General features: G+C 45.0%; 1 protein-coding gene across 2 annotated transcripts; it reads left to right on the plus strand.

Annotated features, from left to right (window-relative positions):
• Nucleotides 1-19,346: 19,346 nt before the first annotated feature.
• On the plus strand, nt 19,347-36,653 carry LYRM9 (LYR motif containing 9). 2 transcript variants are annotated; one of them, XM_087440758.1, is made up of 4 exons: nt 19,347-19,416; nt 32,334-32,474; nt 34,080-34,172; nt 35,086-36,653. In XM_087440758.1, exons 2-4 carry the CDS (start codon nt 32,349-32,351, stop codon nt 35,101-35,103), a joined length of 237 nt encoding a protein of 78 aa, XP_087296884.1. In that variant the 5' UTR covers nt 19,347-19,416; nt 32,334-32,348; the 3' UTR covers nt 35,104-36,653. The 2 variants fall into 2 exon arrangements, with proteins under 2 accessions (XP_087296884.1, XP_087296883.1); XM_087440757.1 differs by lacking the exon at nt 35,086-36,653 and adding an exon at nt 34,869-35,079.
• The last annotated feature ends 35,436 nt before the right edge of the window (nt 36,654-72,089 follow it).

Here is a 72,089-nt window from a genome sequence, read left to right on the forward strand (position 1 = left end):
ATTCCAGTTAACTGCAAATTGGGAGGGAGGCTACTTGAATGCCTTGAATGGCCATAATGGAAGTAGAATTTGGGGGCCCCTAAGAGAACTTGTAGACACAAGGGGGCATCCCCAGAGTCCTAGACTTGACCCAAATTCACCAACTTGAGACTTGCTGGCTGCCCACTCTTATCAGTACTGACTGGCCTTGGGAGAAGCCCCCAGAGTCTCAGAGCCTCCTTTTGTTCTGTCTCTTTTCTAACAAGCCTTTATCTAAATGCAAATGTGATTCCAACTTTTTGATTAGGATATTATATAGTCATCCATTCCAGAAAAACCACAATTAACAAGCGATTTTATTTCTGACTCGACATTTCTTTGTTTGAAAGGTTCACTCGTTGTGTGATGCTCCTGATGGAAGTGGGCAGAAGAAGCCAGTCTTTCTGTGTGGGGGGCCCACTGCCAAGTTTTCTTAGATGGAAAGGTGTTGGCTTTTTATCATCGTGAGTAGGGGGTGATAGTGGAGGGGGGAGTGTGGTGGGGGTGTGATATTCTACCCTAAAATATTTTTCTAAAACATGTTGGCAGCTAAATCTGGCCGTTTTTGTGAGATTGGGTGGAGTTTTACTTAGAGTGACAAGGCAGGGCACGTTTTATTTCAGGATTTTAACTGTCGTTGAGTTACACATGCTGGGGAGACCACTTAGGGGCAGCCTGATTCTGAGGCGCAGATACATGCATCCTGGCTAACTGCATGCTAGCTATGTGACCTTGGGCAATGCACCTAACCTCTCTGGACCTCCTGTACCTCGTTTAAATAATACTACCTCACTCCTAGGGTTGACAGGGGATTAAATTAAATTAGTTAATATTTGTAAAGTAGAATAGAGCCTGGTGCACAGGACATTGTATGAATGATATTATCCTTTCCTGCCTCTAATAATAGAGTCTACCATCTATTAAGTAGGTACTAAATGTCAGGTACTGTGCTAAGTACTTATATGTATTTATCTTGTTTAATCCTCAAGGATACAAAGTAGTATTGTGATCGCTGTGATAGTATTGTGTCAACTTGGCTAGGCTATAGTACCTAGTTATTTCCTTAAACACTAATCTAGGTGTTGAAAGTTTGTTTTTTTTTTAAAGATTTTATTTATTTATTTTTTCCCCCCAAAGCCCCAGTAGATAGTTGTATGTCATAGCTGCACATCCTTCTAGTTGCTGTATGTGGGACGCGGCCTCAGCATGGCCGGAGAAGCGGTGCGTGGGTGCGCACCCGGGATCTGAACCCGTGCCGCCAGCAGCGGAGTGCGCGCACTTAACTGCTAAGCCGTGGGGCCGGCCCCCAAGGTGTTGAAAGTATTTTGTAGATGTAGTTAGCATCAACAATCAGTTGACTTTAAGTAAAGGAGATTACCCTTGCTAATGTGGGTGGGCCTCATCCAATCAGTTGAAGGCCTAGAAAGCAAAAGGAGAAGGTTTCCTGGAGAAGAAATTCTGCCTCAAGACTGTAGAATCAACTCCTGCCCTAGTGTCTAGCCTGCCCTACAGATTTTAGACTTACCAGCCCCACAGTCATGTGAGTCTGTGTGTGAGTGTGTGTGTGTGTGTATACACATATGAGAAAACTTATGATTTGAGAAATTAAGCAATTGCACAAGGTCACGTAGCCAGGAGGTGGTAGGATTTGAATCCGGGTCTCTTTTGCTGCAGAGCATACTTTCCATTACAGGATGCTGTCTCTCTGGTCGTAACATTTCATTTGCAGGTGAGAGGACTTGTGATTTTAGGCTGTTTAATGGAACACGGAATGCTCTCTTTCCCTCGAACTCTGAAGAAAAAACTTATAGAAGTGCTATTCCTCTGATCATCCGGTCTGCTCTCTATTCTGGTGGCATTTGGAGGACAGACTGGAGCAGGGACAGGGGAGAAAGGAAAGGGAGGAATAAGGATTTTGTCATTAGGGCTTTTGCTTGCAAGTAACAGAAACTGACTTTCACTGAGTTACACAAAAAAGAAAGGATTAGAAGAACGTTGTTGAGGTGGGCAGCTCACAGGAAAAAGTGCTCTGTGGGCTAGACCGCGAGAGCCCTAGCAATGGCCACAGCGCCTAACCTGGAACTGGCTCCTTCTTCCTTGGGTGATGTGCTCAAGAGGAAGTCTGTCCAGCTGAGCAGCTTACGTCACGTGCTTCTCCCAGTCTGCACCCAGACACAGAGAGAGGAGCTGGGCCCGTACAGGGAGGGGTGCTAGGAATCACCACCCACAGAAAATGAGAGAAGCTTTATTCCCCAAAATAAAATTGGGGTACTATTAAGAAGAGAAATGCATGCTTGACAGCCAAAATGATACCTGACCACCATAGCAGCAAAAGAATCTCAGATTGAACCCCTTTTTGCAAAATATTTCAGGACGGGCCCATCGCCAGTCTCTAGAAATGGCTCTTAGTTTTGTGGGGTGATAAAGAGCACATCTCTTTCGTTTAAGATTTTTGGCTTTAGAAAAAGGCTCTTTGAATAAAAGTTTTTGTATTAAATATAAATGGCAATAATAACAGCAACTAATCTCCATGGAACACTCACTGTGTGCAGGGCACTGTTCTTAGTGCATTGCTTGGTGCTCATCTCATCTTCACAACAACTCTATGAGGCAAGGACCATTATTATCACTGTGTTACATACGAGAAAACCGAGGGATGTGGCGGTTAACTAACTTGCCCACACGGCTAATGAATGGCAAGCAGTACACAATAATGTCTTTTTACAATTCTAATCTCAGAATATTAAATAGGGTAGGAGACTGTCATATAATCACAAGCTGTGAAGGTCCTCTAGGCAGACTTCCTCCTAGCTGGAGAGCTGACAGGGCCTGATGCTTGATAAAGGCTCTGCCTTGATGTCTGATCTGAGAGACGTTCTATTCCATTTTCTTAATGGCTGTCAATCAGTTCCCCGCTGTTTCCCCCGAGGCTGGACCCAGCAGGGGTGTCGTCGGCACTTAGGAGCAGCATTAAGAACAAAGCCCACTGGAGCTGTTTGTTTTTCCTCGGTGAGACAGCCCATCCCTCAGCACAGCCAGGAATGAGCTAAGACGTCGCTCAGCGCTGAATGAATTGCTTCCCAAAGCCCTCGGCTTCCCCAGGCACCCGGTAGAACCAGAGCAGAGCCCAGATCTGAGTTCAGATGACGGCTGCCATCGCTTCCGGTTCCAGGGCCCTCACTCTTAGACCAACGATGTCCAACAGAAACATAATGTGAGCCACATCCGTCATTTAAAATTCTCTCATAGCCATATTTTCAAGGTGGAATTAATTTTTAAAATATATTTTAACACAATAATCCAAAATAGTATCATTTCAACATATAATCAGTATAAAAATTTATTAATGAAGTACTTCATTCTTTTTTTCATAGTAAGTCCTTGAAATCCAGCATGTGTTTGGCACTGAGCACACTGCTCAGTTTGGACCAGCCACACTTCAAGGGCTCAGAAGCCCCATGTGGCTAGGGGTTGCCGTGTCGGACAGCACAGCTCTAGACCGTAACTCATCCAATAACTTCATTCCTCAAATATGAGCACCTGTGAGGTGCGTACATGGTCCGAGACCTCATGGAATTTACATTCTAGAGAGGATCATGTACAGTAAACAAGTAAATATGCAAATAGATAAGATAATTACAGGTTGTGATGCGGGGCTACCTCAGAGTGACCTGGGAGGGCACTTGAGTGTGGTGGACAGAGGGGGTCGGGAGCCTTCTCTCAAGAGTGGACATCTGAACTGAAGGACAGAAGGAACTGGCACTGTGAAGAGGGGGGCAGAGCCTTCCAGGCAGAGGCCAGAGGCAGTGCAAAGGCCCTCAAGGCTGGAAAGCCCTTGGCATGGGAGATGCAGGAAGGATGGCTGTGCATCTGGGCACAAGTGGCTGATGGCCGAGTAGGCAGGGACCCGATTGCCTACTCAGGGTTTTGGATTTTGTCCTAAACATGAAGAGAAACCACTGACTTATTTTAAACAGGGGAGTGGCAGGATCTGATCTCAGTTTTAAAAAGATGGCTCTGAGGGCCGGCCCCATGGCGTAGCGGTTAAGTGCCTGTGCTCCGCTGCTGGCGACCCGGGTCCGGATCCCAGGCGTGCACTGCCGCACCGCTTGTCAGGCCGTGCTGTGGCGGTGTCCCATATAAAGTGGAAGAAGATGGGCACGGATGTTAGCCCAGGGCCAGTCTTCCTCAGCAAAAAAAGAGGAGGATTGGCAGATGTTAGCTCAGGGCCGATCTTCCTCACACACACACACACACACACACACACACACACACAAATAAATAAATAAATAAAATAACAATAATAATAACTTCTAAAAATAAAAAATAAAAAATAAAAAGATGGCTCTGGCTGTAACAGGCCAATAGGGACCCCTTCTCCCCACTAACACAAAGAAATGCCTTCCATTTAAAAAACAAAATGAAACAAAACTAAACTGAACTATTTAACTGAGTTTAATAGAAAGAAAGTCAAATAATCTTGGGTCAGAGACTAAGAGGGAAGTTAAAGACAGAGCAGGAAGATCCCCAATGGACTCAGGCTGCTTGGGGGTGGGAGTGGGGCTGAGGGAAGGTTCTGGAATACAAACCCTAATGGATAGGGGCTGCAGTTTTCATGCCCGTGCTGGGACAGGGGACAAGGCGTGGGCCCACTTGTAAAGGGGACTTAGAACTGAAACCCCTTCGTAAATGCAGTACCCTGAAAGGGGTCCCCGTTCCCCAATGAAATGGCCTAAAATACCTTCCCTCACCAGCTCAGGCAGGAAACAAGAAATCTTGTCTTGGTCTTGTGGAAAAAGGAATCTGTAAGAAATTAGAACTTCAACCCTGTGCCATGTGTAGGGGTGGAGTAAAAAAATTACACTGAGGGCCAGCCCCGTGGCTTAGCGGTTAAGTGCACGTGCTCTGCTACTGGCGGCCCGGGTTCGGATCCCACGCGTGCACCGACGCACCGCTTCTCTGGCCATGCTGAGGGGGCGTCCCACATACAGCAACTAGAAGGATGTGGCAGCTATGACATACAACTATCTACTGGGGCTTTGGGGAAAAAAAGGAGGAGGATTGACAATAGATGTTAGCTCAGAGCTGGTCTTCCTCAGCAAAAGGAGGAGGATTAGCATGGATGTTAGCTCAGGGCTGATCTTCTTCACACACACACACAAAAATTACACTGAGTGTTATGGGAATCGGCAAATTGGTCCCAGACCAACAGGTTAGAGTTAGGCAGGAGAAGGAGCGGGAGACCAGTTAGGAGGCTCCTGTATTACTCTCGGTGCTTCTTGAACTTTAACGTGCAAATGAACCACCTGGGGATCTTATTAAAAGGCAGATTCTGAGTCTCTGGGTCTAGAGTGGGGCCTGAGACTCTGCATTTCTAACCAGCTCCCGAGCGATGCCAATGCTGCTGGTCCTCAGACCATTCTTTGAGAAGTAAGGCTCTAAGCAATAGACAACGGTGGCCTGGACGGGATTGTAGTGGGATGGAGAGAAGAAGATGGATTCAGAGATAGGCTGGGGAGAGAATCAACAGGACTTACTGAAGGACAGATGTGGCGTGAGGGGAAAGGAGAATCAAGGCTGACTTCCGGGTTTCTGGCTTTGGTAACTGAGTGATGGTTGGGCCATTTATTGACATCGAAAAGACAAGAACAGGAATGGGTTTTTGGGGAAGGAATGGGGACTGTATGTGGGAGGGATCAAAAACTCAAGGCCAGGCAATTGCAAATACTACGCCTTATCTCCTTTCTCTGCAAAATGTTACTAGGAGGCATCCAGGCCATGGATGATCTATTTTGCCAGCTTGGGTTGCTGACAACAATCTTTGCTTTGTAGGTCCAATCTGGCAAGTATTAAAGGCTTAATAAATAGCCAGCTTTGTAAATGAGGTCCAGAAATGACCAGCAAACTCCCTGTATCTGCCTCTCACACACTCAACACACACCTCCCCTGATTAGCACCAGTGATGATCACGATACTTAAATCAGTTGAATTTAGGCTCTATCTACTGGAATCTTCCAAACTCCTCAGCATGTAGTCAATTGGAACGAGCAGAGTGCTTGTGCATTGCAATTTTTAACAAGTGATATAACATGCAGAGTTAAGGATCTTTTTGAACAAATATTTATTTAAAAGAAAAAAGGAAATAATCTTCATGCCTTACTACTCTGCGAGGTACTTTTACAAACATTGTCTTATTCAGTAGTTACAACGATTCTTCCAGATAGGTTCTATTATTCCTGTTTCCACAGATAAGAAAGCGAGGCTCAGAGGGATAAGTAACTTGCTCAAAGTCCCACATAGCCGGTGAATGATAGGGCTGGGAGTTGAACCTCTGTCGGCCTTAGTCCAAAGTGCATTGCTCTGGGCTCCCAATTCCAGGCTCTGTGCCATGCGCTGAGCAGGTTGCACAGAACATCATAAAACATCATTCCAGCCTTTGAGCAGTTTAATCTAAATAGGGAGATGTACTTGACATGTGGTCTTGCATTGCTAGGTAAGTGCCAGTGTCACTGGAGATGTTCCTTCAGAGTCAGGGTGAGGGAGGCTCAGCAGAGTCTTCCACAAAAAGTGGGACTTTAAACCGTGCATGCAAGAATGGTTAGGACCTGGAGAGAAAGGACAACCTCCCAGGCAGCAATTCCAAGTAGTGGGACTAATGCAGGCCAGGCAAGGAGGTAGCCTCTACCAACAGGTTTTCCTCCACTGTTTTCCACCTCCCATTTGCCACTAAAATCCAACCTAATTTCTCCAGGCCCAGGTTAAATGCCTGGCCCCTTTGGGCTGAAATAGGTGTCCATTTCCCATTCACTCATGACACCCTGTGATTATTTCTATCACTGCTATTTCCATGTTGTTTTCTGTGTTTCCTTCTTGAGGTCAGGGATTTTGCTTCATTTGTCTTTGAATCTCCAGAAATGAACAGTTCTTGACACATAATAGGTGCTTGATAAAAAAATTTTTTTGAATAATTGAATATTTTTCATGGTGATTTTCCTCTCTTATGCACTTCTCCACATCCAAGGTTCCCGCATCCGCGGTTTCAACCAACTGCGGATCAGGTACTTGGTTGAATTCGCAGATGCGAAACCTGCAGATACCGAGGGCTGACTAAGGGACTTGAGCATCCTCGGATTTTGGTATTCTTGGAGGGGTCCTGGAACCAATCTCCTGAGGACACTGAGGGATGACTGTGTTGGTTGGGATATGCCTGAAACAGCAAAAGTCAATATACTAGTGATTTATTATTATTATTATTATTTTTTCCCCCAAAGCCCCAGCAGATAGTTGTAGGTCATAGCTGCACATCCTTCTAGTTGCTGTATGTGGGACGCGGCCTCAGCATGGCCGGAGAAGCGGTGCGTCGGTGCGTGCCCGGGATCCGAACCCAGGCCGCCAGCAGCGGAGCGTGCGCACCCAACCGCTAAGCCACGGGGCCGGCCCGATATACTAGTGATTTAAACAAGATAATGTATTGCTTACATATAAGGGTAAGAGTAGAAGTAGTTCAAACTGGTGTTGCCTTCGTGGTGTGGGGTACCCAGGATCCTGCTAGCTAGTTGCTCTGTCATTGCTGGTATGTTTCCTTCATTTGCATGGTTGAAGGTCATCACATCTGTGTTCTAGCCAGTAGGAAGGGGCAAAGAGGAAAGGGAAGACAGGCTGCTTTCTTTTTAAAGGTGCAACATGGAAGTAGCACACATCACATTCATTCATATCACGTTTTCGGGACCTAGTCGCGTGGCCAGATCTAGCTATCTGGAGACTGGGAAAGGTAGTTTTTATCTAGGAAACCACCCAAGGCTAAAATTTCTATTACCATAGAAGGAGAGAGCAGATATGGGGGTGTGAGGAGGGCTGGGATAAGTAGCAGTGTCTGCCACACTTTCTTTTCCTATACTGCCTTATTGTAGATGTCCAGATAGTTCCATATGATATGCTCGACCTGTTTTTTTTTCTTTCCAAGGTACATTTACTCTTGAATTACTTCCAATTGTCGAATCATGTGTGGTCATCTTATCTGTCCTCCGAGAGCAGGAATTCTTTCATCTGTATCTTGCACAGCCTTGATCTTACAGCATGCCTTGTACCTAGATACCCAATCAATAATTGCTGAATAAATACATGGGTGAAGAAGAGAAGAGCTTTTTCGTTGTGCCATTACCTTGTCTCCATGGAGTGGGATTTATCAATTACATTGAGCCAACAGCACAAATACATCAGCATTATCTGTGTTGAGTTCTCACAAAATGTTGGAGCAGTGAGGGATGCAAACATCCTCTTCCCTGCCCTCTGGTGACACACGTGAGCCAGTCAAGGAAGTCAGATCTGGGACCAGGTGACTTTACTCCCAGGACACATGTCACAATGTCAACTGCACCACCACCACCTTCTCCCCCTTTCCTCTGACCCTTCATAAGAAAGCCTACTCTCCCCTTCATAATTCTAGAAACACTTCTTTGAAGTTAGAATGCAAATATGGGGATGGGGGTAAATAGTCTTGAGGATCAACATTTTCTAAAGGTTTCCCTGTACATTTTGGTCATCTGGTTTGGGTGTAGAGGTGGAAATAGCTCATCCACGTTATGAAACTGGGTTACATTTTGATGATGCCAGGGCCAGCTGGCCCCTGAGAGGCCTGTTACCATGGCAAACAGTAAGGTCACCTTGTGATTACCCACTTGCCCTGAGCTTGTTATGTCTAGACACTCATGCTGAGGGCGACATCACCCAGGAAATCAGAGACTCATAGACCCACCCTTATTTTTGGTTTGTCACATTTTCTCCAGCCTCCTGGACCAAGACAGGGTTTCCAGCTCCATTCATAATCACGGCTGGCATTTCCTTGCTCTCTGCTCTCATGGGGCAGGGCTGCTTTCAGCGGACAGTAGCTGCCCCTCTCGCCCCCAATCCAGGAAGGGCCCTGGCCTCTATGACAGCAAATCCATTGCACCACTTAGGTTTAATTAGAGCACAATGACGGATGATTAGTTTACACATCAAAGCACTGAAACAACTCAACAAATTGGCTCCATCCCAAAGCCCAGCACAGGAGCTGGCTTTAAACTCAGAGGCTCTGCCCGTGGGGGCTGGGGAGCTAGCGAGGAAAGCTCAGGAGCCCCGTGCAGGGGCGCACAGAAGGAGCTCTGTTTCTCAAGTGAAGACACGGACCCCAGCCGATCCACCCCTAACCGTGCCGCTGTGTCTCTCTCACGTTGGCTTTCCACCGCCAAGCCCTCCCTTGGCTTAAAGTTCATGTGTCGTCGACTCCCAGCTATTTGGAGACTCATTCAATCCATGAGTTACCCAAGCCCTTGGCTAATTCTCTTTTTTACCTTGTTCCCCTCCAAATGGGATTTTGACTGTTCATTAGGACACCTACCAAGGAAGGAGAGAGAAACAAACAAGTTAATCTTCAAACCAGGCCACTTGGCTACTATCTGATGCTTTTTTGTTTGAACTCTGATAGGGAAGGAGATAGAAACTATAGATTGCAGTGAGGTAAATGAATTATTTCTGGATCTCCTTCATGCATACCCTCCCCATTCCTTGTGGTTGACTAAGAGCCAGGTGAACACATGAGAGGGCTCGACATTAGACTGTCTTCACCTTATATCACATATTTCAGATCCCTTACTGTCGTGCTGGGGCCCCAGAGAGGCTGATGATGTGTTGGGAGATATTCAGTTTGGTTCTTCTAGCTCAAAAGACCAGTCTGTTCATACTGACAATTACTTAATTCAATGAAAAACAAAATAAACAAAAAACCCTAAAAGTCCACCCAGTAATTGAACTGAATTGACCCTCTTTTTTTTTTTTTAAGATTTTATTTATTTATTTTTTTCCCCCCAAAGCCCCAGTAGATAGTTGTATGTCATAGCTGCACATCTTCTAGTTGCTGTATGTGGGATTCGGCCTCAGCATGGCCGGAGAAGCGGTGCCTCGGTGCACGCCCGGGATCCGAACCCGGGCCCCCAGCAGCGGAGTGCACGCACTTAACCGCTAAGCCACGGGGCCGGCCCTGAATTGACCCTCTTACTTGGTCTACACACATGCTCATCAAAGCAATTGGCGTGTCCAGCTTCAAGGTCATGCCACCAAGTCAACGGCAGAACAGACTTGAATCTAGGTCTTCCTTCTTAGCCCTCATCCCTCAGGACTATGTGATCTTTCTAACTGTTGGAAAAAAACAGGGCTGTGGCTACACAAAAATCTCTTGGAGCACAAAGCATCAGGCCTCTCTCCTGAACAATTGATGGAGATGCAATGCATGGTGGGATTCTTGTTTCCTCGCTGTGGGCCTTGGGGGTGAGCAGGGCATCAGCCTCAGCATTGTGATGTGGGCAGACAGATGAATGCTGGCTGCCTCCAGCACAGGGCAGTGGGCGGAAGCTGTACTGGGTTCAGACTGTTGTAAGCAAAGCACTTCAGGAGGAGGATGACACTGCGTTATTAGCATAAACCAGGAGCCTATTGATCTGGCTGATTAGAAAACCTTCCAAGGCATTGGGGTAATTAGCACAATTTACAGAGTAGCAGTTATCAGTTTCATCGCTTAATTAACAATGTAAATATCTTTCTAAATGACATTTTATAATCATGATCAGACTCTCTAGCATTCGCCCTGTTCACTGCTAATTCCTTCCCAGATGTACAGATAGTCACATTTTTCCATGCCTAACATCACATTTCTGCATCACATACAATAAAGCAACTGTACATGCCCCACATCTCCTCTTTTGTATCTTACTAGAAGTCTCTTCTGCCTTCCTCTCTCCAGCCCGAAATATACAGTCTGCCAATTGAATTGCCAATTAAAAGTACTTAATTAGACGTGAAAGGGGAGTTCTGTCATGTTCTGGATTCTGAACTATTTTTTATTTATGTGCTTAGCAGGATAAGTCATCTTAAATTAGCATCACATTTTTCCCTCTGAAGAGCATGTGAGAAATGAGGCTATTAGGAGGAGAGGTTTAACACAATATTTGTGTACACTCGTCATGGGTGCAGAGAATCATCCCAAACGCATATGTTGCTTTGGCAGGCAGGGTTACTCTTCATATTTATTTTATTTCCTTATCATTTCTTGTTGAATTAATGTTTGCAATAGAATATTTGGCCTGCCTAATCAAACATATGTGCAGGGAACTTGATTTATTTTTTTTGCTTTAAATTCACCTCTTCTTTTGAATATCAAAGCTGTACGAAAAGAATATCGTTCCATGTGTAAGTTCCAAGTGGCAGACACACAAATTCAAATCTTTCTGGAGCCCTGGGGGTGGAAAGTTCAGAGGCTCATAACCCTCATTGGAAAGAATGCCCCAAAAGATTTCCATTCCTGGAGGCCTAATGATTCCAGTTGGTGGATTACTCACTCCTGGTCTTTTTGATCCCCCTGATTGCATAGTGGCCAATGTAGTTACACATCTCAAAGTGTGCAGAAAGGGAATTTAATACAAGCCAGTGCATACTACATTGGTAAAATGGTAGGGAAGGCAAAAATGAATTTTGGAAGAATTTGCTGCGGGTTTTAATTAACTGTCCTGCCCTTGTTCCCCATTATCATTGATTTGTGTGATAAGTGCCAATTATATGTGTCATAAGTATACTCCTTTTTGCTGAAGACAAGAGATCTTATGTGTGATGCAAATCAGGGTTCTCAGAATGCTAATTTTGTAATGAGCCAATGCATTCTTCAAGGAGTTTATAGTCTAGAGAGGGAATAAAACATGTGCATAAATAATTATAATGCAAAGTAGGAAACTGGTGTGTCATGAGACAGTACAGAGAGAATTATGGCCAAAAAAGAGGGTGGAGAAATAAATTATAGTTGAGAGACTCAGGAAGGCCTGCTTGAAGGTTGGGGAAAATTGGCATAAAAGCAAATTGAGAGTATTGGGTGTGGTTTCCAGAGAAAGAAAACAGAGGTGGGACAGTATGAAATTTAAATGAGGAACAAGAAGATGTTTACCATGGCCATTATGGGAGGAATGTGCTGGAAATCACTACAGATAATGCTGTCAAGGTAGGACAGGGCTCCATCACACAGAACCTAGAATCAAGGGCTGAAACATCTGCTCCCCCTTCTGTAGACCAGGGACTGGCAAAGTTTTTATTGTAAAGGGCCAGAGAGTAAATATTTCAGGCTTTGGGGGACATGTGGTCTCTGTCACAACTACTCAACTCTGCCATTGTAGCACAAAAGCAGCCTCAGACAACATGTAAATGAATGGGCAGTTCCAACAGAACTTTACTTACAGACAATGAAATATGAATTTTATCTAATTTTCACGTGTCACAAAATGTTCTTCTTTTGATTCGACTGCTGTCCTCTGCTATTGGTGTAGGAAGGGCATGAAGCTATAACCATCTCCTAACCTCTGAGGTTTTCTTTACCTTTGGTTGTATCCCCATAACCACAGAGAGCTAAGTGCTGATGAGCTTGGATCCAGTGGGGAAGAGAGCTGCAAAGTCAGGGCATCAAGTGACTATGGTGGCACAAGTGTGCATTGGCGGTTGTGGTTCCATCATTGCTGTAGACCCAGGACCAACCTTCAGCATGCAGCACTAGGGCGACACGTGCTCCCGATGGGCTTAATAGCATTTGGGAATTAAAAAGAAATACCTAGGTCAAGTGTTTTGACAATCCATGTGTGGTAAATGTGGTTCACAGACTGTCTTCTACTTTTATGAACCCGCACTTTGGTATACTATACACTGACATCCCTAAACCACTTTCCCTATGCTGAATTAGGTTCTTCTGTACATCAGCAGGCTAATAATAACTTCCATCCATCTCCAGGGTGAGGTTCTGTAGTTTCCAGCAAATGATTTTCCTCCTTCTCACCCCCCACATCCCTCATCGCACCAACCCGCCCTCCAGGACTGAGACTGGAGTTTAGACGGGTGGCCCTGCGGGAAGTCTCAAAACCTGTGCCAGCTCTCCTTCCTGCCCAGATTCTCTGAGAACTAATGCAGGGCTCAGGGAGGCAGGTCTGGAAGGAATGTTGAACGAGAATTTTCCTTCGTGAGCTGGATCAAAGCCATTATCTATCTCACTTCCAGATACACCTTACGGAACAAGGTGTTTTTAAAAAACAAAATAAAATGCTTTGGAATTACATGTTTATGCTTGACTAAAATTGGTCTCATTTATCTCCTTCCTCTTCATCTTCTCTGCTCTCTCTTCTCTTACCCAGAAGAGTCTTTAATTTTTTTTCATAAAGAGCTAACATTGAACAATATATAGCAAGGGAAATTTTAATTCAGTGACTAACTTAACTTTGCAATGCTTTAAGAAGGAGGCTATGGTCAGCTGACCCAAAGCCTGTTGGAGAAGGAGCTGTTGCTTATGACAACGTGAAAGCCACTGAAGACCTTATTAAGAGGAGTTTCAGCGGTATGAAGATGGAAGCCAACTGTATCCCCTGAAGGAGGAATGGGCGAATGAGTGGGGAAGTGAGACAGCCTGTGGAGACAATTCTAATGGTGACTTCTTGTCATTTAAATCTCAGTTTAAGTGTCACCTCTTTGGAGTGATCTAAAGTAGCCATCTGGTGACTATCACATGACCATATTTTATTATTAGGGCAAAGCACCTGTTTATGACCTGATCATTTCTTCTTTCTTTCTTTGTTGTTCTCTGCCACTAAGATATGACACATGCGCAACGATTATAATTTTTTTTTCTGTATCCCCAGAACCAAAAAGACTGCTTGGTACCTTGTAGTTGTTCTATAAACATTTGTTGAATGAACGGATAAAAGTTTGGCTATGAGGGAGAGTGGAGAAATAGCCCAGTGCTTCTCAAACTTTGGAGTGCCTAGGAACAACCTGGGGATCCTATCAAAATGCAGATTCTCATTCTGCAAGTCGGGGTGAGAGATTCTGCATTTCTAACAAGCTCTCAAGTGAGGCCAATGCTGCTGGTCTATGAGTCACATTTTGAGTAGTGAGGACGCTAGACCACTTTGAGATGTTGCTCAGAAGGAGCGGGTGGAGAAGAGGAGATTAATGAAGTGGGAGAGAGGGGATAACTGTGGGAGCAAAGCTTTCAGGAAGGCCGAGGGTAGAATCCAGAGAACCAGCAGAGGGATTGGCTTTTCAAAGGCAGAAGGAAACTTTTCTCAGTGTAACAGGAAAGAAGGAGAAGGGGTGAGAGGCGGAGGAAGCTCTAACTGATGGTGTCTAACTTGTCAATGAGGTCATCAGAGGAGAGGGAGAGGGGAGGTGGGCTGTGGGAGGTATGAGAAACAGTCATTTTCTTTCCAGCCAGCATCCAGAAAGTCTTTGAGTTTAGATCATAAATTTAAAGTAAAACCCATCAGCTCTGTTGTGTCATTTTCTCTCAACACTAATCCGCTTGGGTGCAGGTTGGAGAAGGAGGCTGGGAGGTTCATCGAGACTAAGTGTGACAGAATGCAAGAGGAACCAGGGAGCTGAGGGTATTGGTAAGGGGGGGTGATTTTCATGGTGGCCACAGGAAGTGAGGCACAGGCAAGACACTGCTGCTCAGTCCCTGGTCTCATGGGGCTCTAGTGGGGAAGGCAATATACACATATGTGTATGTATTATATGTAAATGTACATGTATATGTAACTAGCAGAACTGTCACTGCCTCACCCATAGTTCCTTGAGCCTTACCTTGTGGATACCTGGCTGACTTCCCACTGCCAGCATCTGCATCTCTTTGCCTGAGAGCATGGCAGGCCAGAAATAGTACCAGGGGGTTGGTGTCCCTGAGAGCATCATTCAACCAGCAACTAAGAGGAATTGGTGTATAAATACGGCAGCTCCCACGCCCCTCGGCTGGGATAACTGAGGTGGCGTTCCACATCGGTTCCCCAGCAGGATGGAGCTCAGTTGCCCATGGTGGTAATTTGCTGGGCAAGATTCTTTTTATGGGTTGCCTTCCCTTTCCTGTCTCACTTCCCTTACTGGATGTTTTCTAGGATCACCCTCCAAATAAATTACTTGCTCTTAAATCCTTGCTTCAGAGTCATCTTCTGAGGCAATCCAAACTAAGGTATATATAATTATCAACTGTGATGTGTCATGGAGAAAGGTACAGGCTACCATTTGTGGGGAGAGGATTATCCGCCAGGGGTCGAGTGGCAGTCGGGGCGTCAGGGAAGGTAAGAAAGAGACCTGTGAGTTGGGATCTAAAGGAGGAGCAGGGTGGAAGGAACATGGTGCATTTAAGGGTCAGAAAGGCCACTGTGGCCGCAGTAGGGGACGGAGGACATGAAGTGAAGCCTAAGAGGCCAGGTTCTGCAGGGTCTTGTAGGACGTGATAAGGAATTTGGCATATCTATTCAGAGAATACTGAGAGGCCACTGAGGGGGCTAAAGCAGCAGAGTGATGACGAGATCAGATCTGCAGCTAACAAAACGTAGAGAAGGACAGGAGAGTGGGGGTGTGGGTGGGGAGGCATTGGGGGGTTGGGGGTGGGGTGGAGTTTTGAAGCCTCTGCTATAACCCGCGCTTTGCATGGAGTGTTGCACATGGAGAAGTCTCAACAAATGTTTGCTGAAGTGGAAGATAACTACTCACTACATATTTGATTGACCAGAACACCCTATTTCCTGGCCAAAAGGAATAATGGTTTCCCTTAATTAATGATGCCCTTTTTTTCTGGGCTGCTTCACTTTATCAGGCCTTTCTCTTTGGGAAAGCATCAAAAGGATAACTCCCTTCTTCCTTTTCTCATTCTCCACTCCTCTCCCTTTGTTCTCTCTTTTTTTCTGTCCCACCTTCCCTTCTACACCCCTCTGTCTCTCCTCTTCCTCCAAATAATCCTATTTAATAAAGTTGATTATTTCTTAGAGTCTCTATTTCTACTAACTGCGGCATTTAATTCTTATCTGTGGCCACCTTAAGACACCGCAGATATAGTCAGTGGAAACAGAATTACACTTTATGAACAAGGTAATTTTAAAGTGGATCTTAATCGAACACCAACAAAATGCAAAAAAAAAAAATGTTCCCAACCACGTTCACTCCTTTGTTAATACGGCCATATATGCATCTAGCATGCACTTATACTTTTTATAGGAAAAATCCCATTCCAAAGGTGATTTATACAAAAAATTGCATGTATGTGTGTGCATGTTACTTATAATCTGAAATTACGAGACACTGAGCATATTTTCAAGAGATGAAAAAGTGGAGACTCATATTCAGAGATGACAGACATCTGATCATCAGTGTGATGGCACATGTGGCCACTGTAAATATATTACTACAGAACACACCAAGAAATACAGAATGATACATACCAGTCAGCAAGTTTAGATTTATGGAGCTGCAGAAGGTAACACAAGACAGAGGTCCAGGAAGGCTAAAACCCAGGCCATAAATTACTCTCCAAGTGTATGTTGTAAATAGTCACAATTGTACCCTTTTCTCTCCTGTACTTCTTTTTATAAAAATCTTGAAATCCTTGCTCATCCCCTTCTTCAACCCAGCAATTAAAGAAAAAAAGACACTAGATGTCTGAGATTTCACATAACCTTTTATACCCAATATTTTTGTTGTCTTAAAAACAAATCTTCACCAGTCGGTGAGGATTATGTTTTGCAACACGCTGGGGTGGAGAAGATCTGTTCGTCGGGTTTTCCATTTTCACCCTGGTGTCCCCTTTTGGTGCATTCACCACTCACCCGATGCCCCTCATCCTATGTTCTGGCAGGATTTGAGACATGCAAATTGCAAACTGGTAAATAGTAACTTTGCATATTTTGAATAGAAGAGAACAACGTGGTACCACTCATTCTGCTCACAGAGAAATTTGAGATAATGGGGATTGAGAGCAAGGGCAGACCGAGGGTCCTAAGTGTTTTCTTTAAAGTGTTTATTATGCTTATTAAATCTATTGTACAGTGATGAATTAATTTGAATTATTTACATGGTCCACCTTTGAGACAATAACCTGATTTAATCAGAGGATGCAAATGTATCATTTCCCTTTGAAACCTAAAAACAGGTTTCAACTGGAAGAAGCATGAGGACTACTTGTATCTTTTCCTACAAATATCGGTTACCACCCTGCAGTTGTCAGCTTAAATGACACAATGTCAGAAATCAAGAGAATGTGGTGATGTATTTCTTAGGAAAGTCGATTAACTCCTCTATGGGGACACGTACCCCGGACAGCCAACTCTTGGGTGACAAACTTCTCAAGTAAAAAGTCTTTCAATTCTGTTTATCTGTAAATATCGTGCACTGTCTGACATGAGGGTGTTCATTTGCTAAAATTTCAGTGTAAAGGAAAATGACATGGTAAGAATGGTTGGCTTTTCATTCGATTATGGGCTTGGTGTCATTTTAATGAATGTTTGGACTTGTAAGAATTCTTTAGTTTGACTACTGAAGCTGTAAAAAACCTAAGGTTGCTGTCAAGTTCAAAGTATTATAATCCAATTGTTTAAAAAAATCTAGGTTTCCACGATGACTTGAAAAAAAATTGGAAATTGTGATCCAAGGCTGTTCTACTTTGGATTATTTTTTTTCTTGGTGTTGGGATGTTTATAAGGAATTTTTGTGAAAGGTAAAGTCTTGTGTGTTTGTAAAGACAGAAGAGGCACAAGTACTTCTGGAGGTGAGGCTCTCTGAGGTGAAGTGAACAGCCTGCATCTTAAATATCTTATGAGATCCAGGCATTAGAACAATGTTTCTGACGAGGAACACAGCAATCTAGGAACAAAAGCGAGATGGGGCCAGAGAAGAAACTGTGAAATTTCTTCAAAATATTAAGTGATCCTAAGGCCGAAAACAGGAATGGATGGTGATACTGCAGATTGTTCCTAATAAGGGCTTTAAAAGCTTAATGATTGATTGATCGAATCTGCATTAATGGTGTACCCCTGACTATGTGTGTGTAAATAAGAGGGCTGATTTATGAGGGTACAATCGTATCTTTCAGATATATTTGGTCCAAGTCTACATATCGAAAATAAAGTGAAGTGTTGAAGCAATTATTTGAACATTTCAGGGAAGACGCCCTCACTTGATTTGGAGGAAGGCTAGTAAGGTGAAGAGTTAAAAAAAAAAAGAAAACTGTAAAGGGAGTTAAGAAAAAACAAAAGAGAGAAAAGCCTAAAAAAACACTTCTGTTAAGAAATATCCCTGGGGCCGGCTGGTGACGTAGTGGTTAAGTGCGAGTGCTCTGCTGTTGATGGCCTGGGTTCAGATCCTGGGCGCGCACCCATGCACCGCTTGTCAAACCATGCTGTGGCAGCCTCCCATATAAAGTGGAGGAAGACAGGCACGGATGTTAGCCCAGGGCCAGTCTTCCTCAGCAAAAAGAGGAGGATTGGCATGGATGTTAGTGCAGGGCTTATCTTCCTCAAAAAAAAAAAAAAAAAAGAAATATCCCTGATTCTCTTATCATAAAAGAAGAAAAATAGATTCCCAGATGCCTCCAGGGAGCAATGTTTCCTTAAAAAAAAAAAGAAGAAGAAGAAAGGAAAAGAAAAAATAATAAAAAGTTGTACTGTTAAATCAGCTATACTTGGAGTCTGTCTGTGTAAGGAAATCAGCCTTTTCATTACAAATAGGTTTTAAATGCCCTAGAGAAGAGAGACGTGAACAGAAGCAATATTATCCACTAACAACCTAACTCCCTTTTAGACATCAGCTGAGAGAAGATCAGCCGCATCATTGAACACGGGGTTTGTCTTAAGATAAAGACTCATCTTTATTTCTTTCAGGATATAAAACTTGTATTTAAATCAATTCAGAGAAGCACTTTAGCTTTAAACATTAGAGAGCGGGGAGAGCCTATTTAATAAAACAGCATTATTTCATTTTCAAAGAATGATACTGGCAGTAGCTCTGAGTTTAAATTCTGTATTCTTTCCCTCAATTATAATTATAGATGGGTCTGAAAGGAAGCATGCCTATTACTGTCATATTTATTCTTTTGACAGGTGTTATGGGACTGTAATTTGACGAAATGACTCAAAACGCAGATTCCCATCCAAATATCAGTCCTGTCATCAACACAAGTGGTTTAGGAAAAATCCTCCAGCAAGCCTTTTCACAGATCTTGAACACCCCTGATATTTTAGCAACAATCCATATTCAGCAATACGGGGGAGAGCCTGCCTTCAGGGCTTATATTCGAGGCAGCAACAGCCAGAAGGAAGAGTGGGTGTTGAAGGTAAAGTGGGACAGCTTTCTTTTTCAACTGGGTGGGGTCGGATCAGGGAAGGGGCACCCGGTAGCTATTGCGTGTTGGGTTCCCGTGTAAACAGACTCCGAGTCCCGCGCGCGGCCGGCAGAGGGCGCTCGGCGCGCAGTCGCCAGGCGGGGTCGGCGCGGCGCCGGTCCGGGGGCGCAGGCGCATTCGTGGCCGCCGCGTCCGCCGCGTCCGGGATTGACGTTCCCCAGCGGAGGCGGGTGAGCCGTGTGGCGCGGGCGCGGGCGCGGGCGCAGGGCGCGGGCGCAGGGGGCGGGGGTGGGGGCGGCGGCCGAACCGGCTCGGGGCGGCGGGGCGGGCTGGGGACGTGGGGCTGGGCGTCCTCGGCCTGGCGTGGCGGGTGGAAGACCCAGCGGTGACTTGCGCCGCTCCGTCTCGCTCCCGGTCCGCTCTCGTGCGCCCGGAGCGCGGCCCCGAACGCCCAGGCCCGTCGCAGGCCTCCCCGGGGCGGCTCGGAGGCGCGGGGACGGCCCCAGGACGCGGGGAGGGGCGCGGGGGCCACAGGCACCCCAGGGGGCTCCAGGCGCCTCTGTGTACTCGCGCCGCCGCGCCCACTAGCGAAATGTTCACCATCTGGCGTGCACCTCCGCGGGCAGCCTCAGTTTCCCCTTTTTTAATAGCAGACGTGGCCCCTCCACGGTCCGTCCGCCCCCAGCACCCGTGAGCGCGCTTACTTGGAGTAACCTTCCGGCTTTGATTTATGCTTCTGCATAACAGATAAGTCCCTTAGTGGCTGAAACCCATTAGCCCTTAGGACTAATCTTTTGTTTATTTTACATAGCATACAATTCACCCATTTAAAGTGCACAATTGAGTGTGTTTTAGTATAGTCACAGAGTTGTGCATCCATCGCCATAATCAATTTTAGAACATTTTCATTATCCCTAAAAGAAACCCCTCGTTTAGCCGTCACCCCTCAGCCCATCTCCTACTCCCCCCAGGGCCCTAGGCAACCGCTAATCTACTTTCTTTCTCTATGGATTTACCTATTCTGCACATTTCTTACAAATGGAATCGGATAATATTTGGTCTCTTGTGACTGGCTTCTTTCATTTAGAGTAATGTTTTCAAGGCTCACCCGTGTTGGAGCATTATCAGTACCTAATTTCTTTTTATTGCAGAATAGTATTCCGTTGTATGACCGTACCACATTTTGTTTATCCGGTCGTCAGTAGATAGACTTTAGGACTCATCTTAAGTCCTCCCCGCCTACCAGACCGTCTGGATCTGACCCTGCCTTCCTGGACAGCATCCTCTTTCCTCTTGCCCTCCTTGCCTCCTGGGGCCCCTGTGGGTCTGACAGTCCCTCCCTCCCTTAGGCCGTCGTGCAGGCTGCAGGCTGCTCTCTCTGCTTTTACCACCTCACCACCTTCACCCTCACCTAGCCAAATCCTACTGCTGCTTCAGACCTCAGATTTAATGTCCCTTTTCCCAGAAAACTTCTCTGACCCTTGACTGGGTGAGGTACCCCATGAGCCAGTCTGTCGGGGCCAGAATTCCACTTTGTAGTATTTAGTTATAATTGAATAATTGGTTTTTATTATCTTCTTTGGTAACGTGTAAGTTCCATGGGGTCAGGGGCTGCCTTGTTAGTTTCTGTGACTCCAGCACACCTTTTTGGTCAATGGCTATTTCAACTCAGGCATGCTCACACACATGTGCCTACTGTGTGTCAGGCACTGTACTGTTCTAGGGATACAGCCAGGAGCAAAATAAACAAACTCCCTGCGCTTAGGGAGCTTCCATTCCAGTGGGGGAATACAAACAGAAACAAATACGAGTCAGGTGGTGAAGAGTGCCATGAAGAAAAAGAGAAGGGACTATAGAGTGGTCAGGGAGGGCCTCTGAAGTGCGACCTGGATACATGGGGAGGTGAGCCATGTGGGTGCCTGGAAGAGAGGTTGGGTATGTGAGGCCCAGCAAGGAGACCAGAGGGAGGGGGACATGAGAGGAAAAGGATAAACCAGGAGCTTTCAGGGGTTATCAGAGACAAGCCCTGGGTGTGTGTAGAAAGAGCTTGAGTTAGGAAGACAGACCTGGGTACAAGCCCAGCTTGGCGGGCACCTACTTATGTGTGACTTTGAGCTTCAGTTTTCTTCCTCTGTAGAGTGGGAGTGGTAGGGTTGGACCCACCCCAGTGTTTGATACTTGGTACATGTCCAATACATTAGTTCCTCTCTTTTGCCCTCAAAGCAGAGTGGTGTGGTGTGGCCTGTGTGTGGGAGGCCGTTGGCACAAAGTGGTCTTAACACCACAGTGGTTCACTTCCGGTTGCTGGTTGCTCCGCTCTGAGACCAGCACGTTTGCCTTCTGTGTGATTTTTCTGGTATGCTTTGGCTGGGCTAGCTCACCAGGTTCGCTTTAAACTAGTAAAGGCTCAGGATGGTTGGGCTGACAACTGTGATGTGGCTCCTTAGCCTTTGAGAAGGCAGGTGTGGTGGAAAGAGCTGAGGATTTAGAGCCAGAGGACCTGAGTTTGAGGCCTGGCTCTGCCACCTGCTGGCTTGGTGACCTCAGGACAGTCACTTTCCTCAGGGCTTTAGTTTCTTCTCTGATAAATGGGAATCAGTCAACACACATTTATTGAGCTTCTGTTATGTTCCAGACTGTTAACCCTGGAGAAGCAACTAATACAATATAGTCTTTGTCCTCCAGAAGCTTACAGTCAGCAAGGACACAGATAACAGGTAGAGTAGGAAAGAGGAAGATGTTCGAGGACCTCACGTGTGCCCCAGCCCCTGCTAGGCGCTGTGCTTACGTTAGCTTGCTTGATCTTTACAACCCCCTCATGGGGTACGCATTTTGTCCTCCAGTTTACAGAGGAGGCAGCAGAAGTGTAGAGAAGTCAGGCGAGTTGCCCAGGATCACACGGCCAGTAAATGGCAGAGATGGTAGAGTAGGCTTCTAGACCAGGGTTGTCTGTCATCAAAACCTGCTCTGGGCTCTTCCATCACATTGTCACATAAATGATGACAGTATGGTGTGATGACTCCATTACAGGAGCCTGGATGGCATGGAGTGTGGGCCTCAAGGAGGTGACATAGGAGCTGGATCTTTAAGGATAAAGAGAAATTCTTGAGGTGGCTGAAGAATTCAACGTGGCGGGGAAGAGAGGTGTTGAAGAGCACACATGTTTCAGAGATGCTCTTAACAATAGCACTTAATAGCTAGTAAGCACATAGTGTGTGCCAGTCTCTGTGCTAAGTGGTTTAGGAGCATTATTTAATCTTCACAATGATTCTATGTAGGAAATAATATTAGTTGCCCCACTGACAGATGTGCAACAGACTGAGGTGGAAGTTAAGAAACTTGCAGGCCAGCCCTGGTAGCCTAGTGGTTAAGTTTGGTGCGTTCCACTTTGGCAGCCCAGGTTTGGTTCCCAGGTGTAGGAACCACTTGGGAACCACTGGGCTGTCAGTGGCCATGCTGTGGCAGTGGCTCACATACAAAAAGAGTGAAAAGAGGAAGATTGGCAGCAGATGTTAGCCCAGGGCTAATCTTTCTCAGCAGAAAAAAAAAAGAAACTTGTCCAGGGTCCCACAACTGGCAGATGATAGAGCCAGGATTTGAACGCAGACTGATCCCAAAGGCTGTGAACTTAGCCTCCATGTGGCTAAAATGCAGGAAGTGTGGGAAAGATGGCAGGAGATGAGTTTGATGAGAGAAGTTGGAACCAGATTTCGGAAGGTCATGGGTAAAGAATACTCCACAGAGGTTTTGGAGAAGGAGAGTGATGGGGTGTATTTTTAGAAAGTGTCCCTGGGTGGCACTGTGGGGGGTGGACTGGAAGGAGAGTGACTGATTAGGAGGTATTTGGATAGTCCCAGGGAGGCATTGTTACAAACTGGGAACCAAGGTCGTGCCCAGGGGCATAAAGGTGGGGTCTTGAGAGCCTTGACCATGTAGGAGAGGGACTGGATGAGAAAGGATTGCTGCCCTGTTTCTAGCCTGAGAGGACGTGCACGTGCCAGCTGGAGCCCCAGAACTGGGGGAGCAGAGCCACTCTGTTCCTGTATTGCCACTTTCCCCATCCAGAAGAGTAATTGCATATTTAAACAATGGCCTGTGCAGGCTTAATTTAGCTTGTATCAGTGCTCAATAGGGCATAATTTCTGGCTATTTTCTGTAGATCCATTCTTTTCTTTCTTCTTTCTTTTTTAGATATATGACTTTTCCCACTTATTTTTAGGTGCCCTATATCAGGACACAGGACAGGGAAACAGGCAGTGGGGTTAGGTGGGGCTGTAGGCCTGTTTCTCAGCATCTGTGCTAGTGATACCACTTGGCTCCCAGGAGATTCCCTTTGTGGCTTTATTTTCACTCTTTTCCTTTATTCTGTCATATTCTCCTTTGGGTTTCCTAAGAGCTTTTTTAGCATTTTCTTAGTTGCCTCTTTTCTTTGTGTAATTGACATCAGCCTTGTGACTTTTTTTTATCTTGATATATGTAAAGGGAAGCTATTGATGATATCCTTGGGTTTCTGAAAAGCATGGAGCAAGGTTTTATGGAGAAGGTTGATACTAGATAATAGTATAAGTATCAAATAGAGAAGGAAGTACTAGATAAATAGACAAATAGAGAAGGAAGTACTAGATAATAGTACAGTCAAGTGTTTTTGTGAGTGCTTGACCTGGTCCTGAACGAGCCCTGGGGAGAGTTCTCTGCGGGGTCCTTAGCCCCGATCTGGGCAGCATTTTGTGGATGGCTCAGACATGGACATGGCAGGTGGTGTTAGAAGCACCTAAGGGCATGGGCTTTGGAATCAGACAGACGTAGGCTTGATTCCTGACCTGACTGTGTACTAGCTGTGTGGCCTCTGGCAAGTTACTTAACCTCTCAGAGCCTCAGGTTCGTCATCTATAAAATCAGGCTAATGATACCTACGCCGTAAGATTCTTGTGAGGATACATGAGATAACACACGTAAAACTCTCAGCACCTACCTGGCACATACTGATCCTTCCCTGAATGGCAGGTGGTAAGATATGCCATCAGCTTTGCAGAAGGCTCGGGGTAGGAGAGCTAGGTGACATGGCAGGCCGTCCATCTCTGTGGTCCAGGGGCTGAGTCCAGAGTCACACATATGCTAGATGCTCTGAATGGCGTCGCATAGGTGACTGACACAGCTTGCTGGGGTTAATCTCTCTCTTTGTACCCCATTTGTACCTGGTATGTGATTGTTTCTGTGCTTTTATTGTGCTGAATTGAGTTGAGTTGGATAACAGACAGGATCAGGTGCCCCAGAGATTGTGACAGATTGTGACTTGGGACTGAACTAATAAAATACAAGATGGGGAAACAGATTTAAGAGTAGTTCATGGAAAAAAGATGCCTTTGAGCTGATTGCCAGGGCCACGTGAGGGCCCAAGCAGAGAATGCAGCCTGAGCTGCGTTCCTTGAATTCCCAGGTAAAGGAAGTGACTCTGCCACCTGAACTCCAGTGCCCACGGAGCTGATCAGAATGCAAGCAAACTGGTTTTCCCCCAGGACAATACGTTTAAGAGTGAGATTGAGAATGAGGGTACGTGTGTGTCCAGAGGAGGGTGAGTGGGATGGAGAAGCATTGGGGGATGACGGCACCAGCGGGATGGTTATCTTGGAAAAGGTGACTGAGGGGCTGGGATAACTGACTGAGTAATGAAAGACTGGTCTTGGGGGTAGGTTAGGGGAGACTTTAGCCCCAAAGGGCAGAGCTCAGACCAAGGAGTAGAATTTTACAGAGCTGATTTTAGATCCTAAAGGACTTTTGACAGCTCGGGCTGCTTGAAAATGGCGTGCTCAGGCTTGGGAGGTCACGCTTGAGCTCCCTGCCTGAGGGAGCATGTTAAGGGGGAAGAGCTGGTGACTCCCTGCCGGGGGTGTGGAAAAGAGAGTTCTTTTACTCAGAGATGGGAGAAGGTAGCTTTCACTCTTTGGAACCTGGTTTTGAAAGGCTGCCTACTTGGGACGGTTTTCTCTTCACTCAGTCACCAGCTTTCACGGAGAGCCTCCTCTGAGCCAAGCCACGTGACCTTAGGTGTTTCTATAACTTCCTAATTCATTAAAGGCTACAGGCTGAATAATCCAACTCAGCTCTGATTCGGGAAAAAGCTAAATAAATTTCACCTGATCTTTAGTTTGATTTAATTAAAAGAAAAAAAAGATGTATTTTTTTCTTTTTGATGTGTACGGAGTTAAGGGAATCAGTGAAATCCACACGCCTCTCCGATCTGTTTGTACCGGGGCGTCCTCTAGCAGGCCATTCTTATTTTGGACAGAGCGTTAAAAGGGCACCAGGACACACTGTGTTCCCTTTTCCTGCTTTTCCAGGGGCAGAGAAGAGCAGGGGAGAGGGCCCTCATATTTAGGGAGCTGCTGCAGTGAACCGGGCGTGTGTGCTCTCTTAATCTTCACCTCAGTCTGGCCACGGTTTGGGGCCCGTGTGTTTTCACTGTCCACTCAGTCATCAAGGGACAGGAAAGTGGCCGGAATGTTGTTGGGGAGAGGGAGGATTCAATTTGACACCCCTCTATTGAGTGACCACTGTGTGCCAGGCACTGTGGGAGTAGCAAAGTGACAGAGCCAGGACGAGCATGGGGATTTGGTTGCAGATGGGAGAGAGATTGGTGATTGACCAGGGAAAGCCTTGAACACCACCCCCCACATGCACACCACCACACGTACTGATGACCCTAGAGTTTGTTCTGTGGTCGCCATTAAAGAATATCAAGCAAGGGCCTCAAAGATGAGATTTTTGCCTTTAGAAACTCGTTCCGGCTGAGTATAGGGAGGGATTGAAGAGGAGACACATCAAAAGGGTGTTGGATTAATCCAGGAGAGAGGCTCTGAGAGCCTAACAGAGCCTTGGAAAAGGAAGGGCCCCCATTCCTTCAGGAGCTCAGGGAGGTTGGAGCACTGGAGTTAGAGCCAGAGTCACATCCCAGCTCTGCCACTCTCTAGTTGTGTATTCGTGGGCATGTCGGCTCACTTTTCAGCCTCAGGTTCCACATCTACAAAATGGGGATAAGAATGCTTTTTGTCAGAGACTTGTTGTAAAAATGTCTAGTATCATGCTTAGCGCGTCGGTCGGCTCTCAGGTGACGATGAATGTCATGGTGGAGGGGGTTGAGGATATTCTCTGATGGCCTCTCCAGACTGATGAGGTAGGAGGTGTCGGTTGCCTGCAAGGGGTTCCTGCAGGTGAGTTGGAGGGAGGCTAAGGAGACTGGAAAAGGAGAAGATGGGGTGGAAAAGGAAGGGTGTTTCTGTCAGACGATGGCCAGGAGTACCCAGGGCATGGAGGACCCTGCAGAGGCAGAGGTCATCACTTTATAGTGGACAGGAGCGCAGAACTGTCTCAGCCACATTTGGATCCCCAGAGCTTGAGGCAGGGGAAAAGGCAGAGCTGCTGTTTTCTTAAGGTTGGGCTTGGTCAGATTTTGAGGTTACTCGCCAGCAGGCATTTGTGGAGGAGTCCACTCTGTGCCCAGTACTGTGCTAGGCATTGAGGGAGCAGAGATGGGGGCGTCTGACACAGTGCTTGCCCTCATGGAAGTGTGGTCTGGTGAGGAGTTCGAGAGGCAAACGCTCGGAGCACGGGGTGGTTCCTGCTGATGAAGCAGGTACAGCGGATGTGGACAAACAGATAAGGGTGAGAGAGAGTCTAGTTCTGTGTGAGGGCAAGAGGGGACAGGAGGACTTCACCAGAAAGAAATTTATGGAAAGAGTGTTAGGACCTCACAGAATTCTGGAGAAGGCTGGAGAACTGGGCAGGAATCTAGACATTTCTGGAAGGCCAGGTGGCAGGACCTATAAGGATAGCTCAGAGCAGGAAGAGGTTGATCAGGATGCACTATTGCCAGGGACATGAACTCATTCCCAGGATCTTTGTAACCCTGTTCAAGAACACGTGTTCCAGAAGTGGGGATTGATCACTCAATTGGCCTAGCTTGGGTCTCATGCTCTTCTTGTGGCCAGAAGAGATGGAGCTACCGATGAGAGTCTCAGCAGGCCAAACCCAGTGGGAAGAGGTCATCCCTAGAAAGAAATGCGGATGGGGGCCTGTTAGGAAGAACCACAGATGTCCACCACAGGACAAAGAGAAGTCCATGTGGGGGATGGGGCTAGTGGTCCAGGCAGCACCCATCTCGGGCTCTGGATCCAGACTTCCTGGGTGCAAATCCTGGCTTCTGCCCTCACAGCTCTGTGACCTTGGACAAATTTCCCACCTTCTTTTTGCCTCTGTTTCTTTATCTATAAAAAGAGAGCATAATGGTACCCTCTTGTAGAGTTATTGTGAGGATTAAAATTAGTTAACTCATGTGCATTGTTTAGAATAGTGCCTATCACATGGTAAGTATTCAGGAAGGCAGCTGTAGTAATAATTGTGATGATGATGGTGATTACTGAAGGAACTGTAGGTGGTGTGTCAATGTGCCTGGCAGGTGGAGGAGTGATGAGGGATGAATCTGGGCAGGTAAGGAGGCTTTAGGAATTGGTATCAGCCTAGAGTTTAAGACTTTATCTACTAGGTGATGGGAAAGCTGTAGAAGGATTTTTCTAAAATAACTTTTTGGTATGAAAATTTTCAGAATATATGGAAGTTGAAATAACAGCACAATGTCCACCCCTATACCTGTGTCTAAACACAGTCTTTACATTTTGCCACATTTGGTTTATCTTTCTGCCTCTATCTTTTTCTGTGTTGTCTTTTGCTGAACCATTTGAAAGTAAGTTGCAGACATGGTAACACATCACCTCGAAATACTTCCCCTTGCGTCTTCCACATCACTACAGCATTGTTGTTATACCTAAGACAATTAAATTCATAATAATTCACGTTATCATGTTGTGTCCAGCTGTGGGAAGATTGTAAGTTGGGAGTTAGGTAAAGCATGGTGACTGCGCGGAGGCGGAGGCTGGAAGGGCGCTGAGGGCAGCTGAACACCCTTCCAGCAATCCAGCCAGGAGCTGATGAAGCATGAACTAGGGCAGTGCCGGGTGATGAGGTGCCAGTGTCTGAGGAATCCATAGGCCTCCCGCTGAGTGTGGGGCAGGGGTGCTGGGTCAGTGAGGGCTTCCTGGAGGAGGTTCCAGACCTTAGAGCTGAGTGTTGAAGGATCAGGAGACCTGCAGGAAGCAGATAGGGGTATTGTAGGCAGGAGTGGGAGGATTCATTCAACACATGGATATTGAACATCTACTGTGATGGTTAAGTTCATGTGTCAACTTGACTGGGCCGTGGGGATGCCCAGATATTTGGCCAAACATTATTCTGAGTGTCTGTGAGGGTGTTTTTGGATGAGATTAACATTTAAATCAGGAGACTGAGTAAAGCAGGTTGCCCTCCCTAATGTGGGTGGGCCTCATCCAAGTACTTGAAGGCCTGAATAGACTGACCCTCCCTGAGTAAGTGAGAATTCTGCCTGTGGCCTTCAAACTGGGACATTGGCTCTTCCTGGTTCTACAGCAGCTTCTGGCCTTCAGACTCAAACTGGGACATTGGCTCTGCAGATTTTGAACTTGCCAGCCTTGATAATCACATGAGCCAATTCCTTATAAATGGCTTTATATACAGTCATGCACTGCATAATGACGTTTCAGTCAACGACTGGCTGCATTTATGATGGTGGTCTCATAAGATTAGTGCCATATGGCCTAGGTGTGTAGTAGGCTAGACCATCTAGGTTTGTATAAGTACACGCTATGATGTTTGCACAACAACGAAATCGCCCAAAGATGCATTTCTCAGGATGTATCCCTGTCATTAAGCAACATGTGACTGTGTGTGTGTGTGTGTATGTGTGTGTGTGTTTGTGTGTGTCTGTATATATATATATCCCCTATCTGTTCTGTCTCTCTGGAGGGCCCTAATACATCTACCATATGCCAGGCATTCTGTCATGCTGCTGAGACCGTAACAGGCAAACATGACACAGGCTGTCGTGGAGTGGCCACTCAGACCTCAGTTTGCGTGGACCTGGCGGTGACTGGTGGGAGATGTGATGAGGGGTGGGCAGGGGTCAGATCAAGAGAGGGCCTTAGAGACCATGGAAAGGAGTATGGACTTTATTCTGTGGACCAGTGCTTTCCAAACTTCACTGTCATGGTTTCTGTCATTCCCATGTTTCAACTGCATTCTTATTTGGTTGATACATTTTAAAATATCAGTTTTATGTCCATTCATTTTTTTCAACTGTTTTAAGCCTAATACCTATGAAATAATGGGATTGTTTTTCTTATTACACGTGCAAATAGGTATGAAGTCATTGCAATAAAAAGGCGTTGGTCCATATACTGCTTAAAATAATTTCCTATTTGTCGCACATTTTGGGAAAAGTTGTCATGAGTGATGGGGGTAGGAGTGGCTATTATGGGTTTTAGGCAGGGACATGACATGCTGAGATTTATGTTTTGGCAAGATTCACTCTGGCTGTTGAGTGGACAATAGACTGGAACGCAGGGAGACCTGCTGGGGACTTGCAGTTTTCCACATGAGCTATGATAAGTGTCTGAACCAAGGATGTGCAGTAGAAGCAGAAAGGAGGGGACAGATTTGAGAGGGCATTCTGAAGTAGAATATGATAGGACTTAGAGACCAGTGGCATGAAGATTGAGGGAGAAGAAAGAGTCTGGTTGGCTTGGGGATGGTTTTGGTTTGGTTGCCTGGGAAGGTGGAGGTGCCTTCACAGAGGCAGGGGGCCCGATGGAGAGGCTAAGGTCAAGTCCAAAGAGCAGGATGTGCGGATGGAGTGTTCTCAGGGCCACAGGCTTTGACTACAGTTTTAGCAATGATGCTGTGAGGTTCATTGCCCCTTAAGTAATAGCAAACCCACACTTTAAATTAAATTAAAACATTTTTAGTTTAACTCCTCTGAGTGGACCCACACATGCCTTCTCTGCTCGTTATTACTGAGAATGACTAAGTATTATAATTGAGCTGAAAATAATCTCCCGCCCATACTTGCTGGGTTGGTTTCTAAGTATTGCTTGGGTTTTTAAGTAATGAAACAAAGTTGTGCTCTTTCCAAATGTTAATTTTGAAGACTGCAGATGGTAACCATCTGTTACACGACTAGCATTTTACAATATTTGATTAGCACTTTATATAGTTTGGGGAAGCCTGCCAGTGGAGTCTGCCCATCAGGTTGGGGACTTCAGTGGTATGTCCTCTGTAGTGGCCCCTGAAGGTCTTTGCCCCCATTGTGTGGGGTTCCCCTCTGTTTGTTGGGCTGAAGCGTGGCTAATCATATTGGCAGGTTGATATTCATGGGGGCCCTGCCTCGTTTGCACTTTTCCTTAGAGCTAGAACCTGCAGAGCTCATCGTGGAAGGAGAATTTGGGAGGTCAAGACCTGTCCATCAGTTAGGACTCAAAACAACAAACACAAGCTGCTTTGACAAAGGGGGTTAATTGGTTCAGATCATTGAAAGGCTAGGGGTGGGACTGCCTTCAGGTGGATGGTTTTGAGGCTCCAATGAATTCTTCAGACTTGATTTCGCTCAGGGTCTTAGCTCTGCCTTCTGTGTGGCTTCAGTCTCAGGCTTCAAGAGGAGGCAAGATGGCTTCCCTGAGAGAGGATCAGTCCTCTCAGCATCAAGTCTCCAGGGAAAGAGCTGAGGCCTTTCCAGTCACTTCTGCAGAGGTGTTGAGATTTGCTCTGATTGGATCAGCTCCCATCATGTGCCCATCTGTGAACCAATCCCTGCAACCACCTGGATGCAGGGCTCTGGTTGGTCAGGCCTGGAGTGGAGCCCCACCCAGGGCTTGTGGGCTGAGACCTGGCTAGGGGCAGATCGCCAGTTGCACATCCAGGGCTGTTACCAGAAGGGAGGAAGGATGGTGGGGGCAGACAACCACCTGTCCATCCCCGTGTCAGAGTGCGAGTGCAGAGTACTGGGAGGAACTGGCAGACTTAGCTGTGGAGACAGACATTTATTGTTGCCAGGAAGATAATATCCTGGAAGTGGAATCAAGGATTCTCTGAAACCAGCTACTTAATAAGTTTCCTTTCATAGTTTAAAGACCTCTGATAGTTTTAGTATTCTAGTTCTCTTTTTTGAGGGGGAGGGAGTTGTTTTTTTTCTTTTTGTGTTACTTTAAAACTAAGGCCAGTCACTTAATCTTGGTCTTTTAGCTCCTTCATTTGGAACGTAGTGAGTTTCTCTTTCAGAGAGGGGAAATCTGTACAGGGGAGATAAGAAATTCCATTCAGTCAGTTCCACGACAGGGCGTGAAGCGCTGGGGCCTGGGCCAGGCTCCGCGGGCCTGGCAGCAGATGAGTCCCCAGCAGTGTGGGAAGCGCTGTAGCAGCTCCATCAGCAGGGCCGTGCAGCCCCCAGGGAGGGACAGTCAGGAAGGGCTTCCCAGAGGAGGTGACATGGAGTAGGACCTGGAAGGATGAACGCGCGTTCCTCACATGGAGGAGACGGGGAAGGGAGCTTGACGCTAAGGGGGCTGCATGTACAAAGGCATGGGGAGGTGACATACTTGCTGGTTTGGGGGATCTGGGAGAAGTTCCTTGTGGCTGACCGTGGGATGAGCCCAGGACGCTGGTTCCAGAGCTCATTTTGGTGTCAGTGTGGAGGAGACTGGGGAGTGACAGCCTGGAGGCAGGGACACCAAGCAAGATGCTGTGGTAGAGATCCAGGCAGGAGCTTATGGGGCATCTTGTTAAAGTGCAAGTTCTATCTAGTAGGTCTCGGGTGATGTCGACGCTGCTGGTCCAGGCCCACACTCGGAGTAGCGAGGCTCAGACCTCTGGGCATTCTCCCCTCGTTACCTGTAGTCAGCTGGTTTCTCAGTGATTGCAATGCAGGGTCTTCCTGCTTGTCCCCCGCACTCTGCCTTGGGGGATGGGTCAGTGACACCTCTTCACCCACCACCTGAAGTTGGTCTCCAGAAAGAAGCTGCCAGAATGAGGCTGCGCATCTCACCTGTGGTCCCCGCATACCTGCTCTGGGTCCCCATAGTCTACAGGACTGAATGCCCAGTCTGTGCTCAGGATTTGGGTCCTGGGGTGTGGCATGAAGGGGACCTGGCCTCTGTGCTATATCAAGCCTCTTCACAGAGTGCTGGAACCCGGGGGCCAGGCCAGGGATTGGCTTGATGCCTTAGAAGTGATGCTCTGTGTTTTCTAGGGACAGACCTTGAGGATGGCCCCGCTCGCAGGGGCAGAACTGGTCCAGAGGCCACTGCAGCTCTACCGATACCTGCTGCGCTGTTGTCAGCAGCTGCCAACCAAGGGCATCCAGGAACATTACAAACACGCTGTCAGGCAGGTGGGAGCAGGGTACCCTGGGCTGGGGATAGAGGGGTTCCCGTAATAGGCAGCCTATCACAAGGTCATGGGGGCCAGGGGCAGGGGGCAGGGATGGTCTTTCAGGTGGTGGTGGGGCAGCAGTTTGGTAAGCCACCGGAAACCAATGCTGGACAGCCCAGCTCCTCTCTCTGGTTTCTGTTCAGGAAACAGAGATGCCCCACCCGGCACACCAGCTCTGTGCCAGGGTTTGAGTAAGGCAGCTAAATGGGTAATTAAAATAGAGCATGGGACACAATATCATTTTGACAGGCATTCCTGTCAGTAATGCACAACCTGAATTTAATCATGAGAAAACATCAGGTAGACCCAAACCGAGGGGCCATCCAGCACATACTGGCCTGTACTCATCATGTATGCCAATGTCAGGAAACCCAAAGGAAGGCAGAAGACTGCTCTGGTTCAAAGAAGACTAGAGAGATGTGACAACTAAATGTAATTAGTGATCTCAGATGGATCCTGGACCAGAAAAAGCAATTATTATAAAGGACGTTATTGGGGAAATTCAAGTAATTGGAATATGGGCTGTAGGTTAGACCATAGGATTACTTCAATGTTAAATGTTCTGAATTTGAGTACTGTGGTTATGTAAGAGAATGCCCTTATTGTTAATACACTCCGAAGTGTTCAGGGGTAAAGGGCATGATGTCTGCAACTTTTAAATGCTTCCAGAAATTTTTATACAGACACATAGAAAGAGAGGATGATAAAGCAGATGTGGCAAAACAGTAACAATTGGTGATTCTGGTAGGGAATTCTTTTTTATTCTGGCAGCTTTTCTCTAGGTTAGAAATTAATTCCAAATAAAAGGTTAAAAATGCAAATGAATACAGATATAATGTGGAAAGTAAAAAAATATAGAGGTAGCACCAGAGGGCTGTGGGCACCTGGGGAAGGAGCCGTTAACTGTCAAGGGAGTCAGGGAGGACTTCCTGGAGGTGAGCATTTGAAGTGCTCCTAAAGGCGAGTAGGAGGCTGTGTGGGTTGAGAGGGACAGGGCAGAGGAACCACCAGTTCTTTGGAGGACCCTGAGTGCCACACCAGTAAACCTGAATCTCACGTTGCTTCTCAAGGGCAAACATCTGGTCAAAAGCAAACAGCAGCCTGCCTGGCTCTGCACTGGGCCTGGCTGGATTTTCCATAGCCCCCCTCCGCACCGCCCCTCCCTCTCCGCGTGACTCTCCAGCTGGGTCGGGAGAAGCCCTGTTCTCCCCTGTTGTGAAGCCATGCAGAGAGATGGAAGTTCCCCTTAGACCCTTGCTGCCTGATAACCTTTGGGTCCAGCTTCATTTGGGGGTGACGGGGGGCCAGTCTTCCTTTTTGCAGTTGCCCCTTGTAGTGAAATAGACCAGGATTCAGATGCTGGCGCCATTGCTTAGCGGCAGGTGAGGATTTCTGAGGCTCTGTGTCCTCATTTCTAGGTGGGATCATCATAAATGCCTGTGGAGGGGTAGGAGCCATGCTGAGTATAAAGTGCCCGTGCTGTGCCCAGCCCGTAACTGGTGCTCTGAAGCTGCCGGTTCTGTGAATTTTGCCTAGTCATCTTTTTTTATGCTTAAACTTCCAGAGTTTCCGGGTTCATTCGGATGATGACAACCCTGAGAGAATCCAGCAGATTATTAAAAGAGCCATTGAAGATGCCGACTGGATCATGAACAAAGTGAGTGCTTGGCTCCCGCCTCCACCTATGAGCTGGGGTGTAGATGGCTGTGATCTCTGTGACCACCAGGGGTCGCTCCTGCCCCACAGTTGAGACCTACAGTGCTGATGAAGCTCCCCAGCCAGCTGCTCCCTTCCTCCAGAAGGCCAAAGGTGGTGGCAGATGCTCTTCTAGTTGCATTTGTTTCTGCCTCCATCCCTAACGGTGCTGGATAAGCTGAGATGGGGCAGCAGGAAGAAGGAAGAGAATGGTCTTCCTGGAAGCAATGGTGGCAAAGCTGGCAGCAACCTCATGATGTCTCAGAGAGAGAAGCTGTCCTGCGGGGTAGTGAGCTCCCTGTCTCTGTGGGTATTCACAGTGAGGCATGATTGTTGAGGAAACGTTCAAGTATCTGTTTTGGTGGAAGAAGGGAGGACTTTAGAAATACAGACTGGTTTGCTGGTCCTTACACTTTGGTGTTAGAACTTGCCCCACCTCCCTGTCCTTTTAAATCAGAATCTCTAGATGTGGGGTCCAGGATTAATTTTTTTAAACTCAGTGATTGGGCTAGATGGCTTCTGAGGGTCCTCTTCTAACCTGAGGTGTTTTTTTTTTTTTCCAAACAAGACTCAGCTTCAAGGGAAGGATGGGCACGCCACCGTGTTCAATTCCAATGTCCTCAGTGTCTTTCTTATCCTCCCTCCCCAACCCCATCAGCTTCCTTTTCTCTTAAAGAAGAAAGGAGGTCCAGGCGCCAACCAGAGATCTGACCATCTGGTTCCTCCTGACTGGGTCCCACCACCTCCGAGGAGCCCCTGCAGGAGGCAGCAGAGGCCTGGATGCTCATGTTCTCAGGGTTTCCCAGGTCCGCCCCCCCCCCCCCCGCCCCCGTTGGCTTCCCTCGCCCACTTCTAATGATCTCTCTGTGTTGCAGTATAAAAAACAAAACTGAGACTCCAGGGCCTAAGGAGTGAAGCTGTCCTGAAGACACAGGTTGAGAGGCCTCTCTTCTCCTGGAGCTGATCAGCAGCAGCGGTTTGGGAAGATCCCTGGGCCTTGTGGGCTGAAAGCAGGAAGCCAGGGGTGGGAGAGGCTGACATTTGTGCAGACGGCTCTTCTCGCCATGTTTGTGTCCCCAGTGTCCCTTACGTTTGCTTTCCAGCCGCTTATGATGTGAGATTTGGGGAGAATGTGTTTTTCGCTTTGCTCTGAAAGTGATTTATTTATTCTGACGTCATTCTTTAAGACCCGGAGCAGGCGTCCCCTTGGATGGCAGCATACACAGAGCACAGGGCATGGGTTTTAGAACCAGATGGATATGGATTTGAATCCCAGCTCAGCAGCTTTTCAAAGGTGTTGTCTTCGAGCTCAGTTTCCTCCTTTGTGAGGATTAAATAAGATGACGTTGAAGGGCCTAACGCAGGACACGGTGCCTGGTGGTGCTGGTAGATAGCCCTCCGAGGAAGCCTCCTCCGCTGCTCCCTCCTCGGCTCCCGCAGTGCCCTGCACATCTCTCTAGCACACTCCACGTCGGGGCTTGTTTGTTTGTGGACTTGTCCTGTCCCTGCTTGTCACCCAGAGCCCTCACAATTGCACCGTGCTCAGCAGTCCGCCAAGCTGCTCTTCCTGACGCCGTCCCTCCTGCAGCCCTGGTCCTTGCCTTCACGGAGTTGATAGTGTCCCTGAAGTGGGGAAATGCAGGCTGTGTGAGACAAGGAAGAACGCCAGGGCTGCTCCAGGAGACGCCGATGTGTTCAGGCTTCTGTGAAGTTTCCATCTGTCTTGACTCGCCCTTCTCTGCTTTGCCGCCATCTTGGAAGGAAGAAAGGAGGGAGGAAGCATCTGTGTGGGTGATGTGAGCCTGCAATCGGTGGAGAGAGACAGCCCTGGATCGCATCCCAATTCCAGACAAGTTGCTCCTGGGTAACTCATCTTGCCTCTTTCAGCCATCTATCCAATAGAGTGATGACCGTGCCTACCTCACAGGGCCGCGGTGAGCAGTAATGAGCTCTGAACGTGACCAGTGCTTCACCCAGAACCTGGCATGGGGAGCCAGCTGCAAGGTCGTTGCCAGCTACCATTATTAGGGAGCCCTGCTTTGCAGACGGGGATGAAAGATCAGAGAGGTCGAGCCCCTTTTCAGAGTCGCAAAGCTTAGTAGCCAGGTCTGTCTGAATCTACTAAACACTATAGATTTGAGAGGGAAAAGAGAGCAGCAGGGAAAGAGGAAAGGGAGGGAGGGAGGAAGGAAGAAGAAAGGAAGAAGAGAGAGCAGCAGGGAATGTCGGGGATAACTGATAACTGGCCAGAGCGGGCAGAGCAGCCAGAAGATGCAGAGAGTAGCCACATTGGGACTTGAGTATCCCCAAGGACTCGCAACCAGCAGGATGAGCTAGCGTGTGTGTGTCCCTGCAATTATATGACTTAAAGTGACTCAGGTACATCTCTGTGCACTCAACTGATTAGCAAATAACAAAGTAAATACATCAATTTGTGAAAGTTCTGGTGTCTTCTTGATGTATGTTTCCTACTGTGTGCTGTCATACTAGGTATTGAGGACTTGGAGACAGGCAGACAGAAAGCTGCCTGGGGGTGGGGATCTTTCTTCAGAGGGGATGACCAGGTGCTGGTCCCACTGCTAGACACCAGATGATGAGGTCAGATTTGCCGCACCAGGGGGAGGGTAAGTTGAGGAGTTTCAGGCCAGTCCCATACTCAACCGACCCCCCTCCCCACCTGTGTTGTTCAGCCCCTCTGAAGTCAGGGGGCCATTTGGTCAACAGGGTGGGGTTGGTTGTATGCCAGGCCTTTCACCAGCAGGAGAGGTGTGAGGGAAGGCTGGCCAGGGTTTGGGAGAGAGTCCCTTGCCCTGACTGGCTCTTCAGGGTGGTCCCACGACCCTCAGTTCACTGGTTGGTGCTTGATCCAGATGTGCTGCCTCAGCCAGGTGGCAGACAGTGGATGCCCAGCTCCGGAGAGGGGCTTGCCTGTGACGGAACCGACAAGCGGCATGGGTCGGTTAACAATGTGTTGGCCACTCTCCACCAGCCCCTGTGATGCCGGAGAGGGTAGTGAGCATGGTCATCTGGGGTGGTACCCCGGAAGTGCAGATGGAGGAAATAAGGTAGAGAGGGCAGGATAAACATGGCAGAGAGGTAGGTGGAGTTGGGAGTGGGGCACCGTGTGAAGCCTGGGGGAGCCTCTCCCATCCGCAGCAGCCTTCCCCTGTTCTGCCCATGCACTCTGAGCCCTGCATGGATCTTGTGGATGGGTAGGTATTTTTTTTTTTTAATGTTTTTTGATTATTGTTTGCATGAAGTATCTTTCTTTTTTTCTTTTTTTATTGAGATAACATTGGTTAATGACATTGTATAAATCTCAGGTGTACATCATTATACTTCTATTTCTGCATAGATTACATCATGTTCACCACCCAAAGACTAATTACAGTCCATCGCCACACACATGTGCCTAATCATCCTTTCATCCTCCTCCCTCCCACCTTCCCCTCTGGTATCCACCAATCCAATCTCTGTCTCTATGTGTTTGTTGTTGTTTTTATCTTCTACTTATGAGTGAGATCATATGGTATTTGACCTCCCTCTGACTTATTTCACTTAGCATAATACCCTCAATGTCCTTCCATGTTGTCACAAATGGCTGGGTTCCATTGTTTCTTATGGCTGAGTAGTATTCCATTGTGTATATATCACATCTTCTTCTTCTTCTTTTTTTTTTTTTGTGAGGAAGATCAGCCCTGAGCTAACATCCATGCCAATCCTCCTCTTTTTGTTGAGGAAGACCGGCCCTGAGCTAACATCTGTTGCCAATCCTCCTCCTTTTTTTCCCCCTTTTTCTCTCCAAGGCCCCAGTAGATAGTTGTATGTCATAGTTGCACATCCTTCCAGTTGCTGTATGTGGGATGCCGCCTCAGCATGGCCAGACAAGTGGTGTGTTGGTGCATGCCCGGGATCCGAACCCAGGCCACCAGTAGCAGAGTGCACGCACTTAACTGCTAAGCCACGGGGCCGGCCCCCACATCTTCTTTATCCATTCATCCCTTGATGGGCACTTAGGTTGCTTCCAAGTCTTGGCTAGTGTGAATAATGCTGCAATGAACACAGGGGTGCATGTATCTTTATGCAGTCATGTTTTCATATTCTTTGGATAAATACCCAGCAGTGGAATAGCTGGATCATATGGTAGTTCTATTCTTAATTTTTTGAGGAATCTCCGTATTGTTTTCCCTAGTGGCTGCACCAGTTTGCACTCCCACCAGTGGAGTATGAGAGTTCCCTTCTTTCCACATCCTCTCCAACACTTGTTTCCTGTGTTGTTAATTATAGCCATTATGATGGGTATGAGGTGATATCTCATTGTAGTTTTGATTTGCATTTCTCTGATAGTTAATGATGTTGAACATCTTTTCATGTGTCTGTTGGCCATCTGTATATCTTTGGAGAAATGTCTCTTGAGGTCTTTTGCCCATTTTTTAATTTAATTGGATTGTTAGTTTTTTGTTGTTGAGAAGTATGAGTTCTTAATGTATTTGGAGAATAACCCTGATCAGATATATGGTTTGCAAATGGCTTCTCCCAATTGTTAGGTAGCCTTTTGTTTTTTTTGATGGTTTCCTTTGCTGTGCAGAAGCTTTTTAGTTTGATGTAGTCCCATTTGTTTATTTTTGCTATTGTTTCCCTTGCCCTGTCAGACACGGTACTTGAAAATATCTTGCTAAGACCCATGTCGAGGAGCATAGTGCCTATGTTTTCTTCTAGAGGTTTCATGGTTTCGGGTATTACATTCAAGTCTTTAATCCATTTTGAGTTAATTTTTGTGTATGGTGTAAGATAATGGTCTACTTTCATTTTTTTGCATGTGGCTGTCCAGTTTTATTGAAGGGACTTTCCTTTCTCCATTGTATGTTCTTGGCTCCGTTGTTGAAAATTAGCTGTCTGTAGATGTGTGGGTTTATTTCTGCATTCTTGATTCTTTTCCATTGATCTGTGTGTCTGTTTTTGTGCCAGTACCATGCTGTTTTGGTTACTATAGCCTTGTAGTATATTTTGAAATCAGGGAGTGTGATACCTCCAGCTTTGTTCTTTTTTCTCAGGATTCTTTGTTCTTTTCCTATGAAAAATGTTGTTGGAACTTTGATAGGGATTGCATTGAATCTGTAGATTGCTTTAGGAAGTATGGACATTTTAACTATGTTAATTCTTCCAATCCAAAAACATGGAATATCTTTCTATTTCTTTGTGTCTTCACTTTCTTTCAACAGTGTTTTATAGTTTTCAGTGTACAGATCTTTCACCTCTTTGGTTAAGTTTATTCCTAGGTATTTTATTCTTCTTGTTGCAATTGTAAATGGGATTGTATTCTTAATTTCTCTTTCTGCTACTTTGTTGTTAGTGTATAGAAACACAACTGATTTTTGTATGTTGATTTTGTATCCTGCAACTTTATCGTATTCATTTATTATTTCTAAAAGTTTTTTGATGGATTCTTTAGGGTTTTCTATATATAAAATCATATCATCTGCAAATAGTGACAGTTTGACTTCTTCCTTTCCAGTTTGGATCCCTTTTATTTCTTTTTCTTGCCTGATTGCTCTGGCTAGGACTTCCAATACTATGTTAAATAGGAGTGGTGAAAGTGGGCATCCTTGTCTGGTTCTTAGAGGGATAGCTTTCAGTTTTTCACCATTGAGGATGATATTAGCTGTGGGTTTGTCATATATGGCCTTTATTATGTTGAGGTACTTTCCTTCTATACCCATTTTATTCAGAGTTTTTATCATAAATGGATGCTGTATCTTATCAAATGCTTTCTCTGCATCTATTGAGATGATCCTGTGATTATTATTATTCTTTTTATTACATGGTGTATCACGTTGATTGATTTGTGGATGTTGAACCATCCCTGCATCCCTGGAATAAATCCCACTTGATCATGGTGTATGATCTTTTTAATGTATTGTTGTGTTCGATTTGCTAGTATTTTGTTGAGGATTTTTGCATCGATGTCATCAGTGATATTGGCCTGTAATTGTCTTTTTTTTTTGTTGTCCTTGGCTGGTTTTGGTATCAGGGTAATGTTGGCTTCGTAGAATGAGTTAGGAAGCTTCCCCTCCTCTTCAGTTTTTTGGAAATGTTTGAGAAGGATAGGTATTAAGTCTTCTTTGAATGTTTGGTAGAATTCACCAGGGAAGCTCTCTGGTCCTGGAATTTTATTTTTTGGGAGGTTTTTGATTACTGTTTCGATCTTCTTACTGGTGATTGGTCTATTCAATTTCTTTATTTCTTCTTGATTCAGTTTTGGAAGGTTGTATGAGTCTGAGAATTTACTGATTTCTTCTAGATTATCCAATTAGTTCGCATGTAGCTTTTTGTAGTATTCTCTTATAGTCTTTTGTGTTTCTGAGGTGTCTGTTTTAACATCTCCTCTTTCATTTCTGATTTTACCTATTTGAGCCTTCTCTCTTTTTTTCTTGGTGAGTCTAGCTAAAGGTTTATCAATTTTGTTTATCTTTTCAAAGAAACAGCTTTTGGTCTCATTGATTTTTTTCTATTTTTTTTTAGACTTTATTTCATTTATTTCTGATCTGGTTTTTATTATTTCCCTCCTTCTACTGATTTTGGGCTTTGTTCTTCTTTTTCCAGTTCCTTTAGGTGCAATGTTAGATTGTTTATTTCAGTTTTTTCTTGTTTGTTAACGTAGGCCTGTATTGCTATATACATCCCTCTTAGAATCACTTTTGCTGTATACCATAAGTTCTGGCATGTCGTATTTTCCTTTTCATTTGCCTCCAGGTTTTTTAAAATTTCTCCTTTGATTTCTTCATTGACCCAATTGTTGTTAGTAGCATTTTGTTTAATCTACACATATTTATGGCTTTTCTGATTTTCTTCCTATAGTTGATTTCTAGTTTCCTACTGTTATGGTCAGAAAAGATGCTTGATATCTTTTCAGTCTTCTTCAATTTATGGAAACTTGTTTTGTGTCCTAATACGTGATCAATCTTGGAGAATGTTCCATGTGCATTTGAAAAGAACATGTATTCTTCAGTTTTTGGATAGAATGTTCTGTATATATCTACTAAGTCCATCTGGTCTAGTGTGTCATTTAAGGCCAGTGTTTCCTTATTGATCTTCTGTTTGGATAATCTATCCATTGGTGTAAGTGGAGTGTTGAAAGTCCCCTACTATTATTTTGTTACTGTCTATTTCTCCTTTTATGTCTGTTAATAATTGCTTTATATATTTAGGTACTCCTATGTTGGTGCATAGATATTTATGAGTGTTATATCCTCTTGTTGGATTGTTCCCTTGATCATTATGTAGTGCTCTTCTTTGTCTCTTGTTACAGTTTTTGTTTTAAAGTCTATTTTGTCTGATATGAGTATTGCTGCCCCAGCTTTCTTTTCATTGCCATTTGCATGGAGTATCTTTTTTTGGATGGGTAGGTCTTAAATCAGCCAGGGCCCTGGCTTTTAAATGCACACAGTTGAAGGGTTACAGAGTAGCCTCCAAGCAAACTGAAGAAGGAGATGAAGACTTGTTAACCCACAGGGTCAGGCAGTGTGAGCTCTAGAGCCAGACAGACCTGAGTTTAGATCCCAGCTCTGTCACTTAGTGGTGCAGCTTTGGGCGAGTTCCTTCACCTGTCATTGTCACTTTCCTCACCTGCAGCGGGATGCGTGTCCCATGGGGTGGTGAGATTAAGGCAGAAAGGCAGTCACGTGGCCTCCTTCTCCCTTGTCTTTGGTTTACCTGGTCACAACCCTTCTCTGTAGGTGGGTCTCTCCTCCTTTCCCTAGTGCCCATGGTATGAGCATCCTGCCAGCAGCATCTGATATCTGTTGTCTGTACCTTGGCTGATATGTATTTGTGTTCGCACTGCCTTTCTGGAGTGTGTTTGTATTATAAAGTTTCTAGGTCTATCTGTGCAATGAAAGGCAGCTGCTATTAAAAGACTTCAGGCCTCCTTGAGAGACCCTGTCATGTCTGGAGACTGATTCCTGGGGCAACTTTAAGTCGTGAGTCCTGCCACCAGCAGTAGCTTCCTGGGACAGAGCCTACCCTGCCCTACACAGCGTCCTTTCCCTCTGCTGTGCCCACCCCCATCTTAATTGAGCACTTACTCTCTGCACAGTCTCGTGCTAGGCAGGAAGGAGCTCATAGTCTAAGAGACAGACAGATGTGGGTAGCTGGAAGGTTGAGCAAACGTGGCTTGTAGAATGTTGTCATAATGCGATTTTCTCCCATTATTCCTTTCTGCCCCTGCCCCTGCATGAAAACTGGCACGGGCCTCAAAATTTTCTGGCCAATCTTAGGTTAGAAAGCCCAAAGCTATAGTTACTTTTAAGTCACAAAACACCCTTGACTCATTAATTGAAATGTCCACTCCTAGGCAAAAATAAAATTTCAGAACTTGGATTAAGGCTAAGGAATCTCCCTTCTTCCAGTTGGGATCTGCTGCAGATGACAAATCTGCTGTCAGAGAAGGGGGACACGGGCGGGTAGGCTTTGCTAGCTTGGGGGTGGGGATGGGAGTGGAGGGGCATTCCAGGCAGAGGGCAGTTTAAGCAAAGGCACATAACAGCACAGGAACTCCCATGCTGTTCGGTGTGGTTGAGACACCAGTGACCAAAGAGAGAGTTCTGTAATCATCTCTTTATGTAATTGTCTCCCCATCAGAGAGTGAACCCCTTGAGGGCAGGGCCCGTGCACTGGTCATTGCAGAATCCTCTGGGCCAGCTGTTTGCCTGATGCACAGGCGGTGACTATAAACATTTGTTGAGTCAAAAAATGATGTCAGGCAACCTGATGTCTCTCTTTTGTTTTTATTGCTTTCTGATAATTGGGAAGACTGGGAGGTGGTGATTATTTCTTGGCCAATACTGGTTGTGTGTGTGTGTTGGGGGAGAGGAGGGTCCTCCTCTTATCACTGAGGCTTGGGAGCTGATTTGGAGGCAAGAACACTTACCCTCACTGAATGATGGTCAGGCACGGGTGCCTCCCACAGACTTGCTCCAGGAAGTTTGTTTTGAGGCAGAGAGAGGTTTGTCCCCAAAGCAAAGCTCGCTGAGAGCTGAAACCCAAATTTCTTTCCAGCTTCCTGAAATGAATCTGTTCCGGGTCCATCTTGCTGCCCTTGCATCTTGTGGGGATTAACATGAGCATTCAGGGTAAACAAAACAGCCTTTGTTCAATGATGGAGAAACTGGGTGGGTTTGATGAGTTACCTCGTTAAGAATGGGATGGGTGATTGTAGTTTAAGGGAAAGATCAGAAGTTCCAAGATTGTGCCTTAAGAAGTTAAGAGCACTGCTGTGAAGCGGGCACAAGGTCACCCCAGGAAGGCAGATGGTTTCAACAATTAATCACAAAAGTGAGGGTAATGGGTTTGGAGCAAGTTTAAAGGAATTTGCTAATGAACTGCTCACTAAACTGTAGAATCACCTTTGAGCCTCACTGAAGAAATGAGAAGATGCTTCTAAGGGGAACAACTTCAAGTCCTTCCTTTAAATATCTGGTGAGAGAAGGAGAAGGAACGCTTATCGAGCATCTACTGTGTGCCTGGACTGGCAGCTGTTGGGGACACAAAGATGAATCAGTGCATAGACTGACAGCTCCACCGGCAGGGGCTTTGTCTCATTCACTACCCTCACCCTACCAGCACCCGGCACGGTGCCTGGCACATAGTAGGAGCTTCACAAACATTTGCTGAATGAATTGAAGTCAGGGTCCTTGCCTCTGAAACTCACTATCTGGTGGAGTAGACAGACCTATAATCCCATGAGTGCTATCCAGTCTGAGAAGTGCTACAGCTTTATATGGATAGCTGTGGGGTCCCAAAGGAGGAGTGTGCCCATGAGCAGGCACTTGGATAGCTTCATTCAGGGTCAGGTTTCTCCAAAGCAGGTAGAATATCTCTGCCTCCACCTCCTAACTGCTATGGCTGCTGTCAATGCCATGGAGACATGCATGGGAAACAGATGGTCTCCAAATCTTCCCACCAACATGTGGGGAGGTACCTCCTTCTCTTTGAGCTTTGAGCAAGGAGTGCAGGAGAGGAGCTTCGTTAGACCTCTGAAACTGACTAGGGCTCATAACCTTGAGGTTGGCTGAACCCACCAGCCCCTATGCCTGTCAGTTTCAGCCACTGGCCCAAAGCAGGCTTTTCTAATCACCAGTCTCACATGTTCCCATTCCCAGACTGATGGTGGGTTTTCCCACCCCCACTGCTGACCTCCCTCCCACCCTGTCCATGATGTTCTTTGCTACCCTCATCCCTTGCAAATAGATTCCTTACTTTCCTAGCACCCCAACCTGTCCTACACTGCTGGTGGGAATGTAAAATGGTGCAGCCACTTTGGAAAGGAGTCTGGCAAAATGTTAAACATTGAGTTACCTTATGACCCAGTAATTCCACTTCTATGTATATACCCCAGGGGAATGACATATGTCCACACAAAAGACATGTACACAAATGTTCATAGCTTTATTCATAATAGCCAAAAAAAGGGAAACAACCCAAATGTCCATCAACAAATGAATGGATAAATATAATGGAGTATAGTCATACAACAGAATATTATTCAGCAATGAAAAGGAATGAAGTACCAATACACACTGCAACATGGATGAACCTTGAAAACATTATGCTAAATTAAAGAAGCCAGTCACAAAAGACAAAGATATACTGTATGATTCCATTTATATGAAATATCTGTAACAGGCAAATCGATCGAGACATAAAATAGATTAGCCTAGGGCTGGGAGGGACGGGTGTTGGAAGGAATGGGAGTGACTGCTAATTGGTATGGGGTTTATTTTTGGAGTGATGAAAATATGTAAAAATTAGATTGTGGTCATGGTTGCACAACTCCGTGAGTATATTAAACCACTGAATTTTACACTTTAAATAGGTGAACTGTATGGTACGTGAATTATATGTCAATAAAACTGCTAAAAAGAAAGCGAAATCAAATGTCAGGAGAAAACCAAATAAATCTCAATGCATCTAGAAGGCACCACCCAAACCATCATTAATTTATAGAAAATTCCTTCCTCCTTCCTTCTAGTTTCTGTGGAAAGGAACAAAAGGAACAAAGGAACAATACCTCCAGTGGTATCCGAGGTTGAATTTTTCTACTGGGCTTGAAAGCCAATCCTGATGCCTTCTTTACCCCTTGCACTCAGCCTGTAATCCTGTGGGGCAGTTGTCACCTTTCTTCAGAGAGAAGCCAAGAGAGGCTAAGACATTGGGCCAAGGTCACATCTCAAGAACATACATGTCCCAGGTTGGGCCCTTTGTAGAGGTTGAAGGCTACTATCCCCAAAGCACTAAGGGATGATAACCTATCTACGTTAAGTTGTATTTTAAACAATTTCTATTCTTATCTCCTCTTAGAAGTCTCAAAAGTACAAAAGGACTTGGGAAAATGAAGTGACTTTGGGTTACAAATAGGTTAACCGAGTTTCCTAACTGGAGTGTCCTAGGCTTGTCACCTCTACCTGAAGCAGCCTCAACCCGTCATCCCAGTGTGCCCTACTGATGTTGTCACTTTTTTTTTTTGGTGAGGGAAATTGGCCATGAGCTAATATCTACTGCCAATCATCCTCTTTTTGCTGAGGAAGATTGGCCCTGAGCTAACATCTGTGCCCATCTTCCTCCATTTTGCATATGGGATGCCACCACAGCATGGCTTGATGAGTGGTGTGTAGGTCCACGCCCAGGATCTGAAACCGTGAACCCCAGGCCGCCAAAGTGGAGCACGCAAACTTAACCACTATACCACTGGGCTGGTCCCTGATGGTGTCACTTTTGATGTGTGCCAGAGAATGAAAAAGGTTGGAAGCACTGGAGTCTTCTCCCTGGAGTTTTCTGCGACCGAACTGAGGTGTCTCTTTGACTCCTATATGGCCACCACAACCCGGAAGAAGAAATGTGACATTGCTAGGACATGGGCTTATAGCTGTGTGACTTTGGGAAAGTTACTTAATCTCTAAACCTCAATTTTCTCATCTGTATAATGGAGATAATAACTGTCTCCCAGTGTAGTTGCATGGGTGTAATGAGATGCTGCATGTAGCATACTTAGCTAGAGCCTGGCACACAGCTAGTGCTCAGTAAATGTAGCTGCTGTGCTTGTTAGTTGCATGTGGTCTCTGCACTGGCGGTTGTCTGGGGCCAGTTTGGCTTTTCAGACTGACTTCTCTCTGGTCATTATTTCACTGATTAGGGAGAATAAACTTATTTTGACATCTCCCTAAAAACTTTCATCATAACCGAGAAAAGAAATCTGAGGAGAGAAAAGGAGTCGTATCTTCATGACTCCATGACCAGAGGGGGATGGCATGTCAGGGCACATGATGGAAGCTACCAGGGATTCTATCTGCATGAAGATCCTCAAGGCTTTCTGGGAAGCATGGAGACAAGTTGAAACAGATGGTTGGCCTTGGACTGAGATGTGGAAGCGAGGAAAAGGGGAAACGCTGCCTCTTGAAAACTTGGGTGCTTGTCTCTTAGTATTATCCCCTTATCTACTGCTAGGTGACAAGTTACCCCAAAATTTAGTGGCTCAAAACAGCAATGATTTATTATTTCTCATTTTTCTACAGTCAGGAATTCAGGCAGGGCTTGACTGGGGAGGTTCTTCAGTTCCATGGAGTGACAGCTGAGTCACTCAGTCTGCTGTATTCAGATGGTGGCTGAGCTGAGCTGGAGGGTTCAGGAAGGCTTCATTCAATGTCTGGCACCTTGGCCTTCCTCTATGTGGTCTCTCTCTCTCCACATGTTCTCTCCTTCAGAAGTCTAGCCCAAATCTCTTTACAGTCTAGTGGCGGGCTTCCTCAGAGAGCATGAGAGCCTCGCCTTTTTCACGTCCTCTTAAAGGCTAGGGCTCCAGTGATACTTCTGCCTCATTCTGTTGGTCAAAACAAGCCACAGGGCTAGCCTAGATTCGAGAAAGAGGAAGTAGACTCTACCTCTTGATGGCTGGAGTATCATGCACATACAATGAGAGGCATTGATGGTGGCCACCTTTGGGGACCATCCACCACACCCAGTGAGCTGGAAACTTAAATTTGGGGAGAAAGAAACAAGATGCTTTAAGTCAGTCTTCAGGCACTGGTTAGAGGAGGGACAATTTCGGAAGTCACACTGAGGCACAACACTAAAAATGTTCCCCTGACTCAACTGCAAGAGAACCTATTCTCAACGATCTTAGAGTCAGGGACTGAGAGAAAGTAAAAATCAAAGAAAAGACTTTTAAAAATAAGGGTGCAGTATGACATGGAAAGAGCAAGGCCGCCTTGTTCAGGATTCTGATAGAAGAACTATAGCTTTGGTCAGGAAAGTCTTGTCTCAGTAAGAGCCCTGGAGTCACGTCAGGAGGAAACACGTGGCCACAGGCGTGAACAGGCTGACATCAGAGAAATCACGAGGAGTGATGGGCACGTGGCAGTGAAGGACCCCATGGCCATGGCTGACCCTCTTCATGGGGAGGCGTAGCTGGGCGTCAGCAGCCAGGGCCAAGGCCATCAGGTGGAGACGTAGAGATGGCTTTGGAGGCTGTTGCAGAAGACCCGTCGTATGGCTGCCCAGACCATAGACCCTGTGGGCAGCCCAGAATCCTACTGGAGGCAGGAGGAACATGTGGGGCTGGACGCTAGTGATGGTTACCTCTACCCTCCATCAATTATTATCTCCCAATTGCGGAAGCACATACATTTACATTAAATGCTTATGGGGGATTACCCTCTCGTAGGGTAAATATTCTAGAGCTGTGCACATGGCTGAAGAAACTACTTTAAAATACATCATTCGTTACTTTGAACCAATTGCTTTGAATTTCACTAAGACAACCTTCACAAAGAAATAGCACCAAGGATACTTGAGTATTTTCTTCAAAGGGCCCAGACATGGAATACTACCCAGCAGTCAGAGGGAACTAACTATTGGTTCATAAACCAACTTGGATAAATCTCGAAGGGATTAGGCTGAGTGAGAGAAGCATATGTTACTTGTATGTAACCTATGTAACACAGGTTACACAAGTTATGATTCCATTTATAGGACGGTCTCAAAAAGACAAAAGTATAGTGATGGAGAACAGATCAGTGGTTGCCAGAGGTCAGGTGTGGAGGGAGGGTGTGACTATAAAGGGTGGCATGAGGGAGCTTTTTTGGGCAAAGGGGCCGTTCTGTATCTTATTGTAGTGGTTACATGAATCCAGACACGTGGTAAAATGCATAGAACTATACAGTGCCCCCAGAAGTCAATTTTACTGTATGATTTTTCTTTAAATGGCCAACCATCATTAATAGGATTTTGGCTCGTTTATGTCTTAGCTTCTTCCGTGGTCAAGGGACGTAATCACCCAACTTTGTCTTCAAGGACAGAATGAAGAAGGGTGAGAGACATTGCTGCTGACACGGGTTTTTGAAAGTGCCACCTTTTTAGTTTTGAAAGGAAAACAAAAGTAAGAAGGTAGAGGGGAAAAAGAGAGGGAGAGAGAGGGTGGGAGAGGTGCCCTGGAATGACTTTTATGAGTAATTATATTTTCAATCCTTATTACCTGCCAGGCAGGAAAGCTCTGAGGCTTTACTCCCATTTCCTCTGGGAGATAGGTGCTGTTATTAGCCCCACTCTGCCGATGAGGGAATTAAGGCCCAGAGAGGTAAAGCACTTTGCCCGGGGTCGTCCAGCTGGTGACTGGTGGGGCTGGGATTGAATTCAAAGCCAGTGCCCTCAGTCCCTATGCTCTTCGTCCTCCTTCCCGGTCCATGTCATTTCAGCCCCGTCCCTTTGAGTTTCTTGCTCTCTGGGCTTAAGGTTTATATTTGGTGTCCCTCTCTCTTGACCCTCAAGGACTTGGTCTTGGATGTGCTCTCTCTGTTCTCTTCTGTCTCCCTCTCTTGCTAAAATATCCCTCCCGGGCTGGTCTCGCAGCAGGCCCTTGTGTGAGACCTGGAAGTCATAGGGAGGCAGCGGCAGGCAGGGGTGTAGGCTTTGGCACACAGATGTCTCTCGGCGTCCCCTGTGGGTCTCCCGCCTTGTGCAGGCGGCCCTGGTCACCGGGCATGCTTTCCTGCGGCCCCTGACCTGGACAGCGGGAGCAGCTTCCTGCTCTCTGCCAGCCAGCGCAGCTTCCCTGACCTTTCCTTCTCTAGCCTTCTGATGGGGTTCTAGCATTTAATTTCCTGTAGTGAGTCACTTGTTCTTGAAATGCCTAGACTGGTTTCTGTTCTCCTTACCAAACCGTGGCAGATACAGAGCTGGGGGCACTGTCCTCTCAGGAAAACCTTTTAAAGGATTTATTTCTTATGAAATTCTGTACTTGAAAACTGAGGAAGTGGACTTGGGTTGGAGACCCCATGGTAGATGTCTCTGTCTTGTCCCATCTTGGAGTTGCTTGGCTGAGCCCTCTTATCTGCCCAGCATTCACTGGGGGCTTGGCCTGGAGGAGGGGAAGAAATTGTCCAAAGGGCCTTCCCAGCCAGGTGATTCCATTCCATCCACGTTTTCCTTTTCTCTGGCTGTGACTGTCCATCCCTTGTGTGAAGGAAGCAGCAGAAGTTAATTGTCTCCAGTGCATAGTGAGGGAAACTGAGGCACAAAGAGGCTTGAAATGGGGCTGTATGTGCCAAAGCCAGGAAGAGCATCTCTGTGCTCTGTCTGCAAGTTCATCATCACCTCACCAGAAAACCAGAAAGATTCTAGGGGCGGTGGGGGTGGGGGAGTGGGGAAGATTCCTGAAGCACCTGTTCTGTTTACAGTGTGAAGCACTTCTCATTCAATAGTTCATTTGATTGAGTCTTCACAAAGCCCTGTTTTATGGTTCCCATTGATGAGGAAAATGAGGCTCAGAGAGGTTAAATGAGTTGCCCAGAGTCACACAGTGGTAGATGTGAGCTTCAAACCCAGCACTGTCTAGCTCCAAAGCCCGTGTTCTTCCTCCTACCCCACTACACCTAAAATAGCTGCCAGGGGGTGCTATTGGTCATCTTCAGGCCTCTCACTACAAAAGTGCCTGGGGCTGTGTTGGTCTCCATGTGTCATTGCTTAGATTTAGATCCTGGCCTCTGAGATCTTCCAATTTAAGATGAACACCATTCATTTCTAGGACTCGAACTTGTTTTATTTAGTGCTTTACAAGTATTAGCTCTGATCCTCAAAAACCAAGCAAAGTGTTTATGATTATCTTCATTTTACAGATGACAAAACTGTGGCTCAGAGAGGTCAAGTAACTTGTCTGAAGCCACACAGCTAAGTGTCAGAATGGGATTTGGAGAGGACCTGGGTCTGCCTGACTCCAAAGCTTGGATACCACACAGCCTGTGGTGCAACAAGGAATGTGACCCAGTGGACTCTGATGTAGCCACGTGATCAAATGTCATGAGGCTTTTAAAAGGATGATCATTAAAAATAATTTTTAATGAAAAGGAAGATGCCTATGACATGAAGCTCCTGATAAAAAGTAATACACAAAATTGTATTCACAATGTGATCATCTAACAAGTAAACCATCAAACAAACTTGCCTATATAGAGAAAAGGAAACTGTAGAGACATCCACCAAAATGTGAACAGTGGTAGTGAAATTATGGGTAATTTTTTCTTCCGTCTATTTTTCTGAATTTGTCAAATTTTCCTTAATGGAAAAAAACTCCATGTATTTTTTTTAAAAGACAGCCACCCTAGCACAGATGAAATGAAGCATGGGTCTAATATAACAACAGAGGAAAACCCCTCAGACATCGGGATGGTAGAGAGGAGGAGAAGGAGGCTCTGGGGGCACGTGCTCCTCCCCTCCTGCAACAGTGTGGTTACCTCCCTTTGGGTTTTCAGAGCCCTGTGCAGCCTCAGCCGGCCTCTGAGCATCTTTGAGCTCTCACTGTGGGTATCAGTCTGGGCTGGGTCCTGAGGCCGGCCTGTGTCTCCCCAGTTGCGCTATAAATTCCTATGGGACAGACTGACTGTGTCCTATTCATCTTTGTGCCCCCAGGGCAAAAAGCAGTGCCCTATGTAGGGTAAGAACACAGTGAGGGTTGAATAGAGAGAATCTCCAAGGTTGCTTTTAGGACTTGTCACTTGACTTTAACTGACTTGACAGTCAAGCCTCTGGGACCGGATGGGAACTGGATTTCAGGGCGACATTAGAGCACCAGTATGAGAAGAGGCATCGGGAGGACTCAATTCTGCTAAACCAGCCTCATCATTATTCCCCATCTTCTCATTATTCTGCCGTCTTCTCTGATTAGGGAACCTCTTCTCAGCTGGTGCAAACATCGCCCTCAGCTCAGAGACCCTTAAATTGTGGGGTTTGAACATATGATACTCAATTTTTCATTATCCAGTCACTCTTGTAATTAATTTCTCCTGATATGGCCCTGGCTGACAAGAATCTGGCTCTATTGTATGCAAAACCTCACCCCCTACTGCTTAACAATGACCCTGCGAGGCCCTGCCAGTTCAGCTCCTTGCCGGCTCTGCCTCCTAGCCCAAGGCTCCCTCCCTTCTCCCACTCTGCTCCAGCTGCACCGTGTTACCTGTCCAAACGGGCCCAGTCTTTGGGCTCCAATCCCAGCCTTTGTGCTGTTCCCTGCCTGGTGTGCCCTCCCTTCGGCCCATCTGCCAAACTCCTCACCCCTCTTTCAAGGCTCTTTCAAGATTCCTTTATGAAGACTTTCTTGACCTTTATCCACGGGTAACACTGATCTCTCCCTAAAAATTCTACCATCTCGAGAGCATTTCTTGGACTTATTCAGTATCCACCCTTTCTACATGTATTGAGTGGGCGCTTGATGCGGAGCTGGGTGCTTGGTATAGGTTATCTTGAATTCTGGCGACAATCATGTGAGGAGGCATTGTTGTTTCCATTTGCTGATGAGGATGCTGGGGCTCAGAGAAGTGCAAGACCGCCCAGGCCTCTCACAGATGTTAATGGTAGAGCCAGGATTGACGCTGGGTCTGTGTGACTCCAACACGCAGTCAAGTTTTGCCGGATCGAATTGGATTACTCAGGTGGTGGCTGCTACAGGTGGTGGTGGTTGTGCATTCTCAACAGTCCTCAAATGACATCACTGATGGTGCCAGGGAATATTCTTGTGCCTGCAGTGGAGTTCAGGACCCTCTGGGTTGGCAAAACAGGGCTTCGTATCTTGCTTGCTGACATTTGACCCTGATGGAGAGGCTTGGAGTAGCAGTCTGGTTGGAAGAGGAGCAGCTAAGGGATGGTGTGGAGCTGCATTTGGGCAACAATCATACTGCTTTTTATAGACTGCCTGTTTATATAAGGTGGCTTTAGATGGCCTGATGGAAATTATGGGGGGCTAAACCCCCTCACACAACCACTATGGATGGAATCAATAAAAGTTGGAGGAGGAGGGCTGGATCAGGGAAAGAGAAGGCAGAAATACTGTTGTAGGAGGTCGTGTGTCTGTATCAGGATGATCAGTCACCCAACTTCATCTTCCATGCTGACTCAGACTAAGAGGGCATTTCATGGAGAGCAGATGATGTCATCCATCCCCTAGAGGAATCTCCAACCCAAAAGGGATGTGTGGAAGAAGAAATTTTGTGGGCATTATTAATAAACAACTATTTAAAAAGCTGTCATTAAGCAGCGTTCTCATGCTCCTGAGAAGGGAGCAGTAATGATTATTTTCTTTTTCTAAGAACAGGAAAGAAAAATTAACTGGGAAGAGCAAGAAACAGTTGCTGTTACCAACAACAATAAAATCACGACTTTTGAACATAAAATTTCAGCTTTTTCAAAGAGCTATCATACGTCATTATCTCATTTAGTTCTCACTTCTATTAAGTGAGATGTCAGGAGAGCATCTCACTCCTAATCCACAGGGGAAAAAGAAAAGCTTTCAGTGAGGAAGACTATTAGGAGTGATCAGGACCCAATGGATCTTGTGGGGCAAGCCCTCCAGTACTCATCATATCAAAGTTAGAAGTTACTCAATGAGCCATTCTGGGTGGAGAGAGGGACTGGGTAGGTCCTTGTTGACTGGAAGTGAATTGAATGTTGGGTCTTGGTAAACAGAAACCATCACTGTGGGAAAATGGGTGAGCTGTTGTTCCCTTTGCTTTCCTTGTTGGTTATTTTAGATTTGTTTGGGTTGGCAAAGACTTTCACAACAGTCTTCAAAGGACATCACCGATAGTGCCAGGCAAATTCCTTGGGCACAGGGCAAAGTTCAGCACTCTCTAGGTTGACCAAGCAGGGATAAGTAATTTGTTTGTTGACACATGATCCCTGATACCTGCAACCCTCATCTTTTCCTTTCAGCTGTAATTAATGCCTCCTTTCAGGGTAGTCATAGTTATAGATGGTGTTGCACAAAGAAGCGTTACTTCTATTATCTGTTTCCTCCTTTCTTCACCCTTTTCTTATTAATTGGATTCTAGGTTCTGGTTTTGAATAGGTCATGACAAATATACTAAATAAATAATAGCACATTAAGCTTTAAAGTTGTTGTTTTCATTGGTATCAATGCCATCATCATTTTCCATTCTGTGTTGATTCAGTTCAATGCAATTCAGTATGTTTTTGAGCTTCTACTCATTCCAAGCATCATGTTAGGCCTTGACGATACAGCAATGAATCTTTAAATATGGCTCCTGTTCTCATGAGGCTTAAAGTCTAGTGGAAAGACAGACATTAAAGAAATAATTGTATACCTATTTAGAATAATTACCAAAGGATGCTATAGGAAAGTGTAGCAGGAAGACCCAATATAATCTTGATGGGTGGGATGAGGAATGGACACAGGGAAGGTCTCCCAGGTAAGTAAGATTCCAGCTAAGGATTGAAGGATGAGTTTTTTGGGGGAGTTGGGAGATGAAGGGGGCAGGAAATGAAGATTATTTCAGTGGAGAATACAGCAGGGCAAAAGTCTAGAGAGCTTGACATGTTCATGGGCTTAAAGGAAGTCCAGGTATTTCAGAGCACAAGGAAGAGAGTCACAAGAGATGACCTAGGGGAGCCCAGCCAGAGCTATGGTGTGGATTTGGTGCTTTATACCAAGGCACTGGGAAGGCTGGATTAGGCGTTGGGATGTGTTACACTAAGCAGGTAGTAGATGATGATGATGATGGGGATAATGATGATAACAATTATAGCAAACACTTATGTTGTGCTTACTATGTGCTAGTCATTGTTCTAAGCACCTTCCAGACATTAATTGATTTACCTAAAGACCCATTATAATCCACCTCTGTCTTCTGGTACCAGGAGGTAAGATCAAGCCAAAGTCTATCTGGGAAAGTGAAGAATCAGTTGCTGAGGAGGCCAGAGAGCAGAGGCAGATTCCGAGGAGTGGTCTGGACCTAGGTTCTCAGGATTTGGCAGAGATGGACCTGAAGGAGGTTGGGAATGATCCAAGAGAGCCAGGTGACTGGCACAGATAGCTTTGGGGTTTCTCAGCTCAGCTTAAATGGCAGAAGGTGCATCACACCCAGATCCTGAGGTGCTGGACTGGTCTATCTCCTGCCTTTGGTGTGAACTGCAGGAAATAATGGAGGTGACCCAGATGCTCCTGTATAGGGGATGTGGACAATAGAATGCTAACACTAGACTAAGACGTCAGTAAGTAGGAATATTTCTGTTACATGAATAACTAGGAGTGCTTAAAGTCTGAATGTTAACTAGCACTAGCATTGACTGGCTGGTCATCTGTCAATTGACAGTATGGGTAATGTCAGTAGGTTGGAGTGGGGGTCGGTTTAGGGACAGGTGTTTTTCACACCATGTATGGTATAATGAAAAGTACCCTGGCCCAGAGTCTAAAGGAGTTGGCCTCTAGTGCTCGTTTTGCTATCTTCTAGCCATGTGAGCTGGTGCAAACCACTTGCCTTGCCCACGTCTCAGTTTTCTTATCTATAAAATGGATTTATGGAATTGCTATGAGGATAAAATGAAATCTTCTGTGTGAGAGCACCTATCAAATGGTAACACATCACTGTATCAGGGGTGATTGCATGCTGAGAAAACTGGCCATGCTCCAAACCAACATAAAACTGACATGTTCCAGAATGCCCATTTCATAATTTGGTGAAATTTGAGAAATGTAGTTGGCAGATATCTATGTGAGCGTCCAGGGCATTCTTTTCTCAGGAGAGGGGCCCACAGAATGCAAATGAGTAAGATAGTTGTATGTGGCAGAGTGGACAGTTGTCATGTGGTTGGTGTGACGGGCTCACAGCAGTGTGGACAACTGTGACAGCTGCTGCTTCTGTCTCCCACCATCGTTTCCCCCCTCTCTGATAATAACACACCCACCTGACTGTGCAGGAATCAGCTATCCTCTACCCAAATGATCATGACTAAGTCTCAGACTATCTCGAATTCCAAGAGGGGTAGAGTCATGTGGGCTGGAGTGGTCAGGGAAAGCTTTAAGTAGACCCAGGTACTTGAGCTAGACCTTGAAGGGTAAATAGAATTGGGACAGTCAGGGGGAGGGAAAGGCATTTCAGCTGGAGGGATCAGCAAGAGCAAAGTTTCAGAGCCATAAATAAATGTGGGGCTGTGACGAGACTCAGATTAGATGGCAGGGTGTTTGCGGGGGATGGTGAGAGAGAATAAACAAATCAAATCAACCACAATCCATTGAGTCTGAATTATATGCCTGGCACCTTGCCAACCAACTTATTGCTAGCCTATCCCTTCTTGATCACCGATTTTATGGCCCAACATCCATCACTTATTGTCAGAAAGTTCTTTCTTATGTCTAATCCAAGTCCACACTGCCAATGTGAGGTTCTTTTCCCTGCTTTTGTCTTCAAAAAAGGCAAAAGACACAGTTTATTGAAAGTCCCAGTGTGGAAAACATGCTGGTCTGGCCTCCAAATGTTGTCCCCATGGAAAGCTTTTGGCATCTAGAATGGCTCAAATAACTGGAGTAGCTGGGTCCTGCCTCCAGGGAGGGGCTCTGGCTGCTCCGGGGCACCTGAGTATTTCCTCTCTGTCTTCTTGACTGATAAAAGGACTGGAGATTTTCCTGTTCAGCTCATAGTGATGAGTCCAAGGTGAGAAGGAAAGAAAAAAGGAAGAATTGGTCTTCTTCGTCTTTCGAATAGAAATATTACAGATGCCAAATAGCATATAGAGATGTAACATTTAAAAGAAAAATGGCACAGGGTTTTAAAGGTAGTTTATTTCTAACTTTAAAAGTGGGTACTTCCGATTATGCTAAAATTGCCCCAAAAGCAAGAGAATAGCCTCTGCTGTCAGAGAGACCTGAGCTCATATCCTGACCTGGGCGCTTGCTAGTTGTGAGAACTCAAGCAAGTTATTGCACCCTCCTGAGCCTCTGTTTCCTTTATCTGTAGAATGGGGTAGGGTGGGGGCAGTAATTCTTTCTCCATAGGGTTGTTATAAAAATTAGCACATTTTAGCACAAACGAGACCTCGAATTGATGATACTCACTCCTCACCTTGTTCTCATTCTTTTCTGTTGCTCCTTTCATTTATTCGTCCCCTCTGGGTCTCACTCGCCTGGTCCAAGCCATGGGCCTGCCAGAGGGGACTCCAGGCAGAGCTCACAGCTGCTTGCCTTCCTTAGCCCCTAGAGCCTGCCTCCTCCCACAGAGAAACAGGGAACTCCTTCTGGAGGTGAGCTCCTTGGTCTCCCTTTCATCCTCCTTATCAAGCCGGGGTGATGAAATCGAGTGGCCCGAGATGTGTACCTGTGCTGTCAACCATCCTTTCCACTGGAATTTAGTCAGAACTCACAGACCAGTTCTTTGGGTTTGTTGCAATTGGGGAGCTCAAGACATTCTGGCTTCATCCACTTTGTGCTGCTTTTCACGATATTGCACATACTTTTGGAAGCTTATTTTTATGCAGGAAAGCACTGAATATCAGACTTTTTAATAAGAGTTCCCTGTGGAGAGGTGATTGCATCTCTGGGGGCCAGTTGCCACTTCAGAGAACAATGGCACAGCTTTTCAGCAAGAAGACTAATTAAACAAGCTTGGGAAAGTGCCCAAACTGATGTGTCTCTGTGGGGCCACGAGACAAGCCTGGTTTCGGGTGAAAGAGGAAGGCCCTATCCTGGAAGTGATGCCAATTGATGAAATAAATATTTTTCTCCCTCTCCCCTTCCAAAGGCTCCAAGGGCTCCTCTGTTGGTGGATTCCCCTTGGGGACTATGCCAGGAATTAGGGAATGGGGAATAGGCCAGGACTCCCTAAATCCTTTTCTTCTAAATAGCAGAGGGGAGTACTGGCTGGAAGCCATTTGTTTAACAAATTAATTTTCTAATTCATTTATTCATTTAATCAATGAATATTTGTTGTGTAAATTTATTTAGTTATAGAATAAGTAAGATATCTGCATCGTTCAGAATTCAGAAGGTACACTGTAAAAGTGTCCCTCTAACCCCCTCCCCAACCCCTGGTTTCTCTCTCCAGAGACAAGCAACAGGGCCTTTTCTTATATCTCCTGGAAATGCTATGCACAGAAAAGCTGTACATATTTTTTTCCTGCACCTGGTTTTGTTATTTTTTTTACTCACATAAGTGTTAGTCATTTATAAACTCTGTTCTGAACCTTGATTTTTTAAAAAACCTAATAACATATCTTGGAATTCTTTTCAAAAAATGCATAAAAAGCTTCATTATTCTTTTTTCATGCTTCATTTTCGTCCGCTGGGTGGAGGCATCGTGACTTTTTCAGTAATCTCCTATTGAGAGACATCTGGTTTGTTTCCATTCTGCTGCTGCTATAAACAACATTGCAGGAAATAACCTGTACAAATGTCATTTCATACATGGGCAAGTCTTTCTGTAGGATAAGTTCCTGGAAGGGAATTGCTGGGTGGAAAGTTATATACATTTGTGATTTTGAATGATGTGCTGAAATTGCCCTACGTAGAAGTTGGATCAATTTACACTTCCACCAGCAACATGTAAGAGTGTTTTCAGCATGCGAGTGTGTGTTATTGAGTGTTTATTATGTTCCACATACATTGGGTGGTTAAAAAGGTGGAACCAGGAGGTGATGTCAGCATCATGGCCTAGTGAGTTGTTCCCGTTGTCTCTCCCCTCTAAGTTACAACTAGATAGACATCCATTAACCAATAGAGGATTCCCTACACAGCACAACAGGACACCTGAGAAATCCATGCAGCTATATATCTGAAGGTGGGTAGACTGGATCCCCGGGAAGCAGTGGAACTAGGGGAGAGGCTCCCTCCCTCTCCCCAGTGGCAGTGATCCAGGTCATGGATCCTCACACAGTGGCCAGCGCAGCTGTGAGTGGAGGCAGGGGCAGCCCAGCCCATGTGTGAATGCTTGTGGAGTGGCCGTAGCCTGGCCCACAGGAGTGCCCACCATACCGTGGCAGCCTTGCCCATGCTAACACTCCTCACCAAGTGGCGATGGCCTGGTCTGCACAAGTGCAACCTGCCAGCCAAGCACAGTGGCCCGGTCTGTGTGAAGACACCCTGCCAAGCAGCTGTGGCTGGCCTGCGCAAACGCAGAGTGGCTGACTGGCACAACTACAAGCACACAGAGTGGGAACGGAAAAAACAGCCCCTGCCCCCCAGAATGGTGGCAGGTAGAATCTGTGACCAGAAGCAACAGGAACCACAGCAGAACTGGTGACACAGCCCCAGTGGCTGCGACCCCAATACCAACTCCACCAGTAGCGGGGGCTGTCTACAAGTCCCTGGGTCCCCAAGCCCCTGCCAGTGACAGTGAGGCCCATGAACCCAGCACCCCTGGCAGCAGTGCAATGAGCACCAGAAGATAACCTGGGAACAGCAGCGCAAGTGGTGCATGAGACAGCAGCATCCAAGCCTGTGGAGAGCCAATGGAGGAACATGAGATCCAGGTGACCAGAGCAAAAGCAACCCAAACTGTACCCAAATAAAAAAAGGTGGTTAGTACCACAAATGCATCGGCAGAGGATCAATTCATCAAACATCATGAAGAACTACAGTAACAATGCAGAACAGAAGGAAAATGACGACTCTCCAGAAACCAAACCTGAAGTCACAGAAGACTACAATCTAATTGACAGAGAATTCAAAATAGCTGTCACAAAGAAATTCAATCAGTTACAAGAAAACTCAGAAAGGCAGCTCAAGGAGCTCAGGAATAAAATTAATGAGCAGAAGGAGTACTTCACCAAAGAGATTGAAGCTATAAAACAAACAAACAAACAGAAATTCTGGACATGAAGAACACAATAAATGAGACATAAAGTAACGTAGAAAGCATAAAAAATAAAGTAGACCTTATAGAGAAGAGAATTAGTGACCTCAAAGATAGAAACTTAGAAATGCTTCAGGTGGAAGAGAGAACTTCCATAAATAAAGAGAGAACTTCAGGAGAGAGAAGTAAGATTTTAAGAAAATGAAGAAATTCTTTGAGAAATATCTGACTCAATTAGGAAAAGTAACATAAGGATTATAGGTATCCCAGAGGGAGAAGAAAGGGAGGGAGAAAGGAGCAGAGAGCTTGTTCAAAGATGTAATAGCTGAGAAATTCCAAAACCTGGGGAAAGAACTGGACAGATAAGTACATGAAACCAATTACACCATCTAATTACCACAATGCAAAAAGACCTTCTCCGAGGCATAATACTAAAACTGTCAAAAGTCAATGACAAAGAAAAAGTATTAAGGGCAGCAAGGCAGAAGAAAATAACCTACAAATAAACTCATATCTGGCTTTCAGTGGATTTCTCAGCAGAAACCTTACAGGGTAAGATAGAATGGAATGAAATATTCAAAATACTGAGAGACAAAAACTATCAGCCAAGAATATTCTATCCAGGGAAATTATCTTTCAGATATAATGGATAAATAAAGCTTTACCAGATAAACAAAAGCAGAGGGAGTTCATCACCACTAGACCTGCCTTACAAGAAATAATGGAGGGAGCCCTCCTACGTGAAACAAAAAGGCAAAGGTTTACAAAGGTTTGAGCAAGGAGATAAAGAGACAGACAAAATCAGAAAATTGCAACTCTATCAGAATAGGTTAGCAAACACTTAATTATAACATAAAAGATAAAGGGAAGGAAAACATCAAAAATAACTATGAACACTTCAATTTAGTCACAAACTCACAACACCAAAAAAGAATAATTTGTGACAACAAAAACAGAGAAGGGGAAGAGGAAGGGGATGGAACCTGCTTAGGCTAATGCAGATAAGAGGATATGAGAAAATGGACTATCTCATCCAAGAGATCTTTTATACAAACCTCATGGTAACTACAACACAAATCATCAGAGCAGAGTCACAAATCGTAAATAAAGAGAAAATTCAGAAAACCATCACAGAAAACCACCAAACTGAAATGGCAGTTGGAAATACAGATGAAAAGAAATTATGGAAATATGGAACAACTGGAAAACAAGGGCTAAAATGGTAGTATTAAGCTCTCATATATCAATCATGACTCTAAATGTAAATGGATTGAATTCTCCAATCAAAAGACACAGAAGACTTGGATGGATTAAAAAACCATTCCCAACAATATGCTGCCTCCAGAAAACACATCTCAGCCCTAAAGACAAACATAGGCTCAGGGTCAAGGGATGGAAGATGATACTCCAAGCAAATGGCAAACAAAAGAAAGCAGGCATTGCCATAGTTATATCAGACAGAGCAGACTTCAAGATAAAAAATATAATGAGACACAAAGAGGGGCATTATGTAACGATAAAAGGGACATTCCACCAAGAAGACATAACACTTATTAGTACATACGCACCTAACACAGGAGCACCAAAGTGTATAAAGCAACTATTAACAGACCTAAAGAGAGAAATTAACAGCAACACAATGATAGTAGGTGTCTTGACATGAGTACAGCCATGTTTGGCCACTCCATTGACCTACAGCCACCAGCACAAAAAGAAATATAAAAGCTGCTTTCTGCGTGGTGGGAACTGGCCCTTCTCCCATGGAGATAGTTGCAATGTGTAAAAATTTCAAGGTCTTTCAGGCGCGGCAGCCTGGGGCAGACTGGCCATCTGTGCCGGGCTGGGACGATAAGCAAGGTAAACAATGCAGGTACACAACTACTGGGCTGGGATGACAGCCGGGGGTGGGGGTGGGGGGGTGGGGGGTGGGCTCAGTGCACGTACGCCACTGATAACCATTTGTGCACGGGAACACTAGGTGCTTGCTCTAAAAAAAAGCTCTGTAACTGCTTACTCTGGAAATTTTGATGCTATAAAAAACTGCTGGAGACTGAGACTTGGTGAGAGTTCCACCTGTGGAAGGGACGCCTTGCCCAGGACGTGTGATCCTTGCCAGCCGTGTCGATTGACAGGACTTTTCCGGCAGTGGGGCGTGGATGTTGTGAGTAATTGATTTATTGTGGAGTAATTGATTTATTGTGAAGTAATTGATCTGATGTGTTCTCTTTTCGGTCAACCTGGTGTTTCTCTTTCTGGTTGATTTGTGTCATTTCCCTTCAGTTGATCTGGTGTTTCCCTTTCCGATCGATCTGATGTTTTTCCCTCTTATTATATGACCTATTCGAGGGCCGGCCCCGTGGCTTAGCGGTTAAGTGTGTGTGCTCCGCTACTGGCGGCCCGGGTTCGGATCCCAGGCGTGCACCGACCCGCCGCTTCTCTGGCCATGCTGAGGCCACGTCCCACATACAGCAACTAGAAGGATGTGCAACTATGACATACAACTATCTACTAGGGCTTTGGGGAAAAAAAAAAAGGAGGAGGATTGGCAGTAGATGTTAGCTCAGAGCCGGTCTTCCTCAGCAAGAATAGGAGGATTAGCATGGATGTTAGCTCAGGGCTGATCTTCCTCACAAAAAAAATAAATAAATAAATAAAAATATATGACCTATTTGAATCTGCTGCTATCTCAGCCAATGTGGATATTTTCCCTTTCCGGTTGAGCTGGTGTTTTTTCCCTCTTATTATTTGACCTATTCGGATCTGTTTGCAGACTATCACCTTTACTATCCTCTATATAATAAAATATACCTTCAGTTCATTTGTTTGGAGTGGAACGTTTCTGTTACGTCTTCAATGGAATCCCCGAACCTCTCGTAACATAATTGGCGCTGTGAGCAGGATTCGATTAAGGAGATGACTTTCCTATTCAAACGAAAGATAACTGAAGCCAAGGTGGAGATCCCAGGATGGGAGGACCCTCCCTTTTGCATTCTGGCTGGGGAGTGGGCTCGTAGGTCAGGGTTATGTGAATCTTGGGATGTTCATCTGCGACAATTTGAACCATTGGATGTGACCAAAGCTTTGCAGACGGTGGAAAGAAAAAAGAAAGATGATGTTTCTTTTTTGGCACAACGAGGTTGGTGTTTGTTGACTGCTTATCGTGGGGCTATAGAAGATAGGGATAAGATACAGAGAGAGAAGGTACTCTTGGAGAAAGAAGTTTCAGGTTTGCAGTTTCGGTTGGCTATGATTCAGTGTCAATATCATACACTGGGAGATGAGGCTTGCAACTAACAAGCTATAGCAGAAAAGGCTGCTGTAAGAGTGGCCAAATATAAATATAGAAAGAGGAAAGGAAAGGTAAATGAATGAAAAGTTCATATGGCCATAGCATCGGCCGGCCCTAAATGGGACCCTGACACATGGGATGGTGATATCTGGGATGATGATTCTAAGAAACTGATTATGAGGAAGAGAAAAAACCGCTCAAACGCACAGAGGTCCTCTTCGCCGTAGGCGGATGGAAATGGATGGTGATCATCCTGTAAGGAAGGATGTGATTGAGGATTTTACCCAACAAGAAATTTCTGATATCCTAGCCCGGGCTACACAAAAGCCTGGAGAAGCCATTATAACCTGGCTTGTTCGCCTATGTGATATGGGCACTGCAGGAATTAATCTGGATGCAGGAGATGCTTTTAAATTTGTAATTTTGTCCAATGATCCAGTAATACAGGGAGCTTTCAGAGATTGGAGCATGAATGCTCACCCCCCAAATGATCGTGGACAAGACACTGATGGTACAACTTTATTGGCTCTTGCAGTAAAAGGAGCTCAAGATAAATACCCCACAGATGACGTATGGCTGGACACTAATAGACTGTGGTACAATTTAAAGGATTGTGTCCAAAAGATGAGAGAAGAAACCGTGAAACGGGCTGTGTTTTTGGGGTGTGGTGAAGCTTTAAATGAAATGACTTTAAGTGTCCAGGTGCAAAACAAGTTGATAAAAACTGCACCTTCGGCATATAAACAAATAATTACATCCCTTCACATGAATGAAACTGAAAACCCTATATCAACACTTGCAGACAAGATTATGCAGCTGGGAGACTTAGGAGACTGGCAGGCAACTGAAAACTCTCCAGGAAGGGAAAAAAGAGAAACATTTTCTAAAAAGGTTAAAATTACTCGAGGTGATATGTTTTTGGCTCTACTCCGGGCAGGAGTACCCAAAGTTCAGATTGATGGAGTTGACACTAAAGAATTATGGAAACTATATAAAGAAAAAGGGCTGAATGTAAAACAAGTAAATAAAAGGGACAGTATAGAGAATGCTTCCAACCCAGTGCCTACTGCACCTAGTGCACCGCCTCCTCCCTCGGATCCTCTTCTTGCTGACTTATGTGATTGAAGGGAAGGCCAAACCTCTGTATCGATTGGTGCCACTACAAGAAAAGATATTAGACCACGTGTACCAATTAAAATATTTTGGAAGAATGGATCTACAACTAGTGTGCAGGCACTTGTAGATACAGGGGCAGAGGCCACCCTTATCTATGGGAATCCAACTAAGTTTCAAGGTACATCAATTCTGATAACTGGATTGGGAGAAAAAGAAATCCAGGCAGTCACCACTAACCTTTCTATCCAAATTGGGCAACTACCCCGGCGCACATATCTAGTCATGATTGTGCCCATACCAGAATATATAATTGAGATTGATATTCTAAAAGGATTGACATTAAATTTGGCTGATGGACGATACCAATTTGCTGTCAGAGCTTTGTCTTTTCATATTAATGCTGTAATTGTGGGATGTTTGCATCATGAAGTAGAAATTCCACCTGCCACGCAAGTGGTCAATCAAAGACAATATCGCATCCCTGGAGGACAGCAAGAAATGTCTGAGACCATAGAAGATTATTTGGCTGTAAAAGTCCTTCGCAGAGTAACTACAGCCTGGAATAATCCTATCTGGCCTGTTAAAAAAGGCGATAGGACATGGAGAATGACTGTAGATTACAGAGAGCTAAACAAATTGACTCCAGCTATTCAAGCTGCCGTGCCTGATTTGATTACTCTTACAGAAAAAATGCAATGTTATCCAGGCACTTGGTATGCTGTCATAGACTTGGCTAATGCTTTCTTCACTACACCTATACCTAAAAGTGTCTGAAAACAGTCTGCTTTCACGTGGCTGGGACAACAATATACCTTTACTAGACTTCCTCAGGGATATGTGCATAGTCCCACTATCTGCCATCGACAGGTTGCTGAGACCTTGGCAAAGGTACCTGCTCCCGATGATGTCCAAGTAGTACATTATATAGACGATATTATGATCCAAGGAAATGAAGAAGAAAGAGCACAACAACAGTTAGAAAAAGTAATAGCCACACTTGAGGAGGATGGATGGAAAACTAATCCAGCTAAAATTCAGGGCCCAAGTTCAAGTGTTAAATTTTTGGGAATACTTTGGAATAATGGAAAACAAGAAATTTTACCTAAAGCTAGACAAAAGATATTAAATTTTGCAGCACCTCGTAGCAAAAAGGAAGCACAAAAATTTATTGGATTATTTGGATTTTGGAGGGCACATATTCCACATTTAAGTCGGCTCCTTGCACCTTTATATAAAGTTACCAGAAAAAAATATGAATTTGAATGGGGAATGAAACAAAAAGCTTTTGAAGCAGCCAAGCATGCTATTCAGACTGCTTTAGATCTATGGCCAATTAAACCGGGACCCATTGAATTACAGGTAGACGTCATTGATAAATATGCCAGCTGGAGTTTATGGCAAAAACAAGGTGCCCGACGTTATCCTCTGGGATTTTGGAGTCGCAAACTTCCTTATTCCAGTGAAAGATATAGTCCTTTTGAAAAACAGTTGTTAGCCTGCTATTGGGCTCTAATAGACTCTGAAAGCCTTACCCTGGGACATGAGGTAATTATGCGCCCCCAAATACCCATTACGCAATGGATTCATAGCACGCCTGTTACTCATAAAATTGGACATGCACAAGAATTTAACATTATCAAATGGAAATTGTATATTCAGGATCAGGCCAAACGTGGCCCAAAGGGGTTGTCTCTATTACATGAACAAGTATCTCAATATAGCAGTGACCCGACTATGTCACCTAAGACTGATATAACAGAATATCCTGTTAAATGGGGTGTCTCATATGATCAATTGACTGAAGAACAGCAAAAACATACCTGGTTTACAGATGGTTCTGCCAAAATGATATCGGGCTCATGGAAATGGAAAGCAGTTGCCTATAACCCATCCACCCAACAAACAATTGTAACCACTGGAGATAATATGAGTAGCCAATATGCTGAACTTTATGCGGTGTATCAGGCACTTCAACAAGAACAGGGGCAACAATGTCATATATATACTGATTCATGGGCAGTGGCACAAGGTCTGGCAACGTGGATGCCACAATGCAAAAAACATGACAGGAAAATTAATGATAAAGAATTACGGGGAAAGAAGTTATGGGAAGACATATGGTTATGGTGTCAAAACACAATTGTTACTGTATTTCATGTTGATGCTCACAGTTCTTTAATTTCTGCAAAACAAAAGCATAATTCTCATGCTGATCAGCTGGTGCAGATTCGTGCAACGTACAATCCAGGTTTAGCACAATAGGTCCACGAGAAGAGTGGACACTTGGGAAAACAAGCTTCATACAGGTGGGCACAACAAAGGGGAATCCTTGTCACCCATGATGATATTGCCACTGTAGTACAACAACGTCAGTTATGCCAACTGTTAAATAAACGGGGAGTTCCACACCCCTACCAAGGTCATATCCAAAAGGGATTATTTCCCGCCCATACCTGGCAAATAGATTTTATTGGACCCTTGCCAGATTCTTGTGGATATACTTATGCCTTCACTGCTGTTGATACATATTCTGGTTATTTATTGGCTATGCCGGCTAAAGTAGCCACCCAACAGAGTGCCATAAAATTATTAGATACAATTAAGTTATATTATGAAACACCAAGGCAGATTCAGAGTGATAACGGTTCCCACTTTACAAGTAAGTTGATTCAAACTTATACAAAGCAAAATCATATAGAATGGATTTATCATATACCTTATTACCCCCAAGCTGCAGTCCTCATAGAACGAATAAATGGATTGCTTAAACAACAATTGAGGAAACTCGGTCATGGCTCAATAAGGGGTGGCACAACCATCTAAGTACTGCTCTAAATATGTTAAATAACAGGCCACTAGGCCCTAATGAGACTCTTTTGTCAAGATTATTACCTGCAAAGATTACAGAAGTGGCAGCCGCTACCCATGAGCTTCTGACCTTAATATATTGGCCATTGACTCAATCAGGTAAACCACCTTTTTGTGCCACGGGTGAAGCGGCTGGATTGGATTTATCTACTGTTTATTCTATTCAATTACCCCCTAAGAAGCAGTCTATCGTCCCTACTGGGACAGGGGTGCAATTTCCCAAAAACACCTTTGGTTTGTTAAAAGGACGCTCTGGACTAGCAGCAAAAGGTATTGATGTACTAGGAGGAGTCATTGATCCAGATTACCAAGGAGAAATAAAATTTATATTATATAATGCTAGTGACACAGTACTAACTATAGAGTCTGGGGAATGAGTGGGACAATTATTGGTGCTTCCCCTCCCGACTCCAAGTGTGTCACAAGGACAACCTCCAAGTGAGTTAACTAAAACAGGAATGCAAGTATTTGGGTCTACAGATGGATGGAAACCTGGAGCAAAAGTGTGGGTGACACACCCACCCAATGCGGCTCCCCATGCCGCAGAAGTAGTGGCCCAAGGGCCCACTGCAACACTCATAGTAATGTATCCAGGAAATAAACAATTATATTGTGTTCCTAAAAATTCTGTTTCTTTGCGTGAATAGATATTCCTGCTGTGTTTGCTATGCTATGCTGCACTTCCATGTCTGCTGCAGACCTACATACCCACTAATATCTCCGTAGGACAATCTTTGACCCTGCACTGCTGGACCAACTGCTCTACACCAGTGGGACCTATAACCTGGGCTATGAGTGACCGAGAAATTTGGTCTCAGAAACATCAAGCACCTTCTCGGTATAAGCCTATATCTGATCAATCACACAAAACTAATTATAATTTCTCTATTACCCTGCCTTCTGCTACCCTCCGTGATGGCGGCTGATATTCTTGTATCAAATGGAAAAAAGGGAATCCAGATTCCCCGTTTCTTAAAGAAACTCTATTAGTTAGCATCATTCCTAATGCCACTACTCCTCTTAAAAACACTAATCTGTGGTTACGTTTAGCTCATACAGTTCTAAACGAAACTGCTTTTTGTCTTAGAAACCGTAATAATCCGTCCGGACTTCTGCAAGCTAATTTGTTAGGCCTAGGTGTTACTTTATCTAATGTGTCACATGTTAAAGTCACTGTTTCTTCCTCTTTAGTGTCTATGCCTATATCAGGAGTGACTTCTACCACGTGTTATTGTATTAATTGTACATATATTCCATTCTATTGCAATAAGACTATCCCTGTTACTATTCCTACTCCTTCATGACTACCTGTTGGATATTTCTGGTTATGTGATAATACTGCATACTCACACATTCCAACTGACACATCTGTTGCATGTGGTATTGGCCCAATAGTTCCTCTTATAGCTGCTTTCCCTACCAAAAGTTCCCGAGTAAGACGAGCACTCGCTACAGATTGTGACCCTCATGTTAACCTTCTTCCCATCTCTACTGTGGCAATGCTTGCCGCCCTCCTACTACCTGATCCTGGCTTGGTTGTAGACAACCATCTTCAAATTGAACAACTTTCCTGCTTCTTGACACATGTAATGAATGATACTGTTAGAGCCTTCTTAGCTATACCTCAGGAATTACAGAAACTGCGTAGAGAGACTCTTATACAACGAACCACTTTAGACTATTTGTTTCTTCTTCATCAAACACCTTGTACTAAAATACCGGGTATGTGCTGTTTCAATGTATCAGATCAAACTAATGTTATCTTTGATGCTTTACATGATTTGCAAGATCAAGTTAATAATTCATATTCTAAAGGATTATTTGATTGGTTATCTTGGGGTTTGGGTCCTTTATTGTGAGACAGTTTTATAATTATTGTAGTCATTGGATTTTGGGTTCTTGGATGTGCCTTGTGTACTTGTGTATGAAGATCATTGTCTGTGCATATGGTGTCTTATGGTTAATGGAGACCGCCATGGCCAAAAATGTCTTGACATGGGTACAGCCATGTTTGGCTGCTCCATTGACCTACAGCCACCAGCACACAAAAAAAATATAAAAACTGCTTTCTGCGTGGTGGGAACTGGCCCTTCTCCCATGGAGATAGTTGCAATGTGTAAAAATTTCAAGGCCTTTCAGGCGCCACAGCCTGGGGCAGACTGGCCATCTGTGCCGGGCTGGGACGATAAGCAAGGTACACAATGCACGTACACAATGCACGTACACAACTACTGGGCTGGGACGACAGCCTGGGGGGTGGGGCTCAGTGCACGTACGCCACTGATAACCATTTGTGCACGGGAACACTAGATGCTTGCTCTAAAAAAAAGCTCTGTAACTGCTTACTCTGGAAATTATTGATGCTATAAAAAACTGCTGGAGACTGAGACTTGGTGAGAGTTCCACCTGTGGAAGGGACGCCTTGCCCAGGACGTGTGATCCTTGCCCAGCCGTGTCGATTGACAGGACTCTCCCGGCGGTGGGGCGTGGATGTTGTGAGTAATTGATTTATTGTGGAGTAATTGATTTATTGTGAAGTAATTGATCTGAGGTGTTCTCTTTTTGGTCAACCTGGTGTTTCTCTTTCTGGTTGATTTGTGTCATTTCCCTTCAGTTGATCTGGTGTTTCCCTTTCCGATCGATCTGATGTTTTTCCCTCTTGTTATATGACCTATTCAAATCTGCTGCTATCTCAGCTGATGTGGATGTTTTCTCTTTCCAGTCGAGCTGGTGTTTTTTCCCTCTTATTATTTGACCTATTTGGATCTGTTTGCAGACTATCGCCTTTACTATCCTCTATAATAAAATATACCTTCAGTCCATTTGTTTGGAGTGGAAAGTTTCTTTTACATCTCCGATCGAATCCCTAAACCTCTCATAACAGTAGGGCAGCTCAATATCCCACTTATGTCAATGGATAGGTCATCCAGACAGCAGGTCAACAAAGAAACAGTGGCCTTAAATGAAACACTGGACCACATGGTGTTAATAGATATATATAGAACATCCCATCCAAAAACAGTGGAATACACATTCTTCTCAAGTGCACATGGAACGTTCTCAAAGATAGACCATATGTTGGGAAAAAAGGCAAGCCTCAATAAATTTAAGAAGATTGAAATTGTATCAAGCATCTTTTCTGACCATAATGCTGTGAAACTAGAAATCAACTAATAGAAAAAAGTTGAGAATGTCAAAAATATGTGGAGACTAAACAACATGCTACTGAATAACCATTGGATTAGTAAATAAATCAAAGGAGAAATAAAAAAAATACCTGGAGACAAATGAAAACAGAACATACCAACTCATGTGGGATGCAGCAAAAGTGATAATATGGGGGAAATTTATAGCAATACAGGCCTACCTCGACAAACAAGAAAAATCTCAAAGAAATAATCTTAAACCACACCTAACAGAACTAGAAAAAGAAGAACAAACAAAGCCCAAAGTCACTAGAAGGGGGGAAATAAGAAAAATCAGAGCAGAAATAAATGAAATAGAATCTAAAAAAACAATAGAAATAATCAATGAAACCAAGAGCTGTTTCTTTGAGAAGATGAACAAAATTGACACACACACCCTTAGCCAGACTCACTAAGAAAAAAAGAGAGAAGACTCAAAGATATAAAATCAGAAATGAAAGAGGGGAAATTACAATGGATACCACAGAAATACAAAGGATATAAGAGAATACTATGAAAACTTATATGCCAACAAATTGGATAACCTAGAAGAAATGGATAAATTCCTAGAATCATACAGCCTCCCAAGACTGAATCAAGAAGAAATAGAGAATCCGAATAGACCAATTGCAAGTAAAGAGATTGAAACAGTGCTCAAAAACCTCACTGGGCCAGCCCCAGTGGTCTAGTGGTTAAGTTTGGCATGCTCTGCATTGGCCACCTGGGTTTAGTTCCTGGATGGGGCCCTACAGCACTCATCAGTGGCCATGCTGTGGCAGTGGCCCACAAACAAAATAGAGAAAGATTGGCAACAAATGTTAGCTCAGGATGAATCTTCCTCAGCAAAAAAACAAAAAACAAAAAACCTCCCAAAAAACAAAAGTCCAGGACCAGATGGCTTCTCTTGAGAATACCAAACATTCAAAGAAGATTTAATACCTATCCTTCTCTAACTATTCCAAAAAATTGAAGAAAATGGAACACTTCCTAACTCATTCTATGAGGCCAACATTACCCTGATACCAAAACTAGGTAAGGACAGCACAAAGAAGGAAAATTATAGGCAATATGGCTGATGAACATAGATGCAAAAATCCTCAACAAAATATTGGCAAACTGAATACAGCAATACATTAAAAGGATCGTACACCATGATCAAGTGGAATTTATTCCATGGAAGCAAGGATAGTTCAACATCTGAAAATCAATCAATGTGATACACCACATTAACAAAATGAGGAATAAAAATCACATGATCATCTCAACAGATGCAGAGAAAGCATTTGACAAGGACCAAAATCCATTTATGAGAAAAACTCTCAATAAAATGGATATAGAAGGAAAATACCTCAACATAAAAAAGGCCATATATGACAAACCCACAGCCAACATCATACTCAATGGTGAAGAGTTGAAAGCCATCCCTCTGAGAACAGGAACAAGACAAGGGTGCCCACTCTCACCACTCTTATTCAACATAGTACTTGAGGTTTTGGCCAGAGCAATTAGGCAAGAAAAAGAAAAAAAAACGGAACCAAATTGGAAAGGAAGAAATGAAACTCTCACTATTTGCAGATGACATGATTCTATAGACAGAAAACCCTAAAGAATCCATCAGAGAACTATTATAAATAATCAACAGCTACAACAAAGTTGCAGGGTACAAAATCAACTTACAAATCAGTTGCATTTCTATACACTAATAACAAACTAGCAGAAAGAGAAGTCAAGAATACAATCCCATTTACAATCACACAAAAAAGAATTAAATATCTAGGAATAAATTTAACCAAACAGGTGGAAGATCTATACACTGAAAACTATAAGACATTATTGAAAGAAATCAAAGAAGTTACAACAAAATGGAAAGATATCCATGCTCATGGATTGGAAGAGTAAACATACTTAAAATTTCCATTTTACCCAACGCAATCTACAGATTCAATGCAATCTCAATCAGAATCCCGATGACATTCTTCACAGAAATAGAGTAAAGAATCCTAAAATTTACATGGAACAACAAAAGACCTCAAATAGCCAAAGCAATCCTGAGAAAAAAGAACAAAGCTAGAGGCATCACAATCCCGGACTTCAAAATATACTCAAAGCTATACTAATCAAAACAGCATGGTACTGGCACAAAAACAGACACACAGATCCATGAAACAGAACTGAAAGCCCAGAAATAAAACCACCTGTCTACAGACAGCTAATCTTTGACAAAGGAGCCAAGAACATACGATGGAGAAAGGAAAGTGTCTTCAATAAGTGGTGTTGGGAAAACTGGACAGCCACGTGCA

The sequence above is a fragment of the Ceratotherium simum genome, chromosome 16 (genome assembly GCF_057802395.1).
Source record: "Ceratotherium simum simum isolate JZ-2026a chromosome 16, ASM5780239v1, whole genome shotgun sequence".
In the NCBI taxonomy this organism is placed as follows: Eukaryota; Metazoa; Chordata; class Mammalia; order Perissodactyla; family Rhinocerotidae; genus Ceratotherium; species Ceratotherium simum.

Excerpts from the sequence above, each read along its gene's own strand:
- LYRM9 (XM_087440757.1), top strand. The coding sequence starts at position 32,349 with ATGGCCCCGCTCGCAGGGGCAGAACTGGTCCAGAGGCCACTGCAGCTC. Across the intron at positions 32,475-34,079 it reads ACAAACACGCTGTCAGGCAG|AGTTTCCGGGTTCATTCGGA; the intron begins GTGGGAGCAGGG and ends TTAAACTTCCAG. Across the intron at positions 34,173-34,868 it reads CCGACTGGATCATGAACAAA|CTTCCTTTTCTCTTAAAGAA; the intron begins GTGAGTGCTTGG and ends CAACCCCATCAG.